This window comes from Pongo pygmaeus, chromosome 18 (assembly GCF_028885625.2).
Source record: "Pongo pygmaeus isolate AG05252 chromosome 18, NHGRI_mPonPyg2-v2.0_pri, whole genome shotgun sequence".
NCBI classification, from domain to species: domain Eukaryota; kingdom Metazoa; phylum Chordata; class Mammalia; order Primates; family Hominidae; genus Pongo; species Pongo pygmaeus.
The window spans coordinates 31,257,728-31,309,436 of NC_072391.2; the positions used below are offsets into that span (position 1 = coordinate 31,257,728).

Consider the following 51,709-nt stretch of genomic DNA (forward strand, 5'->3'; position numbering starts at 1 on the left):
CCATACGGCCAGGCATGGTGGCTCACGCCTGTAATCCCAGCACTTTGGGAGGCTGAGGCAGGCAGATCACGAGGTCAGGAGTTCGAGACCAGCCTGGCCAACATAGTGAAACTCCGTCTCTCCTAAAAATATAAAAATTAGCTGGGTGTGGTGGCACGCAACTGTAGTCTCAGCTACCTGGGAGGCTGAGGCAGGAGAATCTCTTGAACCCAGGAGGCAGAGGTTGCAGTGAGCCGAGATCATGCCACTGCACTCCAGCCTGGGTGACAGAGGGAGACTCTGTCTCAAAAACACACACACACACACACACACACACACAAACAACAACAACCACCACCAAAAAACACCCAAAGGGCGAGGGAGAGAGCCCAGAGAAAGAACAAACCTGGAAGGGGGTAGCCTCGTTAAGGCTGGGGCTCAGACCTTAACGAGGTCTGAGAGAGGTGGCTGCAGCCCATTGGACGGTGAGGTTGGCGGGGTTGCCCCAGGTCACAGCTGGTCCACAACCAGCTGGCCGAGGCTGGTGGCCAGGGGACCACAAACAGAAACCCCTCCCACTGGGGTCCTGGGGTGCCAAGGTTGTCAGGCTGGGAATCCACACACTGGGGCTGGCAGGCAGGAAGTTGAATGCCACTGTGTGTCCGGTGCAGGGCTGCCTGCCACGGGGGGTGGGAGAGAGGAGGAACCAGGACAAGCCCCTTCCTCCTGTGGCGTCCCTCCGGCGCCCTCTACTGGCAAAGAAGAAATGTTTGCCAGTTCCACATCTGGTAGCAAGCGGTGCAATGAATAGATTTGGAACTGGCAGGCAACAGATAGAAAACTGGCATCAGTATGTGCTCATGGTAAAAAAAAAAAAAAAAAGGAAAGGCAAATTTTGTTTCTCTTTCCTTCTTGCTTGCTTGCTTGCTTTCTCTTTCTTTCTATTATTATTTTGAGAGAGGTTCTTGCTCTGTCGCCTAGGCTGGAGTGCAGTGACAATCTGGGCTCACTGCAGCCTCGAACTCCCGGGCTCAAGTAACCCTCCCACCTCAGCCTCCCAAGTAGCTGGGACTACAGGTGTGTACCACCATGCCCGGCTAATGTTTATTTATTTATTTATTTTTTGTAAAGATGAGGTCCTCACTATGTTGCTGTGGCTTGTCTCAAACTCCTGGGCTCAAGCGATCCTCCCACCTTGGTCTCTCAAAGTGTTGAGATTATAGGTGTGAGCCACCACACCTGGCCGCAGTTTCATTTCAGAATGTCCTTGTTGAAGCAGTAAAAATGATCAATTTTATTAAATCTCAACCGTTGAATATATTTCTTCTTAATATTCTGCGTGTCAAAATGAGAAGAATGGATAAAGTGTTTAGATTAATCATAAATCCAATGGTTACCTCTGGAAAGGCTCTCAGAGATGGAGTTGTGGGATGAACCAGCCACCACCTGTTATGGAACACCATTTATACATGGAAGAACCAAGAACAATTTTTTATTATTTTGAGACGGATTCTCACTCCGTCGCCCAGGATAGAGTGCAGTGGCGCAATCTTGGCCCACTGCAACCTCTGCCTCCCGGATTCAAACAATTTTCATGCCTCAGCATCCGGAGTAGCTGGGATTACAGGCGCACACCACTACACTGGGCTAATTTTTGTGCCTTTAGCAGAGATGGGGTTTCACCATGTTGTGCTGGGATTATAGGCATGAGCCACTACGCCCAGCCAAATTATTATTATTCAGACTTGGGTAGCTGGCAGACATTGTTTCAAAAATGAACTGAGTCGTTCACATCAAGAAAAACAACCGACAGTGCTACCAATGATGAAATTCTATTTTTTTTTTTTTTTTTTTTTTTGAGACGGAGCCTCACTCTGTCACCCAGGCTGGAGTGCAGTGGCACCATCTCGGTTCATTGCCAAGATCTCGGCTCATTGCAACCTCCATCTCCCAGAAGGGTCGGGTGATTCTCCTGCCTCAGCCTCCCAAATAGCTGAGATTACAGGCGAGTGCCACCACACTTGGCTAATTTCTGTATTTTTAGTAGAGATGGGGTTTCACCATTTTGGCCAGGCTGGTCTCCAACTCCTGACCTCAAGTAATCTTCCCGCCTCGGCCTCCCAAAGTGCTGGGATTACAGGCGTGAGCCACTGAGCCTGGCCGAAATTCTACTTTTTAAGTGAAAATTAGAATTAAAAAAAACCAAAAATATCTGTTTTCATTAGCCTGGCGGCTGCCTACTACTTAAAGATTTTATCCTCTCCTTTATTATTATTATTATTATTATTATTATTATTATTTTTGAGATGGAGTCTCGCTCTGTCACCCAGGCTGGAGTGCAGTGGCATGATCTCGGCTCACTGCAAGCTCCACCTCTCAGGTTCACGTCATTCTCCTGCCTCAGTCTCCTGAGTACCTTGGACTACAGGCACCTGCCACCATGCCTGGCTAATTTTTTGTATTTTTAGTAGAGATGGGGTTTCACCGTGTTAGCCAGGATGGTCTCGATCTCCTGACCTTGTGATCCACCCACCTCGGCCTCCCAAAGTCCTGGGATTACAGGCGTGAGCCACCGCACCCGGCCTCCTTTTTTTTTTTTTTTGAGACAGAGTCTTGCTCTGTTGCCCAGGCTGGAGTGCAGTGGCTCTATCTCAGCTCACCACAACCTCTGCCTCCTGGGTTCAAGTGATTCTCCTGCTTCAGCCTCCCGAGTAGCTGGGATTACAGGCGCCCACCACCACGCCTGGCTAATTTTTGTATTTTTAGTAGAGACAGGGTTTCACCATGTTGGCCAGGCTGGTCTTGAACTCCTGGCCTCAAGTGATCCACTCACTTCGGCCTCCCAAAGTGCTGGGATTACAGGAGTGAGCCACTGCGCCCAGCCAGTTTAATGTGTTTTATTTTATTTTATTTATTTTTTTTGTTTTTTGAGATGGAGTTTCACTCTTGTTGCCCAGGCTGGAGTGCAGTGGCGTGATCTCGGCTGAGTGCAGTGGCGTGATCTCGGCTCACTGCAACCTCCGCCTCCCGGGTTCAAGTGATTCTCCTGTCTCACCCTCCCGAGTAGCTGGGATTACAACAAGCATGTGCCACAATGCCCGGCTAATTTTGTATTTTTAGTAGAGACGGGGTTTCTCCATGTTAGGCTAGTCTCAAACTCCCAACCTCAGGTGATTCACCTGCCTCAGCCTCCCAGAGTGCTGGGATTACAGGCGTGAGCTACTGCTCCCAGCCAGATGGACTATTAATTATTAATAGACACTTCCTGGCCAGGCATCGTGGCTCACGCCTGTAATCCCAGCACTCTGGGAGGCTGAGACGGGTGGACCATGAGGTCAAGAGATGGAAACCATCCTGGCCAACATGGTGAAAACCAGTCTCTACTAAAAATTAGCTGGGCGTGGTGGCATGCGCCTGTAGTCCCAGCTACTTGGGAGGCTGAGGCAGGAGAATCGCTTGAACCTGGGAGGTGGAGGTTGCAGTGAGCCGAGATTGAGCCACTGCACTCCAGCCTGGCTACAAAGTGAGACTCTGTCTCAAAAAAAATAAAATAAAAATAAAATAAAATAAACACTTCCATCCATTTGTCTGAGACCTTCTATCTCATATGCAGGCAATTCTAGGAGAGGCTGGGGTTACAAGGAAGTTGAGGGCAATGGTGAGAATAACCTAAAAGCTTGGGAGTGGTTATTCCCAAGAACTCTCATCTTGTGGACAAAGGAGGGTTGAAGAAATAGAGCCTTTGATTCTATTTTAAAAGGCTCAGGGAGGCCAAGCGAAGTAGCTCATGCCTGTAATCCCAGCACTTTGGGAGGCAGAGGTGGGAGAATCACCTGAGGTCAGGAGTTCGAGACCAGCCTGGCCAATATGGTGAAACATCATCTCTACTAAAAATACAAAAATTAGAGCCAGGCGCGGTGGCTCAAGCCTGTAATCCCAGCACTTTGGGAGGCCAAGGCGGGCGGATCACCTGAGGTTGGGAGTTAGAGACCAGCCTGACCAACATGGAGAAACCCCATCTCTACTAAAAATACAAAATTAGCCGGGCGTGGTGGCGCATGCCTGTAATCCCAGCTACTCGGGGGGCTGAGGCAGGAGAATAGCTTGAACCTGGGAGGCGGAGGTTGTGGTGAGCCGAGATTGCGCCAATGGGGCAACAAGAGCAAAACTCCATCTCAAAAAAAAAAAAAAAAAATTAGCCGGTTTTGGTGATGCACGCCTGTAATCCAAGCTACTAGGGAGGCTGAGGCAGGACAACCATTTGAACCTGGGAGACGGAGGCTGCAGTGAGCCAAGATCACGCCACTGCACTCCAGCCTGGGTGACAGAGCCAGACTCAGTCTCAAAAAAAAAAAAAAAAAAAAAAAATGGCAGTGGGGGCGCTTGGGAAAAGTGATGAGAGAAACCTGAGGTATGACAGGTGCATGAGGAAATCTCACCTGTGACCCAGAAGAGGGTCGTACTGTGCTGCTCTGCGTTTTGCAGGCCATGCTGCAATTTTTTTTAAAAATAATTTCAACCTTTTATTATTTTCTTGAGATGGAGTCTTGCTCTGTCGCTCAGGCTGGAGTGCAGTGGTGCAATCTTGGCTCACTGCAACCTCTGCCTCCCAGGTTCAAGTGATTTTCCTGCCTCAGCCTCCCAAGTAGCTAAGATTACAGGCGCCTGCTGCCATGCCTGGCTAATTTTTGTATTTTTAGTAGAGACGGGGTTTCGCCGTGTTGGCCAGGCTGGTCTTGAACTCCTGACCTCAGGTGATTCGCCTGCCTCGGCCTCCCAAAGTGCTGAAATTACAGGCGTGAGGCACCCACCGTGCCCGGCCATATTATTATTATTTTTTGAGATGGGATGTTGCTTTGTTGCCCAGGCTGGAGTGCAGTAGCTTGATCACAGCTCACTGCAGTCTCACCCCCGCAGACTCAAGCAATCCTCCCACCTCAGCCTCCTGAGTAACTGGTGCTAGAGCACGTTCCACCACACCCTGCTAATTTTTTGTAAAGGTGGGGGTCTCTCTATGTTGCCAAGGCTGGCCTCAAACTCCTTGGCTCAAGCCATCCTCCCATCTTGGCCTCCCAAAGTGCTGGGATTACAGACGTGAGCCACCGAGCCTGGTCTCCCAGCTTTTATTTTAGGTTCAGGGAGGCGTGTGTGGGTTCGTTACCTGGGTATACTGCATGATGCTGAGGTTCGGGCTATGAATGATCCTGTCATCCAGGTAGTGAGCATAATACCCAATAGTTTCTCAACTCTTACTCTCCACTGTCCCTCCCCACTCTAAGAGGTCCCGGTGTCTATTGTTCCCATCTTTACATCCATGCGTGTACTCAATGTTTTTTGTTTTGTTTTGTTTTGAGATGGAGTTGCGCTCTGTCGTGCAGGCTGAAGTGCAATCGTGCAATGTCGGCTCACTGCAACCTCCACCTCCCGGGTTCAAACGATTCTCCTGCCTCAGCCTCTCGAGTAGCTGGGATTACAGGCGCCTGCCATCATGCCTGGCTAATTTTTGTATTTTTGTAGAGACAGGGTTTCGCCATGTTGGCCAGGCTGATCTTGAACTCCTGACCTCAGATGATCCACCTGCCTCAGCCTCCCAAAGTTCTGGGATTACAGGTGTGAGCCACCGCACCCGGACAATGTGTACTCAATGTTTAGATCTCATTTATAAGTGAGAACACATAATCCTTGGTTTTCTGTTCCTGGGTTAATTTGCTTAGGATAATGACCTCCAGCTACATCCATGTCGGAGCGAAGAACATGATTTCATTCGTGTTTATGGCTGGGCGTGCTGCATTCTTTCACTGCTTGCTGAGCATCAGCAGGGAAGCATTGCCTTGGGAACAGAACTTGATGGGAGGCCTCCTTGGGACCTCTCTCCTTCTCCTCCTCCTCCTCACTCTCCTCCTTCCTCCTCCTCCATAAATTGGACCAAAACATATCCTGCTGGGGACCAAAACATATCCGCAGTGGCTCACACATGTAACCCCAGCACTTTGGGAGGCTGAGGCGGGTGGATCACTTGAGGTCAGGAGTTTGAGACCAGCCTAGGCAACACGGTGAAACTCCATCTCTACTGAAAATACAAAATTGCTTGAATCTGGGAGGTGGAGGTTGCAGTGAGCCAAGATTGCGCCACTGCACTCCAGCCTGGGTTAAAAAGTGAGACTCTGTTTCAAAAAAAAAAAAAAAAAAAAAATATATATATATATATATATATGGCCGGGCACAGTGGCTCTCGCCTGTAATCCCAGCACTTTGGGAGGCTGAGGCGGGCAGATCACAAGGTCAAGAGATCGAGACCATTCTGGCCAACATGGTGAAACCCCATCTCTACTAAAAGTACAAAAATTAGCTGGGTGTGGTGGTGCGTGCCTGTAGTCTCAGCTACTCAGGAGGCTGAGGCAGGAGAATCGCCTGAACCCAAAAGGCGGAGGTTGCAGTGAGTTGAGATTGTGCCACTGCACACCAGCCTGGTGACAGAGTGAGACTCCATCTCAAAAAAAAAAAAAAAAAATATATATATATATATATATATATATGTGTAAAATAGGGGACCAATTTCAGCAGCATATTAAAAGGATTTTATGGGGCTGGGTGTGGTGGCACACACCTGTAATCCCAGCACTTTGGGATGCCGAGGTGGGTGGATCATGAGGTCAAGAGTTTGAGACCAGCCTGGCCAACATGGTGAAACTCCATCTCTATTAAGAATACAGAAAGTAGCCAGGCGTGGTGGCATGTGCCTGTAAATCCCAGCTACTCAGGAGACTGAGGCAGGAGAATTGCTTGAACCTGGGGGGTGGGGGTTGCAATGAGCCAAGGTTGCGCCACTGCACTGCAGCCTGGACGACAGAGCAAGACTCTGTCTCAGGAAAAAAAAAAAAAAAAGTATTTTATCCATGAACAAGTTGGATTTATTCCTGGAATGCAAAGATGTTTTAACATATGAAAATTAATCAATGTCATATGCCGCATTAATAGAATAAAGGGAAAAATCTTATAATTGTCTCAGTTGATGCAGAAGAAGTATTCAGCAAAATCCAATACTCTTTCAAGATTTAAAAAAAAACACTCAGCTGGGCACGGTGGCTCATGCCTGTAACCCTAGTACTTTGGGAGGCTGAGGCAGGTGGATCGCTGGAGCTCAGGAGTTCAAGACCAGCCTTGGCAACATGGCAAAACCATGTCTCTACCAAAAACAAAAATTAGGCTGGGTATGGTGGTGCATGCCTGTAGTCCCAGCTACTTGGGAGGCTGAGGTGGGAGGATGGCTTGAACCCAGGAGGTGGAGGTTGCAGGGAGCCATTATCAGGCCACTGCACTCCAGCCTGGGTGAGAGAACCAGACCCTGTCTGGAAAAAATAAAATAAAACTAGAACTAGAAGAATTTTCCTCAACATGGTAAAGGCCATACATGAAAAACAGAGTTAACATCATATTCAATGATGAAAGACTGAAAAATTTCCCCGTAAGATCAGGAACAAAACAAGAACAACCACTTTGGCCACTTCTATTTACCAGAGTATTGGAATTTCTAGCCAGAGAAATTAAGCAAGAAAAATAAGTAAAAGGTACCTGAATTGGAAAGGAAAAAGTAAAATTATCTGTACTTGTAGATGACATGATCTTATACATGGAAAACCCTAAAGCTTACATACATACACAACTATTAGAGCTAATAAATGAATTAAACAAAGTTGCAGTATACAAAGTCAACACACAAAAATCAGTTGCATTTCTTTACACTAACGATGAATAACCCCAAAGAGAAATTAAGAAAACAACTCTATTTAAAATACCATGCGACTGGGTGCGATGGCTCATACCTGTAATCCCAGCACTTTGGGAGGCTGAGGTGGGTGGATCACCTGAGGTCAGGAGTTCAAGGCCAGTCTGGCCAACATGGTAAAATGCAGTCTCTACTAAAAATACAAAAAACTAGCCGGGTGCGGTGGCTCACGCCTATAATCCCAGCTCTTTGGGAGGCCAAGGTGGGCGGATCACCTGAGGTCGGATGTTCGAGACCAGCCTGACCAACACAGAGAAACTCCGTCTCTACTAAAAATACAAATAAAATTAGCTGGCCGTGGTGGTGCATGCCTGTAATCCCAGCTACTCAGAAAGCTGAGGCAGGAGAATTGCTTGAACCCGGGAGGCGGAGGTTGCGGTGAGCCGAGGTCGCGCCATTGTACTCCAGCCTGGGCAATAAGAGCAAAACTACGTCTCAAAAACAAAAACAAAAACAAAAAATTAGCTGGGCGTGGAGGTGGGTGCCTGTAATCCCAGCTACTTGGGAGGCTGAGGCAGAAGGGCTGAGGCAGGAGAATCACTTGAACCTAGAAGGCAGAGGTTGCAGTGAGCCGAGATCGCACCACTGCAATCTAGCCTGGGCAAAAACAGCGAAATTCCGTCTCCAAAAAAAAAAAAAAAAAAAAAAAAAAGCCATGAAAAGGAATCAAATAGTTAGGAATAAATGTAACCAATGAGGCAAAATATTTGTAACTGAAAACTACAAAAAATTAAAGAGACATAAATAAAAAGATATCCTATGTTTATAGAATGTAAAATTTATTGTTTGTTTTTTGTTTTTTGAGACAGAGTCTCGCTCTATCGCCCAGGCTGGAGTGCTGTGATGCAGTCTTGGCTCACTGCAGCCTCTACCTCCTGGGTTCAAGTGATTCTCCTGCCTCAGCCTCCTGAGTGGCAGGAACTACAGGCACGTGCCACCACACCCAGCTAATTTTTTTTTTGCATTTTTAGTAGAGACAGGATTTTACCATGTTGGTAGGGCTGGTCTCGAACTCCTGATCTCAAGTGATCTGCCCGCTTCAGCCTCCCAAAGTGCTGGGATTACAGGCGTGAGCCACTGCGCCTGGCCTGAATGTAAGATTTAATATTGTTAAGATGACGGTACTACCCAGAGCAATCTACAGATTCAATGCAATTTGTATCAAAATCCAAATGGTATTTTTAATATTTTACAGATATACAAAAGCTCATCCTAAAATTTATGTGGAATCACAAGGCATCCTAAATAACGCAAAAAAAGAGGGAAAAAAAGGTCTGCAAAAAAAGAAGAAACCAGGAGGACTCTCATTTCCTGATTTCAAAACTTACTACTAAGCTACCACAATCAAAAGAGTGTGGTACTGGCATAAAGACAGACATATAAGGCCACCTGTAATCTCAACAATTTGGGAGACTGAGGTGAGTGGACTGCTTGAGCCCAGGAGTTCAAAATCAACCTGGGCAACATGGCAAAACCCAGTCTTTACAAAAAATACAGCAATTAGCTAGGCGTGGTGGCCTGCGCCTATAGTCCCAGCTACTGAGGAGGCTGAGGTGGGAGGATCACTCAAGCCTAGGAGGCAGAGGTTGCAGTGAGCCAAGATCATGCCAGTACACTCCAGCTTGGGCAACAGAGTGACTCCATCTCAAAAATAAAGAAAGAGAGAAAAAAATAGACACATATATTAGACCAGTGGAATAGATTAGAGAGCCCAGAAATAAACCTTCTTCTACATGGAAAATTAATTTTTGACAAGGGTTCTAAGACCACTTAATGGGGAAAGAACAATCTTTTCGACAACAGCAGTGGGACAACTGGATATCCATACGCAAAAGAATCGTCTGGGTGTGGTGGTTCACACCTGTAATCCCAGCACGTTGGGAGGCCAAGGCAGGCAGATCACCTGAGGTCAGGAGTTCAAGACCAGCCTGGCCAACATGGTGAAACCCCATCTCTACTAAAATACAAAAAAAGAGCTGAGCCTGGTGGCATGCACCTGTAATCCCAGCTACTTGGGAGGCTGAGGCATGAGAATCGCTTGAACCCGGGAGGCGGAGGTTGCCATGAGAGGAGATTGTGCCACTGCACTCCAGCCTGGGTGACACAGCAAGACTCTATCTCAAAAAAAAAAAAAAAAAAAAAAAAAAAGTCTTTACTTATAATAGATTAATTTAGATTTTATATTTCTTTTCTTCTTTTTCTTTTTGAGATGGAATTTCCCTCTTGTTGCCCAGGCTGGAGTGCAATGGAGCAATCTCAGCTCACTGCAACCTCTGCCTCCTGGGTTCAAGTGACTCTCCTGCCTCAGCCTCCAGAGTAGCTGGGATATGCACATGCCATCATACCCGGCTAATTTTTTATTTATTTATTTATTTTTGAGACAGTGTCTCGCCCTGTCACCCAGGCTGAAGTGCAATGGCACAATCTCGGCTTACTGCAACCTCCACCTCCCTGGTTTAAGTGATTCTCCTGCCTCAGCTGGGATAACAGGCGTGCGTCACTTGCCTGGCTAATTTTTTGTATCTTTAGTAGACATGAGGTTTCACCATGTTGGTCAGGCTGGTCTCAAACTCCGGATCTCAGATGATCCACTTGACTCAGCCCCTCAACGTGCTGGGATTACAGGTGTGAGCCACCATGCCCAGCCTAGATTTTATATTTCTTTTTAATTTTGGTGTTTAAATTCCCCTAGGAATTTGTTCATTTCATCTAATTTGTTGGCATACAACTATTCATAGTATTCCCTGATAATTCTTTTACTTATCTAATGTTGGTAGTGATGTCTCCCTCTTTTGCTGCTGTTTTGCAGTTTGAGTCTCCTCTGTTTTTTTCTTGGTCAGTCCATCTAAAGGTTCATCAATTTTATGGATTTTTCAAAGAACCAAATTATTTTGGTTTTACTTACTTCCTCTATTGTTTTTTATTCTCTGTTGCATTTATTTCTGCTCATCTTTATTATCTTTTTTTTGAGACGGAGTCTCTTGTCGCCCAGGCTGGAGTGCAGTGGTGAGATCTCAGCTCACTGCAAACTCCGCCTCCTGGGTTCAAGCGATTCTTGTGCCTCAGCCTCCTGAGTAGCTGGGACCACAGGCATGTGCCACCATGCCTGGCTAATTTTTTTATTTAGTAGAGACAGGGTTTTACCATGTTGGCCAGGATAGTCCCAAACTCCTGGCCTCAAGCTATCCTCCCGCTTCAGCCTCCCTAAACTGGGATTACAGATGTGAGTCACCGCGCATCGCTCCTCCTTCTCTTTCTTCTTCTTCTCCTTCTTTTTCTCCTCTTTTTCCTTCTTCTTCTTTTCTTTTCGAGACACAGTCTCACTCTGCTGCCTAGGCTGGAGTGCAGTGGTGTGATCACAGCTCACTGAAGCCTCAATCTCCTAGGCTCAAGCGATCCTCCTGCCTCAGCCTCCCAAGTAGCTGGGAATATAGGTGCACACCACCACACCTGGTTAACTTTTGTTTGTTCGTTTGTTTTTGTTTTTGAGACAGAGTCTCGCTCTGTCACCCAGCCTGGAGTGCAGTGGCACTGTCTCGACTCACTGCAACTTCCGCCTCCCAGGTTCAAGTGATTCTCCTGCCTCAGCCTCCTGAGTAGCTGGAACTACAGGCACAGGCCACCACGCCTGGCTAATTTTTGTACTTTTAGTAGAGACAGGGTTTTGCCATGTTGCCAAGGTTGGTCTCAAATTCCCGGCCTCAAGTGTTCCACATGCCCCTGACCTCCCAAAATGTTGGGATTACAGGCATGAGCCACTGTGCCCTGCCGCAATTTCTTTTTTTCTTTTTTTTTTTTTGAGCTGGAGTTTCACTCTTGTTATCCAGGCTATAGTGCAGTGGCTCGATCTTGGCTCACTGCAACCTCTGCCTCCCGGGTTCAAGCGATTCTCCTGCCTCAGCCTTCTGAGTAGCTGGGATTACAGACACCTGCCACCATGCCCAGCTAATTTTGCATTTTTAGTAGAGATGGGGTTTCACCATGTTGGTCAGGATGGTCTCGAACTCCTGACCTCAAATGATCCACCTGCCTCGGTGTCCCAAAGTGTTGGGATTGCAGGCGTGAACCACCGTGCATGGCCACAATTTATTTCTTATAGTAAATTTTGTCTGGTATTAGTATAAGCACTCCAGTTTTCTTTTGCGTATTTCTATCCTTTTACTTTCACCCTATATGTATTATTGGACCTAAAGTGTCTCCTGTAAACAGCAGATAGTTGAATCATCAGGATTATTTATTTATTTATTTAAACTTCCCAGGTAGGCCGGGCATGGTGGCTTATACCTGTAATACCAGGACTTTGGGAGGCTGAGACAGGTGGGCTGCTTGAGCTCTGAGGTTTGAGACCAGTCTGGGAAACTTGGCGAAACCCCATCTCTACAAAAAAATACAAAAATTAGCTGGATATCAGCTGGGCATGGTGGCTAATGCCTATAATCCCAGCACTTTGGGAGGCTGAGGCAGGCAGATCACTTAAGGTCAGGAGTTCAAGACCAGCCTGGCCAACATGGTGAAACCCAGTCTCTACCAAAAATACAAAAATTAGCCGGGTGTGGTGGCGCATGCCTGTATGGAAGGCTGAGGCAGAAAAATCACTTGAACCTGGGAGGCAGAGGTTACAGTGAGCCAAGATCGCGCCATTGTGCTATAGCCTGTGCAACAAAGCGAGACTGCACCTCAAAAAAAAAAAAAAAAAAAATTAGCCGCACATGGTGGCACATGCCTGTGGTTCCAGCTGCTTGGGCGACTGAGGCAGGGGGCTTGCTTGAGCCTAGGAGGTCAAGGCTGCTATAACCCATGTTTATGCCACTGCACTGCAGCCTGGGCAACAAAGTGAGAAACTGTCTCAAAATAAAAAGAAAAATAAGTAAATAGGCCGGGCGCAGTGGCTCACGCCTGTAATCCCAGCACTTTGAGAGGCTGAGGTGTGAGGATCATGAGGTCAGGAGTTTGAGACCAGCCTTACCAACACAGTGAAACCCTGTCTCTACCAAAAATACAAAAATTAGCCAGGTGTGGTGGTGGGCACCTGTAGTCCCAGCTACTCGGGAGGCCGAAGCAGGAGAATCACTTGAACCCGGGAGGCAGAGGTTGCAGTGAGCTGAGATCGCGCCATTGCACTCCAGGCTGGGTGACAGAGTGAGACTCCGTCTCAAAAAAAAAAAAAAAGGAAATAAATATAGCTTCCCAGGGGATTCTGTTTGCAGAGTGTGTCGAGAATATGAAGCCCAGAATTCAAGACTGCATATGGACTGTGAAGGCTGAGGAGGGCTGTGAGGGAAGAGTGGGTAGGTTAAAGGAGCAGAGGCGACTGTCATGCCCTTTGGCTCTTCTATAGGAAAAGAGGAAAGAGTGAGCCTTGAGCTGTGTTTTGTGAGGGAATAGTGCCCTCCCTTTGTGGGGAAGCAAAATTGGCTCGGAAGATGAAGACAGATGAGTCAAGAACGTCAGGGTGTCAGGGGGAGCACAAAAAGAAGGCAAAATATGCCCTTCTACACTCAAACTTGAAGGTATTCGGGGCCTGGTGGCTGGATCTGAGGCCATGCTGAGTCCTGAAGAGGAGACCAAAGTCTTGCTTTGTGAAAACTGTCTAGACTGTCCTAGCGATTCCATTTTTTTTTTTGACTGTCCTAGCAATTCCATTTTTTTTTTTGACAGAGTCTCACTCTTGTCGCCCAGGCTGGAGTTCAGTGGCACGACCTCAGCTCATTGCAACCTCCACCTCCTGAGTTCAAGTGATTCTCCTGCCTCAGCCTCCCGGGTAGCTGGGATTACAGACGCCTGCCACTGCGCCCAGCTAATTTTTGTAGAGACAGGGTTTCACCATCTTGGCCAGGCTGGTCTTGAACTACTGACCTTGTGATCCACCCACCTTGGCCTTCCAAAGTGCTGGGATTACAGGCGTGAGCCACTGTGACTGGCCTTTTTTTTTTTTTTTTTTTTTGAGACAGAGTCTCGCTCTGTCGCCCAGGCTGGAGTGCAGTGGCGCAATCTCAGCTCACTACAACCTCCGCCTCCCGGGTTCGTGCCATTCTCCTGCCTCAGCCTCCCGAGTAGCTGGGACTACAGGCACCCACCACTGCGCCCGGCTAATTTTTTGTATTTTTAGTAGAGATGGGGTTTCACTGTGTTAGCCAGGAGGTTCTCCATCTCCTGACCTCATGATCTGCCCGCCTCGGCCTCCCAAAGTGCTGGGATTACAGGCGTGAGCCACTGCACCCGGCTGCCTTTTTAAATTTAAAAAAATTTTTTTTTTTTTTTTGAGACAGTCTCTCTCTGTCCCCCAGGCTGGAGTGCAGTGGCGGGATCCCAGCTCACTGCAACCTCTACCTCCCAGGTTCAAGCAATTCTTCTGCCTCAGCCTCCCAAGTAGCTGGGATTACAGGCACACGGCACCACACCTGGCTAATTTTTGTATTTTCAGTAGAGATAGGCTTTCACCATGTTGGCCAGGCTGCTCTCAAACTCCTAACCTCACGTGATCCTCCTGCCTCGGCCTCCCAAAGTGTGAGTACAGGCGTGAGTCACCACTGCACCTAGCCTCCATTCTCATCTTTTCTGATTGGTGAACTCGGTTCTCCAGAGCACAGAAGTAGCACTTCCTTCCCCTGGTCCCTGGAGAGTAAGGTCTTGTTCACATCTGTGCATGGGGCTCAGATCAGGGCCTGGTACAGAGAAAGTGCACAATACATGGGTGTTTAAGTCTGGGCATGGTGCCTCATATCTGTAATCCTAGCACTTTGGGAGGCCAATGTGGGAGGATCACTTGAGCCCAGGAATTCAAGACCAGCCTGGGCAACAAAGCAAGACCCCAATCTCTACCAAAAAATAGAAAAATTAGCCAGGTGTGGTGGCACATTCCAGCTACCCGGGAGGCTGAGGTGAGAGGATTGCTTGAGCTGGGAGGCTTCAGTGAGCTGTGCTCGTACCACTGCACACCAGCCTGGGAGACACAGTGAGACCCTGTCTCAAAAAATATAAGAAAATAAAAGTCTAAAAAATAAATGGGGGCTGGGCGTGGTGGCTCATGCCTGTAATCCCAGCACTCTGGGAGGCCAAGGCGGGCAGATCACCTGAAATCAGGAGTTCAAGACCAGCCTGGCCAACATAGTGAAACTCTGTCTCTACCAAAAATACAAAAATTAGCCGGGCATGGTGGCGGGTGCCTGTAATCCCAGCTACTTGGGAGGCTGAGGCAGAAGAATTGCTTGAACCCAGGGGCAGAGGTTGCAGTGAGCCAAGATTGTGCCACTGCACTCCAGCTTGGGTGACAAAGTGAGACTCTGTCTCAATTAAAAAAAAATAGAATAGCCGGGCGTGGTGGCTCACGCCTGTAATCCCAGCACTTTGGGAGGCCAAGGCGGGCGGATCAACTGAGGTCAGGAGTTCAAGACCAGCCTGGCCAGCATGGCGAAATCCCATCTCTACTAAAAGTACCAAAATTAGCCAGGTGTTGGGGTGGGCGCCTGTAATCCCAGCTACTCAGGAAGAGGAGGCGGGAGAATCACTTGAACCCAGGAGACGGAGGTTGCAGTGAGCTGAGATTGTGCCCCTACACTCCAGCCTGGGTGACAAGAGCAAGACTCCGTCTCAAAAAAATAAAATAAAATAAATAAATAAAATAAAATAACAAATGGGTGTTTAAATGAATGATGTTCATGGAATCTCTCCCCAGTGCTTTGCTTTCCACAAAGGTCTGCATGGAAGTCTCAATAAATTGTGGTTGAATGCTTGACACTTAGTAACTGTGACGAAAACAGAATTCACCTTTCATCACCTGGCCAGCAAATGCTTTGCTTGTCTTCTTCTTATTATTATTATTTATTTTTTATTTTTTTTTTGAGATGGAGTCTTGCTCTGTCGCCCAGGCTGGAGTGCAGAGGCGCGATCTCGGCTCACTGCAAGCTCCACCTCCCAGGTTCACACCATTCTCCTGCCTCAGCCTCCCGAGTAGCTGGGACTACAGGTGCCCGCCACCATGCCCGGCTAATTTTTTTTTGTATTTTTAGTAGAGATGGGGTTTCACCGTGTTAGCCAGGACGGTCTCGATCTCCTGACCTAGTGATCCACCCACATCGGCCTCCCAAAGTGCTGGGATTACAGGCATGAGCCACTGCACCCGGCCTGTAGAGACAGGGTTTCACCATGTTGGCCAGTATGGTCTCGAACTCCTGACCTCAGGTGATCCACCTGCCTCGGCCTCCCAAAGTGCTGGGATTACAGGAGTGAGCCACCGGGCCTGGCCAACATGTCTTTCAAATAATTAAAGCCACATCTTTTTGTAGTTCATAAACGTGATGACTGGGTTTTCATGCTCATGTGTGAGCTGCACCTCCTTCAAATCTTGTTTTGACATTGACACATTATCTGCCTGATGTAAAAATAATGAAATCCAATATACTAAGATCAGGAGATTTCACAATAAAATCCCAATTTCTGTTTCTTTTAAAAAATCAGGCCAGCCATGATGGCTTATGCCTGGAATTCCAGCACTTTGGGAGGCCCAGGCAGAAGGATCACTTGATCCTGGAAGTTCAAGATCAGCATGGTCAACACAGGGAAACCTGGTCTCAATTTAAAAATTAGCTGGGCATGGCACTTCGGGAGACTGAGGCAGGTGGATCACCCGAGATCAGGAGTTTGAGACCAGCTTGGCCAAAATGGTGAAACCTCATCTCTGTATTTAAAAAAAAAAAAAATTAGCCAGTTGTGGAAATGAGCGCCTGTAATCCCAGCTACTCGAGAGGCTGACGCAGGAGAATCACTGGAACCCGGGAAGTGGAGGTTGCAGTGAGCCAAGATTTCACCATTGCATTTGAGCCTGGGCAACAGAGTGAGACTCTGTCTCAAAACAAACAAACAAACAAACAAAAACATTAGCCATAGCCCCAGCTATCTGGAGGCTGAGATGGAGGCCGAGAATCCAGTTCATTCATTCAAGGCTGCAGTGAGCTATCATTGCACTCCAGCCAGGGTGACAGAGCAAGACCCTGTCTCAAAATAAAATAAATATTTTGGGAGGCCAAAGTGGGCAGATCACCTGAGGTCAGGAGTTCGAGACCAGCCAGGTCAACATGGCGAAACCCCATCTCTACTAATAAAATACAAAAATTAGCCGGGCATGGTGGTGTGTGCCTATAATCCCAGCTACCCAGGAGGCTGAGGCAGGAGAATCACTTGATCCCAGGAGGCAGAGGTTGCAGTGAGCCGAGATTGCGCCACCGCACTCCAGCCTGGGCAACAAGAGCAAAACCCCATCTCAAATAAATAAATAAATAGAAATAAATAAATAAAATGGTTACTTTATGTTATTTCACCTCAATAATTTTAAGTAAAATAAAATTAGATAACTGATAGCCAGGCATGGTGGTGGACGCCTGTAATCCCAGCTACTCAGGAGGCTGAGGCAGGAGAATCGTTTGAATCCGAGGCAGAGGCTGCAGTGAGCCAAGATCATGCCACTGCACTCCAGCCTGGGCGACAGAGCAAGACTCCATCTCAAAAAAAAAAAAAAAAAAAATTAGGTAACTGATTAGAAGGTACTGAAGTTTGCCATCCTTTGGAAACGATCCTTTTCATTAGAAAGATGAGGATCCTGAGGCCCTACAAGGCAAGTGTCAGGTCAGTGGAAGAGACTGAAAGGGAAGTTTGGTTCCCACCCAGGCAGCACAGTCGCTGCCTCCTCTCCCCTTTACTTAGGCTATGAACTCAGGTGTGATACAGACCACAACCCGTTCACCATAGGTTACACCCCACATCTTCTGGCTCAGACCCTGGCACTTGAACTGTCAGCCTCCAAGTAGCTGGGACAATAGGCCAGCTCAACAAATGCCCCCTGCTCATTAAATTTTTTTTTTTTTGTAGAGTTGGGGTCTTGCTATGTTGCCCAGGGTGGTCTCAAATACCTCATCTCAAGCAACTCTCGCCTTGGCCTCCCAAAGTGCTGGGATTACAGGCATGAGCCACTGTACACAGTCTTGATGTATTACCTTTTTAATTTTTAAAAAATTTTTATAAAGACGGGTGTCACCATGTTGTCCATGCTGGTCTCAAACTCCTGGGCTCAGGCAATCCTCCCGACTTGGCCTCCCAAAGTGCTGGGATTACTGGTGTGAGCCGTGCCTGGCTTGCTTTTTTTTTGTTTGTTTTTGAGATGGAGTCTCACTGTTGCTCAGGCTGCAGTGCAGTGGCGCAATCTCGGCTCACTGCAACCTCTGCCTCCTGAGTTCAAGGGATTCTCCCGTCTCAGCCTCCCGAGTAGCTGGGATTACAGGTGTGTGCCACCACACCTGGCTTATTTTTCTATTTTCAGTAGAGATGGGGTTTCACCATGTTGCCCAGGATGGTCTTGATCTCTTGACCTCGTGATCCACCTGCCTACGTCTCGCTTTTTTAATTAAAAAAAATTTTTTTTAAGTACTTTTTTTCTTTTGAGACAGAGTCTCACTCTGTCACCCAGGCTGGAGTGCAATAGCACGATCATGGCTCACTGCAACCTCTGCCTCTTGGGTTCAAGCAATTCTCCTGTCTTAGCCTCCCAAGTAGCTTGGATTACAGGCATGCACCCTATCCCTGGCTAATTTTTGTATTTTTAGTAGAGATGGGGTTTCACCATGTTGGCCAGGCTGGTCTCGAACTCCTGACTTTGTGATCCACCTGCCTGCCTCAGCCTCCCAAAGTGCTGGGATTACAGGCATGGGCCACCATGCCCAGCCTAAAGTACTTTTCATTAGAGACAGTACTTTATTCAAACTGCTTCTCTTCTCGTGTTTTTGTGTCTTGAGACAGTTTGTCTGTCACCCAGGTTGGAATGCAGTGGTGTGATGACAGCTCACTGAAGCCTTGACCTTCCAGGCTCAGGTGATCCTCCCACCTCAGTCTTCTCAGTTGCTGGGACTATAGGTGTGTGCCACCACGCCTGGTGGATGTATGACTGTTTATGAAGGAACGTCTGTTAATTGTAAATTTCCTCCAAAACCACCCTGTTGTTGCAGAAATGACAGGCTGTGAGCACTGTAGCCACCTATACATTCCTTCCAGAGCACTATGCTTTTGCTCCAAGACATAAGCGGTAGGTCTTGGGGCTGCGGTGTGGAGATCTGTCATGGCGCAGCCCAAGACCATGCTTTTGTGTGTAAGTTCCTTAATAAATCACCCAAAACTGACAAACTGGATTTGTCTGCCTCCTTTTTTTTGGCTCCTTTGGCATGAGGGTCACTTGGCATATATGGCCCTTTCATGGAATGCACAGCAACTCCAACAAAGAGAGATGATTCTTTCACAGATGAAGCTGCTGAAGCTTGGAGAAACGAGATTGTCCCAAGGGTGGCAGCTCCTAAGGGAAGGGCTGGAATTTGAACCCAGGCGTCTTGACTTCAGCCTTGTCCTTTTGGCCCCTATGCCCTCCCACCTCCCAACGCAGGGGATTAGCTAAAATTTAGGAAAGCAGCTCATGTTATGTAAAGGGAGGGGAGGCCAGGCATGGTGGCTCACACCTGTAATCCCAGCACTTTGGGATGCTGAGGCGGGCAGATCACTTGAGGCCAGGAGTTCAAGACCAGTCTGGCCAACATAGTGAAAACCTGTCTCTACTAAAAATATAAAAATTAGCCGGGTGTGGTGGCGAGTGTCTGTAGTCCCAGCTACTCGGGAGGCTGAAGTTGCAGTGAGCTGAGATTGCACCACTGAACTCCAACCTGGGTGACAGGGCAAGACTCTGTCTATAAAATAAATTAATTAAAAAAAAATAAAATTTCGGAAAGCAGCTCACGTTATGTAAAGGGACAGGAAACAGCAACAGATGACATATATATAGGATGATTCCAGCCTAGTAATAAATATACACACACCAGAAAGAGAGGCATTAAAATGTTAACAGTAGTTAACAGCCTGGGCGACAGAGTGAGACCCTGTCTCCAAAAACAAAAAAAAAAGTTGTTAAGAAGAAAAGGAGTGACTATCCATGTGTGGCCCACAAAGCTTAAAATATATACTATTTAGCCCTGGGCAGAAAAGGGTTTGACAATGCTGTTCAAAGGTCACCATTGGTAGATTGGAAACTGAAAAAGGTATATACCCTGGCATTGGACAACACAATGGCTGTGCCTCCTGCCAAAGAATGCTGAACTGGCCAAGTAAGGTACTTGACAGCCCAGCCCTGAAATGCATAAGTTCTCCAACATTTTCATCACTGCTCCTCCCTGGCTTTTCACCTCTGGCCACTCCATCCTCTGGCTTCCCTTCCACCAAGCACTCGCACGTTGATTCCAGTCCCTAGCCCTCTCCTCTAGGCTGCCCCCTCTGGAAATGTAAGCAGCACCAGGTATAAGAGCCAAGCACAGGCTGCCTTGACGTGCACCTAACCCCCTTACTTCCCCATTGTGTGGAAGGTAAATCACTTCTCTTTGGGTCTGTTTTCCCATCTACAAATTGGGAATGACAATAGGGTTATTCTGCGATTAAGTGAGATAAGGTACCTAAAGCACGCAGCATGGAAGCGGTCAACATGCTGGCTCTGATGTCAGCCATGACCAGACTTCGGACAACTATAAGTCATTCACTTCAAAACCTTTCTCTCTGTTCTTTCTCTTCTGTGACAGACTAATACGTGTGCTCCTTCCCTTCATTTAGAAACAAAATGACCCAAATTTAAATGAACATGTAACTATCCAGCTAGAGGCATGTTAGTCTCGCATATAGGGTGGTAAGAAGGTGAGACTAAGTTCTGGCCAATGGGATCAGCATAATTTCCAGGCCCTGTATTTCCACTTCCTTTTGCATGGGCTTGAACAAGGACTTGGGGCTGGTGAGCCGCTTTAACCACACAGATGACGACCTCGGGGATGCAGGAGCAACATGACAGCGCGGCCCTGGGTCCCTAGATGATTTTGCGTAACGGTTGTTGTCTAACCCTAACCCTGGACCACTCACCTCTGAACTGTCACATGAGAAATAAGCTATTTTGCTGAGTCACTGTTTGGGGCTCCTTGTGACAGAAGCTGAGCCTACAGTCTAGTTAGTGCGTGTCAGAAGGCTTCTCTTCAACTTCAGTATCAGTCCGCCCTCCATATGTGCTGTTCTTGTACTTCTGAACACAAAGAATATTCCAGCTATTTCTTGAAAACAGTCATATTTGTTTACCCTCCAGTCAGGAGAATGTGTCATTCTTGACTCCTTCCACTCCTGAATCCACTGGTCACAGTAGCTTCACAGTTTTTCACATCTGCACCTCTTTAATCCTCCCCCACCTCTGACCCCAGGCACCCTGACTTCAGATGGTTTGTTTTTTTTTTTTTTGCTTCATGCTCTTTGCTTCCAATTTCATACTCTTACACAATGATGCTTCATTCTCTTTCTTAAAATGGAATCCATTCATGTTATTTTGTTACCTTTTTTTAGAGACAAGGTCTTGCTCTGTTCCCCAGGCTGGAGTGCAGTGGTATAATCATAGTTCACTGTATCCTTAACTTAAATAGACCTTAAGCTCCTGGGCTCAAGTGATCCTCCTGCCTCAGTCTCCCCAGCAGCTTGGACTACTGGCACACACAACCATGTCTGGCTAAATTTTAATTTTTTGTGCCCTGCTACTGGCCTCAAGTGATGGTCCTGCCTCGGCCTCCCACAGTGCTGGGATTTCAGGTGTGAGCCACCGCGCCCAGCCCCAGCTGTGAATTTGTTTATAAAAGCCTAGAGCGTTGAAAGTTTTAAGAGACGGCCCAGGTAAGTCTCCAGTGCATCTCCTGCACACGCTCCACACGTGCATTACACTAATCATGCCACTATCTCACTTCTCCAACCCTCTGAGCTTGCACTTTTTTCCTCTGCCTACATCAGTACTTCTCAAATGTGGTAAAGCATCATTTAAAAAAAATTTCCAATCTAGACCGGGCATGGTGGTGCACACCTGTAGTCCCAGCTACTTAGAAGGCTGAGGTGGGAGGATCGCTTGAGACCAGGAGTTTAAGACCAGCCTGGGCAACACAGCAAGATCCCATCTCTTAAAAAAAAAAAAATCCAATCTGTTGTGGACCCATACTTATGTAAAACACAATAAGGCCGGGCACGGTGGCTCACGCCTGTAATCCCAGCACTTTGGGAGGTGGAGGTGGGTGGATCACGAGGTCAGGAGATGGAGACCATCCTGGCTAACATGGTAAAACCCCGTCTCTACTAAAAAAACAAAAAACAAAAAACAAAAATTTAGCCAGGCGTGGTGTTGGGCGCCTGTAGTCTCAGCTACTCGGGAGACTGAGGCAGGAGAATGATGTGAACCCGGGAAGCGGAGCTTGCCGTGAGCCGAGATCGCGCCACTGCACCCCAGCCTGGGCGACAGAGTGAGACTGTCTCAAAAACAAACAAAAAACAACAAACAAACAAAAAACACAATAAACTTAAATGATCAGAAAACAACCACATGCTTAGATATCACAGCAAAGGCCCAGTCTCTCAATGCACCCTCTTACTGATGGCACCTGTCTTATTATGAACAGGTAACAGTGCATCCACACTGGTCTAGACCAGCTCTCCCTTCTCCCTGCCTGGTGAACCCTCAGGGTCCAACCGTCACTACTGTCTCCACTATGTCCTTCCTGATGTTCCACCCCCTGGTCACATCCTCAACACATGACTTTTTTTTTAAGACGGCGTCTCGCTTTGTTGCCCAGGCTGGAGTGCAGTGGTATGATCTTGGCTCACTGCAACCTCCACCTCACGGGTTCAAGCAATTCTCCTGCCTCAGCCTCCCAAGCAGCTGGGTCTACAGGCATGTGCCTCCATGCCCGGCTAATTTTTGTATTTTTAGTAGAGAGGGGGTTTCACTATGTTGGCCAGGCTGGTCTGAAACTCCCGACCTTGTGATCTGCCCACCTGGGCCTCCTAAAGTGCTGGGATTACAGGCGTGAGCCACTGCGCCTGGCCTTTTAAAACACCCATTATAACTTATGTTATTACAATTTTCTGTTAAATGTCAAAAAGCAGCAGGCTCTTTGAGGTCAGGAACGTGTTCAATTCACCTCTTCATCTGAGCCTTGTGTCTATCATGTGGTAGCAGCTCAGAAATATAATCAGCAAATGAATGGGCTCAACACACCTTTGTGGCAACAAGCAATCAACCAGAACAACTTTAAATAGACCTTTAATGACTGAGGTGTGGTTTAGGACTTCAAGGTTGGATGGTCTAGGCGTGAGACAGAGTGGAGAGCTCAGTAGGCCGTCTGAGACTGCTGCTGGCGGTAGCCACCGCGGCGCATGTAGCCCTCGTTTTTGCGATAGCCGTCCTTCTGGTCTGCAGGAGAGAGATGAGAAGGAAGGGCAGGGAATGCCAGGGGAGAGGCGGTGAGGGCACCAGGAGCTGGGCAAGGAGAGAAGCCAGAAGCACTCACCTCGGAAGTAGCCCCCGTAGGTGCCCTGCTTGTGGTCAAACACCCGTTCGTTGTTCTCCACCAGGCTGCCCAGCTTCTCGGCCAGCTGTAGAGCCAGGTTCTGCTGGGCAGTGGGCTCAGTGCGGTGCATCACCACTGTCTGTGTCGGCTGGTCCAGGGAGGCCTGACAGGCGCAAGGCAGAGGAGGGGACACGACACAGATCAGGCCCCTCTGCTCCAATCCCTCCATGGCTCCACCTGCCCACTTCCCACCCCGGCCCCTACCATCAGCTCCTCATTAATGATCATTTTGCTGATGATGGAGTGCACAGTGGGCAGATCCAGCTCAAACATGTCTGACAGCGTCTCCATGCTGGGGAGAAAGAAGGCAGAGGGCAGGGGCAGTCAGGACCCTTGCCCACAAGGCTGGGGCCCTTCTGTGTCCCCAGGGTCCCACCTACCTGATGGAGTCATAGACACTGCTGTAGGTGAAGAGGTAGGTCCTCAGTGACTCTTCCTGGATCTTCCTGCGGGAAGAGGGGAGAGAAGGGACAACAGGGCCTCAGGGAAGGGGATCAGCCAGTCTCTTCTTCCCCGACCCATCATGGCCTCCATCTGCTCACCTAACCAGCATGGTGCGGACTTTGTCAGCCTCGGGGAAAAGGTCCCACACTTTCCCATTCATCTTCTCATTGATGATAAAACTGTGACAGGTCTTCCAGTCACCCATCTTCATGGCCTTGGAGGCAGCGACCACATGTTCCCTCATGGACTCAGGGGGACCTGAAAGGGTGGGAATGAGGCAGGGCCTAGGGAACTTGGGACAAGGACTTCTGCCCCATTAGCACTCTTTAAGGGGAACAGAGGCTGGAGGAGCAAACCATACTAGAGACTCTCCCCACCTCTCCACCAAACAGCCATGCAGTCGCCCAAGCCACTCCATCTGCGCAAATGTACTTAGGTTTGAACTCAATTAGTCCATAGATGCACTTCAGGGGACTGCTGAAACCCTCGAAAATGTTGACAAATTGTGCGTGTGTCCTCATGTACATCTTCCTAGGAAAAAGGCCCACGGCTTTCATCAGATTCTTGTAAGCTTCCTTGACCTAAAAACACCTCTTCCAGCCAGGCGTGGTGGCTCACGCCTGTAATAATCCCAGCACTTTGGGAGGCCAAGGCAGGCGGATCATCTGAGGTCAGGAGTTGGAGACCAGCCTGGCCAGCATGGCGAAACCTCGTCTCTACTAAAAATACAAAAATTAGCCAGGCATGGTGGCACACACCTGTAATCCCAACTACTCGGGAGGCTGAGGCAGGAAAATTGCTTGAACCCGGGAGGCAGAATTTGCAGTGAGCTGAGATCTTGCCACTGCATTCCAGCCTGGGCTACAGAGCGAGACTCTGTCTCAAAAAACAAAATAAAACCACCTCTTCCAGCTCAACTGGAACGGAATTTACCAAGCCTTCCTCACTCACATCACCTTCATGAATGGTGCCATGCCCATGCATCAATTACACTGTTGCCAGCTTATTATTCTTCCAAGCAGCTCACTTCTTTTCCTTAAGAAACTTAGCCCCAGTAAAAATTATCTCTAAAATCACAGGTTTTATGTATTAATTATGAACTCAGGCCCCCAAATACAATCCTAAGACAAGCCAGGAAGGTAAGACATGGTATGCCGTAGTAACTGGAATTCAGGGTAGACAAAGTGCAAAACTTCTATGGCTAGAAATGGGTGGCAGACAGTGAAACACAAACACGCAGACTCCAGAGCAAGAACAGCAAGCTCAATGCGAATGGGGATCAGGCCCAAATGGAACCATAGGAACAGGGCTAAGTGTAAGAGTGTAAGGAGAGGCACACAGCCCTCCTGGATGAACCTCCATTTTAACCATATTAACACCTGCAAAAGGCAAAGTTGGTCCAGGCGCGGTGGCTCACGCCTGTAATCCCAGCACTTTGGGAAGCCGAGGTGGGCGGGCCACCTGAGGTCAGGAATTCGAGACCAGCCTGGCCAACATGAAGAAACCCCATCTCTACTAAAAATACAAAAAATTAGCCGGATATGGTGGCGGGAGCCTGTAGTCTCAGCTACTCGAGAGGCTGAGGCAGCAGAATCGCTTGAACCCAGGAGGCGGAGGTTGCAGTGAGCTGAGATTGCACCACTGCACTCCAGCCTGGGCAACAGTGAGGCTCCGTCTCAAAAAAAAAAAAAAAAAAAAGAAAGAAAGAAAGAAAGAAAAAGGCAAGTTTAGGGGCTCAAATAATATCTTTCTATAGGCCGAACAACAGTGCAGGGCTGATGGAAACTGGCTTTCAGAACCACTGTAGGGAGAAATTGAGAGGCAGGGACTGTGGAGAAGGAGACAGCACCTTCCCATCGCTGCTACTTCAGCTCCGGCCAAGGCTAGCTCTGCAGGAAGGCAGGGCCAGGAGTGACAGATTGCCAATATTCTAAGACATGAAAATTCTGATTTTCATGGGAAATTTCCCCACAAAGTAAATCTCACTACATAAGCCAAACAAAATGTGCCTAAGGGAACCTGCCCTTTAGCCCAAACATATACATGACGAGGAGAGGACAAATCTGTAGGGGGATGTGGCTGTGGACACTGGGCTCAGCTCACTCGTCAAGCCCTCCTGTGGGCCAACGTCACAGGAAGGGCGCAGCTCAATTCCTTTCTAGTGAGTCACCATCACTGCAACCCTGCAGGATCTGTCTTTCAAAAGGGGCCAAAGGAATCAATGTTAGTTTCTTGAACGATAAGGCTCTATGATAGTTGGTTTGGCTGGAATATAATGTATGTAAAGGGAAAGAAAGGTCAGAGGTACACATGAGCTGCACTAAACTCGGGCAAGTCACTTAACTTCTCTGTGCCTCAGTTTCTCCACTGGGAAAAAGGGTATTACTAGTACCTACAGCATAGGGCTATTACTAATGCAGATTAAATAATTATTTGTAAAACACTTAGGACAGTGCCAGGCAGAGGAGGTGTCATTAAATCAGATGGAGTCGAGTGGTGGGAGAGTTACTCCCTTCTCTTAATCCTCATGTGTAATCAGGGAGCGACGCAGCCTACTGAACCCTGGAGCTCCACACTCACCCAGCAGGGGCTGTCGCTCGCCCACACGCAGCTGGTGGTGGAACTGCTTGCTGATCATGCGTCGACGGGCATCGCTCTCATGGGCGGCCATGTAGGGGATCTCCAGGAGCATGGCAGACACCAGGTAGACACACTCCAGCAGCTCCAGGTTGATGTGCAGGTGGAAGGGGACCTGACGGCGCCGCTCCACCTTCTCCTGCTCCTGGTTGCGCTCCTGCAGGCTGCGCAGCAGCAGGCCCTGGCCCAGAAGCTCCTTGGCTCGGCCACTCGACTGGATGTCCAGCAGGGCATTGTGTGCGTCCTTGGTCAGGCCTTGGCGGAAGGCACAGATGCCCAGCTGCACCATGGTGCGGTTGTAAAGGATCTGGGGGCAAAGGGTAATAATGCACTCAGAGATGACAGCTGCAAGACAAGTCTTCATTTATTCCATAACTAAGCCAGGTGGGGTTGCTCAGCACTTTGGGAGGCTAAGGTGGGAGGATCACTTGAGCCCAGGGGTTCAAGATGGGCCTCAGCAACATGGAGATACCCCATCACTAAAGATAAAAAACCAAAACAAAACTAAACAAATCTACTTCAAGTGCCTACTATGTGCTGAGCACCAGGCTGGAGAGGGAGAACAAAACAGACAAGTCCCCACTCTGCATGGAGCTTATGTCTAGGGGTGTGGTGTGGTGGGCACGAGAGCTGCACTACGAGGATGGTGACTCATGCTGAGAAGAAAAATAAAGCAGAGGACGGAGTCAGGAAGGCAGTCTGCGCAGTGGTGGAGGCTCAAATGTTCATATAACTACAGAAGGCCTCATTGGGAAAGAATGTTTGAATAAAGACCTAAAGAGAGAGCAAGTCATGCAGGCATCTGGGGAAAGAATATCCTATAAAAAGGAAAAGTAAACGCAGTGATCCTGTGGAAGAACCGGGCCAGGTATATTCAAGAAACAAGGGGCGCGACACAGCTAGGCCTGGGAAAAGATGCCACCACAAGCTTGGGGATGGGCAAGCACCAGACATTTTTTATGAGTTTTTTTTTGTTTTTTTTTTTTTTTTGGAGACGGAGTCTCGCTCTGTCACCCAGGCTGGAGTGCAGCGGCACGATCTCGGCTCACTGCAAGCTCTGCCTCCCGGGATCACGCCATTCTCCTGCCTCAGCCTCTCCGAGTAGCTGGGACTACAGGTGCCCACCACCATGCCCGGCTAATTTTTTGTATTTTTAGTAGAGATGGGGTTTCACCGTGTTAGCCAGGATGGTCTCGATCTCCTGACCTCGTGATCCGCCCGCCTCGGCCTCCCAAAGTGCTGAGATTACAAGCGTGAGCCACTGTGCCTGGCCTTTTTATGAGTTTTAAGACAAGAAACCATGGGAAGGTTTTGAGCAAACAGGTGATATGATCTGACATAACTGAACACGGTTAATCTGTATTATGAACAGAACCAAGGGACTAAAGGGACACAAAGGTAGATGATGGTGGCTTAGAGCAGAGGGTACAAGCAGAAGTGACAGAAATGTTCTCATAATGGACTGTGAACAGGAATGGCTGGGGAATCAGATACAGTATATGAGGGAAGAGTTCGAATCAAGAATGACTCCAAGGTTTCTGGTCTAAGCAACCGGGAAGAGGGACTTGGCACTAATTAAGATGGGAGATGGCAAGTGGTACAAATCTTGGGGGAAAAGGCTAAGTGTAGTCATAACAACAAAAATGTGGAGATCAATACCAGTCACAAGCTTACATGCAAAAAGCCTTAAAAATGTTAGCAACAGAATCCAGCAATATATAATATAAAAGAGACAATATACATGACCGAACTGGATATACTTCAGGAATAAAAGATTAGTATAAAAATGTAATGAACTCGGCTGGGCACGGTGGCTCATGCCTATAATCCCAGCACTTTGGGAGGCCGAGGTGGGTGGATCGTGGGGTCAGGAGTTCGAGAGCAGCCTGCCCAACATGGTGAAACCCCGTGTCTACTAAAAATACAAAAGTTAGCCGGGTGGTGGTGATGTGCACCTGTAATCCAAGCTACTAGAGAGGCTGAGGTAGGAGAATTGCTTGAGCCTGGGAGGCGGAGATTGCAGTGAGCCGAGATTGCGCCACTGCACTCCAGCTTGGGTGACAAGAGTGACACCCTTTTTCAAAAAACAAAAATAACACAATAATGAACTCATAGTTATTCATTATATGAATAGAATGAAGGAGAAGTAACCGGGTATTTCTTTTCTCTTTGAGACAGTCTTGCTCTGTTGCCCAGGCTGGAGTGCAGTGGCGTGATCATGGCTCCTGCAGCCTCGACCTCCTGAGCTCAAGCAATCCTCCTACCTCAGCCTCCTGAGTAGGTGGGACTACAGGCGTGCACCACTATGCCTGGCTAATTTCTTTTTTTTTTTTTTTTTTTTTGAGACAGAGTCTCGCTGTGTCCCCCAGGTTGGAGTGCAGTGGCGCGATCTCAGCTCACTGCAAGCTCCGCCTCCCAGGTTCTCGCCATTCTCCTGCCTCAGCCTCCCGAGTAGCTGGGACTACAGGCGCCTGCCACCACGCCCGGCTAATTTTTTATATTTTTAGTAGAAACGGGGTTTCACTGTGTTAGCCAAGATGGTCTCGATCTCCTGACCTCGTGATCTGCCAGTCTCGGCCTCCCAAAGTGCTAGGATTACAGGCGTGAGCCACCGTGCCCAGCCTGCCTGGCTAATTTCTGTATTTTTTGTAGAGACAGGGTTTTGCTATGTTGCACAGCAATGAAGATAGTATGGGACTTGCATAAGGACAGACAAAAAGATAAATGAATGGGACAGAAGAGAATGACCTGAAAAACACCTACTCTTATAGGTAATGTGGTTTTTCATATTGTTTTCCACAAAGACATCAAAGCAATACAATAGGCGAAAGGAAGTCTTTTCTACAAATGATGCTAGAACAACTAGGTATCCACAAAGAGGAAAAAGAAACCCTGATCCCAACCTCACCAGATGCAAAAATCAAACCAAGAGCAACTATAAGACTAAATGTAAAAGCTAACACCCATAGCAACTTACAAAAAAAAAGAGAGAAATTTAAAAAATCTTCATGAATTTCAGTTAGGCAAAGGTTTTTTAGACAGGATCCAGAAAATAATTACTATAAAAGAAAAAACTGGGCTGGGCGCAGTGGCTCATGCCTGTAATCCCTGCACTTTGGGAGGGTGAGGCGGGCGGGTCACGAGGTCAAGAGATCGAGACCATCCTGGCCAACACGGATACTAAAAAATAAAAAAATTAGCTGGGCATGGTGGTGGGCGCCTGTAGTCCCAGCTACTCAGGAGGCTCAGGCAGGAGAATCGCCTGAATCTGGGAAGCAGAGGTTGTAGTGAGTCAAGATCGCGCCACTGCACTCCAGCCTGGTGACAGAGCGAGACTCCGTCTTAAAAAAAAAAAAAAAAAAAATTCTGACATAGGACTAATTATCCAGGACAGATAAAGCACTCCTACAACTCAATAAAATGAACAATCCAATTGTTTTAAATGGGCAAGAACTGACTAGGTATTTCTTATTTCATGAAAGATAAATGGCCAATAAACATAAAAAAGTAAAAAAGTAGCCAATATCAATAGTCACCAGGGAAATGCAAACTAACACCACAATGAGATACCATTAGACAACCAACTAAAATTTAAAAGACCTTTGAGTGGCTGGGTGCGGTGGCTCATGCCTGTAATCCCAGCACTTTGGGAGGCTGAGGTGGGTAGGTCACCCGAGATTCAAGACCAGCCTGGCCAACATAGTGAAATCTTGTCTCTATTAAATATACAAAAATTAGCCTGATGTGGTGGCATGTGCCTGTAATCCCAGCTACATGGGATTGTGAGGCAGGAGAATGGCTTGAACCTGGGAGAAGGAGGTTGTAGTGAGCCAAGATTGCACCACTGCACTCCAGCCTGGGCAACAGAGCGAGACTCTGTCTCAAAACAAACAAACAAACACACACACACACAAAAGCTAAAAGATCGTTGAGACCAGCCTGGGCAACATAGTGAGACCCTGTCTCTACAAAAAAATAAGAAATTAGCCAGGCATGGTGGCACATGCCTGTAGTCCCAGCTACTATGGAGGCTGAGGTGGGAGGATCACTTGAACCTGGGAATTTGAGGCTACTGTGGGCCATGATCATGCCACTACACTCAGTCTAGGTGACAGTGCAAGACCCTGCCTCAAAAAACAAAAACAAAAAAAAGTTTAAAAGACCAATACGACCGCCAGCATGATGGCTCACTCCTGTAATCTCAGCACTTTGGGAGACTGAGGCAGGCAGATCACTTGAGGTCAGGAGTTTGAGACCAGCCTGGCCAACATGGTGAAACCCTATCTCTACTAAATTACAAAAATTAGCCGGAAGTGGTGGCGGGCACCTGTAATCCCAGCTACTCGGGAGGCTGAGGTAGGAGAATCGCTTGATCCTGGGAGGTGGCAGTTGCAGTGAGCCGAGATTGTACCACTGCACTCCAGCCTTGGCGACAGAGCAAGACTCCCTCTCAAAAAAAGACCAACACAACCAAAAGTTGACAAGGAACTCCCAAACACTAGCAGGAGTGTAAAATGGTATAACCACTTTTGAGTTTCTTACAAGAATGTTCACAGCAGCTTCATACATCAGAGCCAAAAACTGGAAATAAACTGGGTGTCCGCCAAGAGGAAAACAGATACAGTGATACGTTCATACCATGGAATAAAAACACAAACAGGAGGGCTGTTTAAAAACCAGCATTACCCCCAGACAGCTTCACCAGGTGCTCTACACATAAACATTTCCTAGTTGCCGCAAATAGACTTTTACATGATCTACACTTCCAGACACAGCTTTTTTTTTTTTTTTTTTTTTTGAACAGTCTTGCTCTATTACTCAGGCTGGAGTGCAGTGGCACAACCTCGGCTCACTGGAACCTCTGCCTCTTGGGCTCAAGCACTACCAAGCCTGGATAATTTTTTTTTTTTGACACGAAATTATGTGTTTACATGCAGGAGGACTGCAGGATGCTGGCAACTGGGAAAGACCAAGTGTCTACTTAAATTTGCACTGGCCAGACAGGTGGCTGTTCTGGTTAAGCCAGTTTGCCAAGAGGCCAGGGGCCTGGCAACTCCTTCACCTCCAAGGCCTCCCCATCCTACCTGCACTGGCGGGTCTGCATGCTGAATGTTGTCCTGCAAGTGGCTCATGAGCATGAGGTCGCGGGCCTGGTACCAGCGGGAGTGCAGAGCATGGTGGTAGATGTGGCAGAGGATGGCGCATGTGCGGATCCGGTCTGTGCGGTCCTTGGCGTAGATGTACTTGCACAGTCTCTCCATCAACACGGCCGAGTCCTCGCCCTCATTTTCTGCCTGGTCTTGCTCAGACTGGGGAGGAAGGGAGGTTATTTGCAAAGGAGATCCAGCTTTAAAAGGCACAGGCTCTAGCAACCAAAGATGAGACTCTATCCAGTCTCATTCTAATACCTCAGTTTCCCTCCCTGCTCCACCTGCAGAAGTCTACAGAGTAACAGATTTGCTGTCAAGTCCTGACAGAAGTGGAGGACAGGTGGACACACCCATTCCCCTCTGCCATGACTGCCACGTGCTCACCTTTGAGGAGCCCTCAGGTGGGGTCAGCTGCCGCTGATGGGCCTTGTAATCAAACTTGTAGTAGGTGTGCAGGATGCGCAGCAGGTAGATGCGGCAGACCTCCTCGGTAGTGCCCTTCTCCTCCAGGTAGCGCTGCACACGCTCGATGATGGCACACACCTGGGCCTCATCCTTCAAATGCTCCACGTACTCTGGCAGGGAGAGCACCCACCCTCGTCTCAGCTGGGCAGCCAGGCTTTCCCATCTGTCCCCACTCATTCCAATCAACCCATCCCTCTTCTGCACCCGTCAGAAAAGTCTAGTTAGTGTGCCCCAGAAAGGCCATCTCCCACTCCCAGGACCCAGAACCTTCCCGTCCCACAGCTTAGGAAAAAAATCCCAACTGCCAACCTCTGCCAATAAGGGTCTGCCAGGCCTGGCCCTTGCCTGGTCTCCCACGATTCTCCCTCTGCCTTCCTGTGCTGGAGTCACACTGGCTTTTTCATTCCTGGAACATCAGGCTCGCTCTCTGCTCCTCCTGTCAGGCACTGTCTTCAGCTGATTCTTCCCCTAACTCCTCCTCATTGGATCTCACCTCAGGTGGTCCCTACTTAAGGGTGCTTTCTCCAGCTGTTAGCTACAGCAGCCACCCCTCCAGCCACTTTTTTACCACAAGGCCCTAGTTTAACTCTGAACTTTATATCATCTAGAATTATTATTATTATTTTTGAGACGGAGTTTCACTCTTTCGCCCAGGCTGGAGTGCAGTGGTGTGATCTCAGCTCATTGCAACCTCTGCCCCGCCGGGTTCAAGGGATTCTCCTGCACCCTTGCCTGGCTAATTTTTGTATTTTGAGTACAGCCGGGGTTTTGCCGTGTTGGCCAGGCTGGTCTCAAACTCCTGACCTCAGGTGATCCACCTGCCTCAGCCTCCCAAAGTGCTAGGATTACAGGCGTGAGCCACTGCACCTGGCCCAGAATTATCTTAATATCATACTATTTTTTTTTTTTTTTTGAGATGGAGTCTTGCTCTGTCGCCCAAGCTGGAGTGCAGGGGTGCGATCTCGGCTCACTGCAAGTTCCACCTCCCAGGTTCATGCCATTCTCCTGCCTCAGCCTCCCGAGTAGCTGGGACTATAGGGGCCCAGCACCACGCCTAATTTTTTTTTTTTTTTGTATTTCTAGTAGAGATGGGGTTTCACCGTGTTAGCCAGGATGGTCTCGATCTCCTGACCTCGTGATCCGCCTGCTTCGACCTCCCAAAGAGCTAGGATTACAGAAGTGAGCCACCACGCCCGGCCATATCTTAACTACTATTATTTGTCAAACTGCCTTTCTCCATCCAGCACAAAGGTAAGCTTTTGGCTGCCTTGTTAATCACTACACCCTTGACTTGATGGGCACATTCACACTTTTACTGAGTAAACTATGCTGCACTTTCACACCCCAATGCCTCTCATCCAAGCTAAACAAGAGAAGTGAATAGATGCCTTACCCCAAACGTTCTCAAAGTATAGCCCTGAGACCAGCAACCTGGGAGCAGGCTAGAGGTGCAGGTTCTCAGGCCCCACACAGACCTACGGAATCAGAAACGATGGGACTGGGAGCCAGCATCTCAACAGGCCCTTCTGTGTGAATGCTGGGTAAGTCGAAAGGCTGGCTTTTCAAGCACTCTGACTTAGTATAATCCTTACAAAGCTCTAAACCTAGTAATATTCCCCAAAATTTTCCTCTCAGCAAAGCCCACGTTTGCTCAGGCTCACCTTGGGAGTGAGGGTCAGTATTTTGCATTATTTTGGTAAATTCTTCATCCATTCGTTCCACCAGAGTTAGGATGCAGCCACGGACACGCAGTGGCTGAAAAGGAAGGTGAAGGAGGAGTCAACAAATTAACCCAGATCTCAGTCTCAAACCTCAATCCTCGGGTCCCACTGAGCCTTCCCAAAACATAAAATACACACCTCCAGTTATCCTGCCAACTCCTCCCTTTACCTGGTCAGCGTTGTGCAGGTTCTCACTCTCTTCCAGAATATTCTCTCCAACAAAAATGTTAGGATTTGCAAACAGGATATCCATCAGCTCATTGATGCAGTCCAGGCACTTCCCCCACATCTCTGGCTGCCAAGATTTCAGGCCACAGCAGAGTCAGAGGTGTGAAGGTAGAGTAAGCGGATGCCTCCCCCTTCAGCAGGAATCGTGGGGCCTTCCACCACCAAGACTGCCTCCATAGCCCCTGAGTCTTAAGACGTTAGGTACCTTCTTCCCCCAACCCACCAGCTATGCCCTGAGATGAGCCTCTTCACTGCTCTCACCTTCATGTAGGTTGCCAGGTTGGGGTTGTAGTCATAGAGAGAGGCGATGATATTGAACTTGATCTTGACAATGACGCCCTCTCCCAGGTTGTTTTCCGCTGCAATCTGAACCAGCAGTTGCAGCAGCTCAATCTGGGCAGCACTAGAGGGCCAGAGAGCTGGGTGAGGCTTTGGAGACAAATCACAAAGTCTCTCCCAGGATGCCCTCTTCAGATAACACACCCTCCACATCACCCATATCCCTGCTTCTCCTTTATAAATTCCAAACAGAAGCAACGATAATCCCAACCATCCTGGAATGCTGTGAAATGCTTCACACCTACCACCATCCTCTGTTACCTAATAACTAAAGAAGGTAAACACTCTTTTACTTTTTTAATCTTAAAAAAAAAAAAAAAAAGGCCAGGTGTGGTAGCTCATGCCTGTAATCCCAGCACTTTGGGAGGCTGAGCCAGGCGGATCACTTGAAGCCAGGAGCTTGAGACATGGTGAAACACTGTCTCTACTAAAAGTACAAAATCAGCCAGGGATGGTGGCGGGTGCCTGTAATCCCAGCTACTCAGGAGGCTGAGGCAGGAGAATCGCTTGAACCCGGAAGGCAAAAACGTTGCAGTGAGCCGAGATCGCGCCAGTGCACTCCAGCCTGGGCAACAACGAGACTCCTTCTCAAAAAAAAAAAAAAAAGAGGAGAACATTATCTCATTGTGTAGATGGGAAAACAGACCCAAAACGTTAAGTGATTGGTTTTAAGTCACAAGAAGAGTAAACAGCAGATAATGGACTGGGATGCCCCAAGCATACCATTCCCTCTACTATAGCCACACATAGACCCTCCCAACAATCCCTTCCCCCAACCTCCACTCTCTGCCACCCTGCAATCCCACTGCCCAGGCCCACGAATCTTACCGATCAGTTCCCTTCTTGCCTCGTGCCTGTAGGATCTCATTCAGTTTCTTGATAACAACAGCATGGGTGATCTCCGTTCCCTTGGCAAACATTTTTGGCTTCTCCTGTATCAGTACATATCCCGTCATGTGCATGCCAGCGGGAACCTGTCCTTGCCTTTTCCCCACAAGGGGACCTTTATGCCCTCCCAAACTGTTCCCCAATTCATTTTACCTCTGAAACCCTCACCTTAACCAAGGGCACTCCGCCCCGGACCCTTTCCCACTCCCCGCCTTCATTGTCCTCCTCCTCCTCATCCAGGCGCTTGGATTTCCTGTCGTGCTTCTTCTTAGCTTTGTCCTCCCGTTTCTTCTCGGCTGCCTTCTTGTCCTCATCTGTGGTGGGTGCCCTGCCGACAGACATGGGAGAAGATGACAGATCAGCCCCTCCCCACCTCTGAGGCTTCTTCCTCCCATCAACTTCCTCTTTTCCTCCGACAGCTCCTGGGTCCAAGTTATGCTCTACAACAATGACCTAGAGGGCACAGTTAACCATAACCATCTCTAATAAGACAGAGTACTAACCAGGCCACTGTAGACATATTAATAGAAACAACCTGTCAGCTAGGCATGGTAGATCGCTTGACGTCAGGAATCCAAGACCAGCCTGGGCAACATGGTGGAACCCCATCTCTACTAAAAGTACAAAAATTAGCTGGGCATGGTGGTGCACACCTGCAGGAGGCTGAGGCACGAGAATCACTTGAACTTGGGAGGCAGAGAAGGCTGCAGTGAGCCACAATCATGCCACTGCACTTAAGCCGGGGTGACAGAGCAAGACTCAGTCTCCCAAAAAAAAAAAACAAAAAAAAACCAACCTGTCACTTTGCTCCAAAGCTAACATCTACAGTTTTCCAAAGAATCCACAAACAACTTATTTTCTTTGATACCAGCTGCTTTCTCCAGACTGACCACAACTAATCAATGAATCAGTTTCCCCAAATTTATAAAAACATTTTGTTTTTCTTTTTCACTATTCCTAAACTGTTTTATCCCTTTCTCCCCTCTCTTGACAACCGATTAATCTAAATTCTGAATTTTAAAAAAATGTTCACTACAAAAAAGGTCCCCACAAAACAGAAAAAGATCACCAGCTACCTTGAAATGGTCTTAGGCTACTGGATGTTGCCTGAAACCATCTCCAGACTTGCGTATGTATTTATGTAACAAAATACAAACTAAATGGCAAAGACAAATTACTTCAAACTTTGCACAGATACTGAAGAATAAATCTTTCCAGAAAGACTCAACATTTTTCAAACCTCATATGTAATTATCATAATCTACCATTTGAACATTTATAAATAAATTTCATTTTCACTGCTTAAAAGGTTTGAATGTGTTTTTGGAATAGTCTATAAGTTTACCAGTTAAATAAGTCTTCCCTTGCCAGAACACCAATGCCATAACTCTCAACAAAAGTGTATAGACTGGCCAAGCACAGTGGCTCAAGCCTGTAATCCCAGCACTTTGGGAGGCCGAGGTGGGCGTACTGCTTGAGCCCAGGAGTTTGAGACCAGTCTGGGTGACAAGGTAAAAAGCCCATCTCTATTAAAAACAAAAACAAAAACAACAACAACAACAAAAGCTTATGGATCTTTCCCCCGTACCACTGCAAGACTCTAATGATGACTCACTTTATAGGTAAAATCCTTTGCAAATATGCAAAGTATGTTCATTAAACTAAAACCTCTTGGTCCAAACCATCTGTATAGCTCTGAGATCAGAAGAGCTAAAGCTATTTTTAAAAATGAATGCTTCAAAAGAACTTAAACTTCCTTGGCTAAAGTATTACTTCTAGCACTAAAGATAGTATGATACACACCTCAAAAGGGAAATGTACTATTGTACGAAATTCTAACTGAAAGACCTAAGACTTGGCTTGACCTCTCCTATGACAGATTATACTCTGGTATATTCATATCTTGTTAGAAATTATCAGATAACAAATGTTTATATCCTCAGCTATATCATCAACAGATAAAAGCAACATTTCTAAACGAGTATTACCTCTACTTAATACATAGTTAAGAGACTAAAAAGTCATTATTGAGAGACACCAATGGAAGTCAGGCCTAACTACACTGCAAAGGACCACACCATTTTCCCATGCCTTCCCAACCACAACTACTGATGGAAAGCCCTAGATGTATACCCTTGCTTAGGATCCTAACTTGGACATTCAGTCTCACTAGAGATCCTGGGGTTCACTTAGAAAACAAAAACAAAAACAAAAAAATGCTTCCAGAATCAGGTAACTCTTAGAAGCAGACAGCAGCTCTGTAAGAGTTCACAGGTCGCTGGGCACAGTGGCTCACGCCTGTAATCCCAGCACTTTGGGAAGCCAAGGCAGGCAATCACGAGATAAGGAGATTGAGACCATCCTGGCTAACATGGCGAAACCCCGTCTCTACTAAAAATACAAAAAATTAGCCAGGCGTGGTGGCACGTGCCTGTAATTCCAGCTACTTGGGAGGCTGAGGAGAACTGCTTGAACCAGGGAGGCGGAGGTTGCAGTGAGCTGAGATTGCGCCACTGCACTCCAGCCTGGGCAACAGAGCAAGACTCCATCTAAAAAAAAAAAAAAAAGAAAAAAAGAAAAAGAGTTGACAGGTCAATCATGACATCAGGTATAGATGAACTTCCCCCTAATACCTTCAGATCACCATAAGACAACAGACGGCCTTATCCCACATCAAAGAGACTGAAGCTCATGAGAATAAACCCACTCCTTTACAAGCTTGTTTTGACCAAAAGATGAAGGTTGAGAAATGCTGATGAGGGAAAGGGTATATTTAGACTGGCTGAATCTGGAGTTGCTGAAAACCCTTACTGGCAGAGGGCCTATCGTGTTTTCTAGAGCATCCACCAACCCTGGATGGCATACTCAAGGAGAGTTAATATCAGAGTTTACACAGAAAAATGGGCAAACAGAATCCATTGTTCTGTAGTTTTGCCCTCTCTCCTTGTTCCTCTTTCTCCTATATAAATCCTGCTTTTGCTCAGTTGGAAATTAATCTGAAAATCTGTCTCCCTTGTTATACAGGTGAAATCGTGTCTGTGAATTATTCTTCTACACTACAAAGTCACAAACTCTCAACGTCAAAAAGCTTCTGACACTTGAAATTCTAACTTTATTTTCTCAAGAGTTTTCCTCAGAACATTGATTCAACTAATTTTAGATTTTTTTGATTAGGTATACAAGTCAGTTTACAGGTTAACAAAAAAAAATTTGGCTGGGTGCGGTGGCTCATGCCTGTAATTCCAGCACTTTGGGAGGCTGAGGTGGGCCGGTCACGAGGTCAGGAGATCGAGACCATCCTGGCTAACACAGTGAAACCCCATCTCTACTAAAAATACAAAAAAATTTAGCCGGGCATGGTGGCGGGTGCCTGTAGTCCCAGCTACTCAGGAGGCTGAGGCAGGAGAAGGGTGTGAACTCGGGAGGCGGAGCTTGCAGTGAGCCGAGATCGCGCCACTGCACTCTAGCCTGGGCAACAGGCTAGTGTCTCAAAAAAAAAAAAAAAAAAAAAAAAAAATTCAAGGATAACCTCTAAAAGCATAGCATGTAACTCCCAAACCAGCAGAGAAAAACAAAATGAATAATAAGAAAATATATATAACTAGAAATGGGGGAAAAAAAAAAAAGAGGATGAGAAAATACATGTAGGCTAGGTGTGGTGACTCATGCCTGTAATCCCAGTACTCTGGGAGGCTGAGGCGAGCAAATCATCTGAGGTCAGGAGTTCGAGACCAGCCTGGTCAACATGGTGAAACCTCGTCTCTACTAAAAATATAAAAATTAGCTGGGCGTGGTGGTGCTCACGTGTAGTCCCAACTACCAGGAGGCTGAGGTTGCAGTGGGCCACGATTGCACCACTGCATTCCAGCCGGGGCAACACAGTGAGACTCCTTCTCAAAAACAAAAACAAACAAATAAAAGAAAAATAAAATACAGGTTGAATATCCCTTATCTGAAATGCTTAGAACCAGAAGTGTTTCAAATTTCAAATATTTGCATATATATATAATGAGGTATCTTGGGAAGGGCTCCAAGTCTAACTATGAAATTTGTGTGTTTCATCTACACCTTATACAAACCGCCTGATGGCAATTTTACACAGTATTTTAAATAATTTTGTGCATGAAACAAAGTTTTGACTGCAACCTGTCACACGAGGTCAGATGTAGAATTTTCCACTTATGGCGCTCCAAAAGTTTCAGACTTTGGAATTAGAGATGCCCAATCTTTAGAAGACAGAATGAATTTCAAAATAATTATGATGAAAGAAACTACCCCCTCCAAGTTATATACCATTGATTACATTTACATAAAATTCTAGAAAATGCTCACTTACCTAGTGACAGAAAGCAAATCAGTGGTTGCCCAGGGATAGGGTGAGGAAACTGAGGCAGGGGAGAAGTATTACAAAGGGGAAGGTGGAAATGTTTAGGTGTGAAATTTTTAGGATATTATGTTTTGATTGTGGTGACTTCTATGGGTCTAAATATATGTCACAACTTATTAAATTTAACTTTAAGGCCGGGTGCGGTGGCTCATGCCTGTAATCCCAGCACTTAGTGGGAGGCCGAGGCAGGTGGATCACGAGGTGGGTGGATCACGAGGTCAGGAGATCGAGACCATCCTGGCCAGGCTGGTCTCAAACTCCTGCCCTTGTGATTTGCCTGCCTTCGCCTCCCAAAGTGCTGGGATTACAGGCGTGAGCCACCACGCCCAGCCAAGAAACACTCTTAATCATACAGCATGGCAGAGTTAAAAATAAAAGGACAGGAAACGTCCTTTTCATAAACGTCCTTTATCAGGTAGAGGGAAGCTCCCTTCTATTCCTAGCTTCAGTCTTTTATCAAGAAAGAATATTAGGATTTTTTTCAAATGCTTTTTTTTGCATCTGCTGAGATGACTCTATGGCTTTTGTCTGTTATTCTATTGATATAGTATATTAGTTGATTTTCATATTAAAACATCCTTCTATTATTGGGATAAATCCTACTTGGTTATTACACTTTTTTAAAAAACTTTTTGGGAGATGAGCCCACCCATCCTCCATCCCCCTACAGGCAAGGAGGGGGTGCTCCCATATAATCCTTATTGTATGTTGCTGTGTTTGGTTTTCTACTATGTTGTTAAGGACTTTTGCGTCTGTATTTATAAAAGTATAGCTTTATAGTCTTATAGTTTTTTTTTGTTTTGTTTTGTTTTCTAAGACAGAGTCTTGCTCTGTCACCCAGGCTGGAGTGCAGTGGCACGATCTCGGCTCACTGCAACCTCTGCCTCCCAGTTCAAGCGATTCTCCTGCCTCAGCTTTCCGAGTAGCTGGGACTACAGGAGCCTGCCACCATGTCTGGCTAATTTTTTGTATTTTTACTAGAGACTGGGTTTCACTGTGTTAGCCAGGATGGTCTCGATCTCCTGACCTCATGATCCGCCCGCCTTGGCCTCCCAAAGTGCTGGGATTACAGGCGTGAGCCACCATGCCCAGCCTTGATGTCTTAAGTTTAATTTTAGGCCCCACTTGCTCCCTCAGACAGGAGCCTTTGTGCAACACACATGTGTAGTGCACATCACACACCAAAGTCCACACAATGGGAGACTTCAATACACAATTATTCAAAGACAAAAATGCAAAGTACAGTAGATATAAAAGATCTGAACCAATAGCAACACTGATAGTTCTGTAAGATGTCAACAGGTTAAAAAAATGAGTTTCATGATCAAGCAAGTTTTTGAGATGGTTAATAAAACAAAGTTAGGCATATTTATTCTCATGGAACTTTCCAGAGGTGGTTGTAAACCCTCCAAGAAGGCATGTGATAGACAATGCGGCCCAGACCTTGACCAGTGTTCCCTGAAGCACTGGACAAAAAAAGCCTTCTCAACAAAATGCCCACCAAGTAAGTTGTTCAGCCTGTCCAGACCTCTAGAGGGCTGGAAACTCACTACCTCCCTAAAGCAGCACGACCACAACTTTTAAACACAGGAAAGCAACCTCGAGAGCAATAATCTTCCCATTAAAAGGGTACTATTTGTCTGGGTGCAGTGGCTCACGCCTATAACCCCAGCACTTTGGGAGGCTGAGGCGGGAGGATCGCTTAAGCCCAGGAGTTCGAGATCAGCTTGGGGAACATGGTGAAATCTTGTCTGTATTAAAAACACAAGAATTAGCCAGGTGTACTGCAGTGTACCTGTAGTCTCAGCTACCCAGGAGCCTGAGGTGGGAAGATCACCTGAGCCCAAGAGGTTGTGGTTGCAGTGAGCCAAGATTGCTTCACTGCACTCCAGCCTGGGAAGAGCGAGACCCTGTCTCAAAAGAGCACTATTTATCTGTAGTTTGCGCAAACTGGCTAAAAAAAAATAAATAAAAGCACTATTTTTAGTGAGCTTGAGATTTCAATCCCGTGGGATACAAAGGAGCAGGTATCACTTTTATTTCAAAGGGAGAAACTGAGACTTAAGGTCAAGTAACTTACACAATGTTGTACAGCTGATAAAGGCTGGGAGACAGACTCCACACTGGGATCCTCCCCTATTCTGACTGTCCCAGTAAAGGTCATGAACACTTGTGGCAATCTGTACGCTGTATGTGTACTAAGAAGTTATCAGGAAGGGTAACACAGTAGCAACGCACACTGAGGGCTCACCACACGTCAGTCCTAGATGAACTACTTTCTTACATCACATCTCCCTGTATTCCTGCAGCTATTCTGGAAGGGAGGGTTCTCTGCCTTATTTTACAGATGAGAAAACTGAAGATTAGACAGGTTAAGTAGTTTGTCCAATGTCACACAGGTATCGGGTGCCAAAGTGAGATTTGCACCCAATCCACACGCAGTGAGTAAGGCTGTGGGTAAATATATGGACTCTGGAGCCTTCAATTCTCATCTTTAGGACACATTAGCTTTGTGACTTTAGCCAACTAATATACTTGACTCTCTGATCCTACTGTAAAATGCTAACAGTTGGCTTCTCCAACCTAAAAGGACTCCATGGAAGAATCAATAACCTTCCAGACAATTAAAGGCTTTCCACCAGTTCCAGTGTAACCCTAGGTCCCACTACCTTCCTTACTTTTTAAGAAATCTTGAGGCCAGCGCGGTTTGTTTCCCTTCTTCCTCCTCTGAGTCGGAATCGGAAGATGTGGAACCTGTGTCCCAGTCTTCATCATCTTCGGAATCTTCTGAGTCCTCATCTTCATCCTTAGAGGGAAGAAAAGAGGATCAGCAAGAAGAAGATAGGGAGATTGACTGGTGTCTCCTCCTTACTAATGCCATGTTCGAGATTTATTTTCATGAGTAGAACAAGAGTGGCTACTCATGGAATCGATACCACGGGCTGGGACTCACCATCAAGTCCCAGAGTGATGCTGCAATTTGGCCGCAGGAACACACACAGCTTCCCCTGGCAGAGCTGGGCCCAGATCCCTGTTTGCCCACTGCTCTGATGTAAGAGGAAGCTTGTTCTCAACTCCACTAAATTCCACCCCTCCCAACCCTAGGGGTTTGAGTCTTGTCTTTTTCCCCCAGGGACTCAGGAACTACCTCTGGCAGGAAATCACCCATCTAACTCTGGCTCTTACATCCATCTTTTTGAGGAACTTGCGACTCTCCCCAGAAGGAGCTTCTGATTTCTTCTTCAAGAAAGTTGCAGCACTGACTCCGTCCTCATCCTCATCCTCATCTGAAGAGCCTAGTGGTAACGGAGGGAGAAAAAGATCCTGAATGTTGAAAAGCCAGACTGGAGGGCAGCCAAGAAACCAGGCCAAGAGCAGCACTAACTCTGGACTTCCTATTTGCAACAAAGGTTCTTTTGCTCACCTTCTGAATCCTCCTCATTTTTCTCAGCATCTTCATCCGCAGACTGCTCGGGGTTCTGGACAGAGAGGGAAGTGAGAGAACCACCATGGATGCTCTCCAGCCATCCACCCACCCCACCCCTCCACCCCAGACAGTTCTATCATCTTCCCACTCCAGTCACACCTCCCACTAGCAATTCCATCTTTGGGTCTCAGACACGGGGTCACTGTTCCCAGTTCAGTAAGTGTGCCTCTAGCCTCCCCACCTGCTTGTAGCTTGTGATATGGGACTCGAAATCACGGTTGTATTTTCGGATCTTCTGGCGCAAGGTGCTCAGAGCCTTGGCATTGTTCTTGTTCATCTTCTTCTTCCCTTCCTTATCTTCCCAAAGCTAAAAGGAAGAAGAGGAAAGAAACAGAACAGTGATTTGAAACTCAGATTTCCTAAACTCCAGGCTTCTTCTCCACTTTTGAGTCTTGCTATTGGAACACCGCTGGTACTACTTATTAACTACATCTGTTAGCTTATTTTTAAAAGATCCTATACATCCCACCACTAAAAGTACAAAACCATGAATAAGTGGTGGTAATAAATATAGGCATCACACCTCATTAAGATAGTCCTCTAGGTCAGCCAGGATGCGGATATAGAACCGGGGGACACCTTCTTTGTCCACAATGCTTTTGGCCTTCCCATATGCTTTTCCCAGGAGCTCAAACTCTTCCAGGCACTTGGTGACATCACGAATCTTCATGGCATTACGGATGGTCCGGATAAGGTTGGTCAGCTCCTCAAACCTGGGTTGGGAGCCCAGTACCACATTGAACATGCCCACCGAGGAAAAACTCACCACTGCTCCCAGAGACTCCCATCACCCAGCCTCCCCACAGCTTCATTGCTCCCAGAGACTCCCATCACCCAGCCTCGCCATGGCTTCACCTCTTGTCCTTGGCACTGCGGACAACTCTCTTGGTATCTTCTTCATCCTCGCTCAGCAACAATGGCCTGTTTGGAAGGAACAGAGGCCATTAACCTCCTTTCCCAGTCTTTCCAAGAGATCCCTATTTCCCTACTCAGGACAGGTAGAACTAAGTAATCCAGGCCATCCACACCACACCCATCCTCTTTTTGACTCCTCCTCAGGGCCACTTCATATACAACTCAATCTTTTAAGTGTACATTAAGTAATGCCTTTCGCTCAGTGTTATAGCAACACAAAGATGACATTCACTATCCTCTCAAAAACAAATGAAAGTGCTAATTTACTATGTAACTAATGACACAGAGACACAAGTCACCACAGAAGTAATAAAAAAAAAAAAAAAAGAGGTAGAGAAAAATGATACTTGAGCTATAAGGAACAGAAAAGGCTTCAGGGAGGTGGTACCTAAACTAGATCTTAGCAACATTTCCCAAAGTATGAGAGGCCAGCAGCAAGGAGAAAGTCTCAATGGCATTAACACCTCCACTGCTAGTATTTTTCTATAATAGTAAGACCACACCACAGGCTCACAGTCAGCGACAGTATCTCTATTCTTTTTGTTTGTTAAGAGATAAGGCCTCACTATGTTGCCCAGGCGGCCTCCAACTCCTGAGTTTCAAGGGATCCTCCCACTTCAGCCTCCAGAGTAGTTGGGACTACACACATGCACCATCTTGCCTGCCTCTTTTCCCTTTTCATTATTTTTTGGATTACTTTGGGGGTGTTTTTTGAGGTGGAGTTTTGCTTTTATTGCCCAGGCTGGAGTGCAATGGCATAATCTCGGCTCACCGCGACCTCCGCCTCCAAGGTTCAAGAGATTCTCCTGCCTCAGCCTCCTAAGTTGCTGGGGTTACAGGCACGTGCCACCACACCTGGCTAATTTTTGTATTTTTAGTAGAGATGGGGTTTCACCTTATTGTCCAGGCTGGTCTCAAACTCTTGATCTCAAGTAATCAGCCTCCCAAAGTGCTGGGATTACGAGCTTGAGCCACCTGCCCAGCCTGGATTATTTGGTATTTTATGGCAAACAACATTGGTTTCCACCTGTGAAAGTGATACGAAATCACATGCATATTGGCATATACATGTGCAATACATACTTTTAAAGCAGTAGCACAAACATGTGGCAGATGTTTAAGAAACACCATTCCAGCGGGGCACAGTGGCTCATTCCCGTAACCCCAACACTTTAGAATGCCGGATGGGAGGTTCACTTGAGCCCAGGAGTTCAGAACCAGCCTAAGCAACACAGTGAGACACCTTCTCTACTAAAAATTAAAAACAATTAGCCCGCCGCGATGGCGTGCACCTGTAGTCCCATCTACTTGAGAGGCTGAGGTGGGAGGATCGCTTGAGATCTGAAGGTCGAGGCTGCAGTGAGCTATGACCCCTCAAAAAAAGAAAAAAAAAGGAAAAAGAAAAACCATCTATTGTTTCAAAGGGTTAAAAAAAAATTAATGTACAGAAATGGGGGATGGATATTTACGTAGAGGTGAACAGGCATATAAAATGTTTAAACACCTGCGTACACAGCAGGTGGCCAGACTTCAGAGTCACATCAGGGGGCTCCCAGATACCAATCAAGCATTTTGCATTTCCTTCTGTGAGCAGTAAGAAGTCACTAAGGACTTCTTGGCGGTAAGATGAGAGGAGACAGGTAGAGGCTGTAGACTTAAGGCCAGTTAGGAAGCTGATGCAACAGATCTGGCCTGGGAAACCTCTGTGATTCTATCCCTTGTGCCTGGTGGGTGGCCTCCCGCTATCACAGCCCTCTAAGGCTGTCTCTCTCCAACACCGCTCCGATCCTGCAAACTCTGGTCATTATCCAAACCCGCTCCCCCTGCCCTCACCTCCCTCCCCTCCCATGTGCACTGCGTTCCACAGCCTGCCTAACCCCGCACTCCCAGAATGGTCACAGCCACAGCCCCCGAAACTCACTGTTTGCCATAGTTGCCTCCGACAGGTTTGGTGACGAGCTCCTCCCCGGACAGGGACGACTCGGACTCGCTGTCCGAACCGGTGGTGAAAAACCGCGACATGGCGACGGCGCGGAGGTGCTACGGCCGGACCTGCGGGGAAGCCAAGGCGTCACCGGCAACGCGAAGAGGCCTGAGCCAACACCTCCCGACGCCCGACCCCTCACCGGCCCCACCCGGACCTCGACCTGGGTCTCCCACCACGAAGCACGAGGCCCAAAAAATACCAACCAGCTGAGCCCGCGAGTCACACTGCAGGCCCGTGACAGCGGAAACGCCGAGAGAGAAGGCGGGTCCTCGCGTCACTTCCGGGAAGCGCCGACTAACTACACCGGGAGACTACAACTCCCAGTGGCCTTCGCGCCATAAGGGGGCGGGGACAAGCCTGAGGGAACTGGGCGCTGAGACCTTGGCTGCGGGCGTCGGGAATCCTATCGCGCGTTCGTGTCGGGATTTAAAACACGAAGATCGGCGGGGCGCAGTGGCTCACGCGTGTAATTACAGCATTAATAGGCATTAATAGTATAGAAGTAGATAATCCTGCCGGGTGCGGTGGCTCACTCACGCCTGTAATCCTAGCGCTTTGGGAGACCGAGGCAGGCGGATTACCCGAGGTCGGGAGTTCGAGACCAGCCTGACCAATATGGAGAAACCCCATCTCTACTAAAAATACAAAATTAGCCAGGCGTTGTTGTGCATGCCTGTAAGCCAAGCTACTCGGGAGGCTGAGGCAGGAGAATCGCTTGAACCCGGGAGGCGGAGGTTGTGGTGAGCCGAGATCGAGCCATTGGACTCCAGCCTGGACAACAAGAGTGAAACTCCATCTCAAAAAAAAAAAATAAATAAAGTAGACAATGCTAGCCAGGCACAGTGGCTCACTCCTGTAATTCCAACACTCTGGGAGGCTGAGGTGGGCGGATCACCTGAGGTCAGGAGTTCGAGACCAGCCTGGTCAATATGGCAAAACCCTGTGTCTACTAAAAAATATGAAAATTAGCTGGGCACGGTGTCACCTGCCTGTAATCCCAGCTATGTGGGAGGATGAGGCTGGAGAATCACTTGAACCCAGGAGGAAGAGATTGCAGTGAGCAGAGATCACACCACTGCACTCCAGCCTGGGTGACAGAGCAAGACTCTGTCTCAAAAAAAAAAAAAAAAAAGTAGACGATGCTAGATCTTGCATGTCTTTATAGGCCTGTGGTTTGGAGCCGCCATTGGCAGAGGTTTTAGTACAAGGACTGTGTTACATTTTTCAAGGTGGTTTTGATATGGGAGCGGGACAGGGAAGTGCTGGGAAGGGAAGAGCATGGTCCCTGGCTAGAGCTTCACCTCAGCGCCTGTGCCCATTGACCTAGGTGAGGATAGGCATTTCTGTTTTTGTGCCCAAAGGTTGCATTTCCCAAGACCACCATGGCCCGCCACGCCCCCATCCTGTGCCTATAAAAATCCCAAGACCCGGCCGGATGTAGTGGCTCTTGCCTGTAATCCCAGCACTTTGGGAGGCCCAGGCGGGCAAATCACCTGAGGTCAAAAATTAGCTGGGTGTGGTGGCACATGCCTGTAATCCCAGCTACTTGGGAGGCTGAGGCACGAGAATCGCTTGAATCCAGGAGGCAGAGGTTGCAGTGAGCCAAGATTGCGCCCCTGGACTCCAGCCTGGTGACAGAGCGAGACTCTGTCTCAAAAAAAAACAAGGCTGGGCGCGGTGGCTCATGCCTATAATCCCAGCACTTTGGAAGGCTGAGGTGGGTGGATTACCTGAGGTCAGGAGATAGAGATCAGCCTGGCCAAGATGGTGAAACCCCATCTCTACTAAAAGTACAAAAAATTAGCTGGGCGTGGTGGCAGGCGCCTGTAATCCCAGCTACTTGGGAGGCTGAGGCAGATAATTGATTGAATCCAGGAGGCAGGGGTTGCAGTGAGCCGAGATTGCGCCACTGCACTCCAGCCTGGTGTACAGAGCAAGACTTTGTCTCAAATACACACACACACACACACACACACACCCCAAGACCCTAGCGGGCACCCACACAAGCAGCTGGACAGCATAAAAGCACACTGACAGGTATGGGCAGGCCAGCAGGCCATCCACCAGCCGAATGATGTGGAGTTTGGCCAGAAGGTGGGAGGAGAGCTGCTGAGTGGCCCGACCCCAGGGGAATACCACCTTCCCACTCCATCTTCCTCTGGCTCCCCCATCTGCTGAGAGCTACTTCCACTCAATAAAACCTTGCACTCATTCTCCAAGCCTACGCGTGATCCGATTCTTCTGGTACACCAAGGCAAGAAGCCTGGCATACAGAAAGCCGTCTGTCCTCCCGGTAAGGCAGGGGGTCTAACTGAGCTCACTAACACAAGCTGCCTACGTACCCTACAAATGTCAAAACTAAAAGAGCACCCTGTAACACATGCCCATTGGGGCTTCAGAGCTGTAAGCATTCACCTGTAGACACTGCCGTGAGGTCAGAGCCCCACAGCCTGCCTGTCTGCCTGCTCCCCCTAGAGGTTTGAGCAGCCGGGCACTGAAGAAGCAACCACACCCCCATCACATGCCCTGCGACGGAGATAGGGAAGGAACTTTTCCTGTTTCAGTTTCATACATTCAGCATTTGCTGCGTGTCTAGCTCTGTTTAGCACTGGAGGGACAATGCTCTCCTGAAAGAACAGCGGGAATTAGCAGATTGAGAGGAAAGAAAGAAGCCATTTTCGGTAGAGGGAACAGTATCGACAAAATCTTGGAGGCACTAAAGTTCAGGGCACATTCGGTGGCTGGTCTGTTGGGGTTAAAATGTGGCAGTGCCTCTGCACACACCCTGGCTGTAATCCTTGTTCTCCCTCCTCCGTCCTCCTCCTTCCCTCTCTTCTCTCTCTCTCTTTCCCCTCCTCCCATCTCTCCTCTCCACAGAAATTGAATGCACTGAAATTGCCAAGGGAGTCAGAGGTAAAGGATAAAGGAGGTTGAGTGAGACGAAGATGAAGAAGTGCAAATTTACAGTAAAGTAAAAGCTTCTGATTTTAGAGTGGTTTCCTGTTACTCCCCAAACCCTGATCCTTTGCAAAGGAAAAGTCATATCAAATTCTTTTTTAAATAAATTAATTTATTTATTTTACTTTTTGAGATGGAGTCTCACTCTGTTGCCCAGGCTGGAGTGGGATGGTGTGATTTTGGCTCATTGCAACCTCCCCCTCCCGGATTCAAGGGAGTCTCCTGCCGCAGCCTCCTGAGTAACTGGGACTACAGGCATGCACCAGCATGCCTGGCTAATTTTTTTTTTTTTTTTTTTTTTGAGGTGGAGTCTCACTCTGTCACCCAGGCTGGAGTGTAATGGCGCGATCTCAGCTCACTGCAACCTCCTCCTCCTGGGTTCAGGAGATTCTCCTGCCTGAGCCTCCCGAGCAGCTGGGACTATAGGTGCATGCCACCACACCTGGCTAATTTTTGTATTTTTCGTAGAGATGGGTTTCACTATGTTGGCCAGGCTGGTCTCAAACTCCTGACCTCGTGATCCGCCCACCTCAGCCTCCCAAAGTGCTGGGATTACAGGCGTGAGCCACTGCGCCCGACCACCTGGCTAATTTTTTGAATTCTTAGTAGAGATGGGGTTTCACTATGTTGGCGAGGCTGGTCTTAAACTCCTGACCTCAGGTGATTCACCTGCCTTGGCCTCCCAAAGTGCTGGGATTACAGGCGTGAGCCACTGTGCCTGTCTGACTTTTTTTTTAGTAAAGCTTTTTCTTTTTCTTTATTTTTTTATTTTTATTTTTATTTTTTGAGACAGAGTCTTGCTCTGTCACCCAGGCTGGAGTTCAGTGGCATGATCTCGGCTCACTGCAAGTTCTGCGCCCTGGGTTCACACCATTCTCCTGCCTCAGCCTCCCAAGTATCTGGGACTACAGGTGCATCCCACCACGCCCAGCTAATTTTGTATTTTTAGTAGAGACAGGGTTTCACCATGTTGGCCAAGCTGGTCTCAAACTCCTGACCTCAGGTGATCTGCCCGCCTCTGCTTCCCAAAGTGCTGGGATTGCAGGCGTGAGCCACCATGCCCAGCCTAAGTTTTTTTTTTTAAGTATAACAAATTCAGATGAGTGACAGATCATAACTGTACAGCTTGATGAGTTTTCACAAAACAAGCACAGCTGTGTAACCAGTGCCCACATCAAGAAACAAAATGTGGCCATTCCCCCTAGCCTAGCTCCCTGCCTGTGTCCCCCTTTGGTCATCAGCCAACAGGCTTCTTAAGTTTTATTTATTTATTTATTTATTTATTTAATTTTTTTGAGATGGAGTCTCCCTCTATTGCCCAGGCTGGAGTGCAGTGGCACGATCTTGGCTCACTGCAATCTCCACTTCCTGGGTTCAAGCAAGTCTTCTCCTCAGCCTCCCTGAGTAGCTGGGACTACAGGTGCACACCACCATGCCCAGCTAATTTTTTTTGTATTTTTAGTAGAGACAAGATTTCATTATGTTGGCTAGGCTGGTCTCGAACTTTTGGCCTTAGGTGATCTGCCTGCTTTGGCCTCCCAAAGTGCTGGGATTACAGGCATGAGCCACTGCGCCTGGCCAAGTTTTATTTATTTATTTATTTATTTATCTGAGATGGAGTCTCGCACTTTCATCCAGGCTGGAGTGCAGTGGTGCGATCTCGGCTCACTGCAAGCTCCGCCTCCTGGGTTCATGCCATTCTCCTGCCTCAGCCTCCTGAGTAGCTGGGACTACGGGCGCCCACCACCACACCTGGCTAATTTTTTGTATTTTTAATAGAGACAGGGTTTCACCGTGTTAGCCAGGATGGTCTTGATCTCCTGACCTCGTGATCCGCCCACCGCGGCCTCCCAAAGTGCTGGGATTATAGGCATGAGCTACCGCACCTGGCCAAGTTTTATTTTTTATTGTGAAATATTTCAACAGACAAGAATAAAGACTATTCCAATGGACATCTATGTGCTCACAACCCACCCAGCATCATCAAAACTTAATATGAGGCTGGGCATGGTGGTTCATGCCTGTAATCCCAACACTTTGGGAGGCAGAGGTGGGCAGATCACTTGAGGTCAGGAATTCGAGACCAGCCTGGCCAACATGGTAAAACCCCATCTCTACTAAAAATACAAAAATTAGCCTGGCATGGTGGCAGATGCCTGTAATTCCAGTTACTCAGGAGGCTGAGGCAGGAGAATTGCTTGAACCCTGGAGGCAGAGGTTGCAGTGAGCTAAGATCGTGCCACTGCACTCCAGCCTGAGCGACAGAGCAAGACTCTGTCTCCAAAAAAAAAAAGTTAAAAAAAAAAACAAGGTTCATTGTACATCTGTAAATCCATAAATATCTTTTTTTTTTTTTTTTTTGAGATGGCGTTTTGCTCTTGTTGCCCAGGCTGGAGTGCAATGGTACGATCTTGGCTCACTTCAACCTCTGCCTCCCAGTTTCAAGCAATTCTCCTGCCTCAACCTCCGAAGTAGCTGGGATTTACAGACGTGCACCACCACATCCAGCTAATTTTTGTATTTGTGATAGAGAAGGGGTTTCACCATGTTGTCCAAGCTGGTCTCAAACTCCTGACCTCAGGTGATCCACCCGCCTTGGCCTCCCAAAATGCTGGGATTACAGGTGTGAGCCACCACGCCTGGGCCTCTTTATTTTTAAATAGTATGTGTACGTTTTTACAAAATGTAAATGGTATAACAGAATACACAGGAAGAAAAAATATACAGGAAAAAATGTTTCCTTCCTGCCCTGACCTCATGTTCGTCAGCTTTTCTCTCTAGAAGCAAACACAATTGTCAGTTTATAGTGTTATCTTCCAGATGTCACTTTGTGCCCTCTCTCTCCGTATCTCTTTTTGTGTACACACACACACACACACACACACACACAAACACACA

General features: G+C 47.6%; 1 protein-coding gene and 1 non-coding gene across 3 annotated transcripts; one reads left to right on the plus strand and one right to left on the minus strand.

Moving 5' to 3' along the window:
- Nucleotides 1–16,038: 16,038 nt before the first annotated feature.
- LOC129016419 (small nucleolar RNA U13) lies at nt 16,039–16,142 on the plus strand. The gene has a single exon (XR_008494817.1). It is a non-coding gene; the product is annotated as a small nucleolar RNA U13 (small nucleolar RNA).
- A 6,740-nt stretch (nt 16,143–22,882) lies between these two features.
- LOC129015829 (eukaryotic translation initiation factor 3 subunit C) lies at nt 22,883–46,168 on the minus strand. 2 transcript variants are annotated; one of them, XM_054454447.2, is made up of 21 exons: nt 46,057–46,168; nt 45,788–45,918; nt 43,807–43,872; nt 43,475–43,664; nt 43,133–43,258; nt 42,889–42,943; nt 42,651–42,760; nt 42,143–42,270; nt 35,246–35,405; nt 35,018–35,121; nt 34,112–34,253; nt 33,792–33,917; nt 33,563–33,656; nt 31,821–32,011; nt 31,371–31,595; nt 26,230–26,593; nt 23,748–23,907; nt 23,586–23,651; nt 23,410–23,497; nt 23,146–23,308; nt 22,883–23,048 (listed from the first exon to the last, which is right to left on the minus strand). In XM_054454447.2, exons 2-21 carry the CDS (start codon nt 45,886–45,888, stop codon nt 22,966–22,968), a joined length of 2,742 nt encoding a protein of 913 aa, XP_054310422.1. In that variant the 5' UTR covers nt 45,889–45,918; nt 46,057–46,168; the 3' UTR covers nt 22,883–22,965. The 2 variants fall into 2 exon arrangements, with proteins under 2 accessions (XP_054310422.1, XP_054310423.1); XM_054454448.2 differs by having other exon boundaries at nt 46,008–46,157.
- Nucleotides 46,169–51,709: the final 5,541 nt, after the last annotated feature.

Excerpts from the sequence above, each read along its gene's own strand:
- LOC129015829 (XM_054454447.2), bottom strand. The coding sequence starts at position 45,888 with ATGTCGCGGTTTTTCACCACCGGTTCGGACAGCGAGTCCGAGTCGTCC. Across the intron at positions 42,271-42,650 it reads AGTTCCTCAAAAAGATGGAT|GATGAAGATGAGGACTCAGA; the intron begins GTAAGAGCCAGA and ends CTTCCCTCTAAG. Across the intron at positions 32,012-33,562 it reads TACTGACCCTCACTCCCAAG|AGTACGTGGAGCATTTGAAG; the intron begins GTGAGCCTGAGC and ends TCTCCCTGCCAG.